The sequence below is a fragment of the Olea europaea genome, unplaced genomic scaffold (genome assembly GCF_002742605.1).
Source record: "Olea europaea var. sylvestris unplaced genomic scaffold, O_europaea_v1 scaffold890, whole genome shotgun sequence".
Classification (NCBI taxonomy): Eukaryota; Viridiplantae; Streptophyta; class Magnoliopsida; order Lamiales; family Oleaceae; genus Olea; species Olea europaea.
In genome coordinates this window covers 40995-113083 of record NW_019267368.1, presented here as the reverse complement: position 1 = coordinate 113083, position 72089 = coordinate 40995, and the positions used below count along the sequence as shown (strand labels likewise).

Below are 72089 nucleotides of genomic sequence, written 5' to 3'. Positions count from 1 at the left end.
CATGCCAGACATTAAATGTAATAGTTCAGTCAGAAAATTTGAACTCTGAAAATTAGATGAAACTAGAAATTTAGAAGAAATCCAAGCAAACTAAAGAAAAGAATAATGTAAATATTTCGATATGTCAGTGGTGTCTATCGAGAAATGAAAAAGAATTTCCAAAGAGGTTCGAGGCCACAAAACATGGAGGTGGAGCATACAGGGAAATAACAAGTGAATTTAAGGATAGAATTTTGATGGAGACCCAACCATCTCTCCCAAAAGCCCACGCTTGAGGGTGATTGAATCTCACAACTATTAGACCCTAAAAATACCCCACAGTCCCAAATCCAACGTCCACGGCGGCTCACTCCAAGACGACCTTCGCTTTACCTGGCTGGCTCTTCTTTGGCTGCTGGTATTCGGCACTCAACTTGCGTTGCCTGTTCTGGGATTCGAACATGTGATGTGGGTCTACTCTGATACCAACTGATGGAGACCAGCTATCTTTCCCAAAAGCCCAGGCTTGAGGGTGATTGAATCCCATAACTATTAGACCCTAACAAGTTTTCAAGGAAAATGGACGACGACTAAGATAGTAACATGATGTGGAATCAAACTAGCATGAATAGGGGAAATCATTTACCCGCTTATGGCATTGATGAAATGGAAAACAGAAAGAAACAAGATTAGCACATTGTTTCTATTGATGATGATGATGATGATGATGATAAGATAGAGCAACCAAGAAAGTGTTAAGGTGGTCGCTAGAGATGAATTTTTTATTAGGCACATCAAGGTTATTAAGGATATATACAACAGAGTCATCTCAAGTGTGAGATAAAGTGGCGGTAGTAGAGAATTTCATATCTCTGTAAAACATATATGAGCTTCAAGGCGTATCCAAGATGAGGTTCCTTTGGTGTATGTCGTTTGTTGATTTTATAGTACCAGTGCATGTGTAACGTCTCAAATTTTTACCATTAGTTGTTAGATTTAAATTTAGAATTTAAGTAAGCTATTATTACAGTCTAATGACCCCATTGGTTACTGACCAATAGTTTAAAGACCTCAGTGGAAAGTTATTTGGAAAGTTATTTTGAAAGTTAGAAGAAATCATGCGTAAAACATATATAAATATGCCAACTAGTCTTGATGGAAGATGATTTATTGACAACATACATTATTCACTCCACATTTCAATGCAACATAATTGATTTGACCATGTAAATAAAGGAAATTGATTTGACAACATGCATTATTTACATCAAGTTTTAAGCCAAGTGAACTAATTTGACTACATGATTAAATTTATAGATTTGACCATTTCCATGACAATACATCATTTATGCATTGACCGTGCCTAACATCTATCCATTTCCTTTACTTTTCTACACGTGATTAAGAATCTACACTATAAATAGAAGACAAACCCAATACTAGACTACCCCTCACCAACTATTTATACACTCTCCCTCCCTTCCTTTATCACTTTATCTCTCTACCTTTACTATGTCTCTCATCCTTTCTATATCAAATATAGCTATACACTTACACATCACACGTGAATAATCAACCCCACACGCAGCTCAAAGATCTCTTTTCAACAATCACTCCTTTTATCATTTTGAATTGTCAAGTGAAAAGTAAATTGTGCTTTATGTTTATGGTGGCTAATGTTTATTTATGTAATATTTCTACGGCTATATTATGTTTTGGTCCATGTTACGTATGTTTCATTCATAATGGATCGGAGTTTAGTAGCACTATGCATGAGAATTTAGCACCATATGAGTTCAATCTAATTTTCGTGTCTACCTATGCAAGTTATGAATTATCTGTAGAAATACATATATAAATTCATTATCCACGCATAGTTATTAAGAATTATTCTTCCCTATTATGTCTCTACTTTTTAATAATTGATGATTCGAGGCAGTCGGCACGAGATGGCTTATGGTGGCAAAAATTTCAATAATAAAATTATTACATTGTCAAGCTCTTAATATTTTATTTGACTTTAAATATTTTAAGATATTTCTCATTTCAAATTAATTTATTAAACTCATTACATTATTTAAATTTTAGTAAGTGCTTTAATAATTTATATAATTGGATTGAATACTCTTTAAATTAGTTTTAGTTTATATTTAGTGACACTCAAATTGTTAAGGGCTCGGGTCGTCACAACATGAGAAAGGAAGAGGCTAAATCGTATGTTAAACTTTTAGAGTACTATTTTGGATGAATGTAGAATACAGGTGTAGTACATATATTGTCCTTTCAGCAAAGTAAGAATAAGGATTAAAAGGAGAATCGTGTTGTCCCCCAAAGAGTGATTGTGTAGATATTTGGGTTTGATCATTAACAAGGAATAAGGACTTGAAGGGAGGAAAATATCGAGCATAACAAATTATTCTGGTTTGGAAGTGTCACAAATTCCATGTGAGAGATAGATTTAGAGAAAGACTGAATAGAAGTTCTAAATAACAGAAGATATTAAGCCTGTCGGGTTTAGCTAAAAAGAGTTGATAAAAATCCAAGTCAAAGTAGTAATACATGAGATAAGGAAGAGGCTAAATCGCATGTTAAACTTTTAGAGTACTAATAGAATAAAGGTGTAGTACAGATGTTGTCCTTTTAGTGCAGTAAGAATAGGGATTGTAATGGAATTATTACCACAGAGGATCATGTTGTTCCCCAAAGAGTGATAGTTTAGGTATTTGGGTTTGATCATTAACAAGAAACAAGGAATTGAAGAGAGGAAAATATAATGCATAACAGGTTATTCTAGTTTTGAAGTGTCACGAATTCCAATGTGAGAGAGAGGTGAATAAAGACTAAGTAGAAGTTCTAAATAACCGAAGATATTAAGCCCCTATCAGGTTTAGCTAAAAAAGTTAATAAAAATCCAAATCAAAATCAACAATTAAATTTATTCACAAATTTCATGGGCCCATAACTTTTATCAACTTTTCGACCACATATTTCATTAACGTTTATGAAATCTGATTTTTAGCAAAACCAAACAGGGACTAAACCGGCTAAACTTAGGGCTATTAAGAACATATGTAAGTAAGATGAACAAGGCGGAAATGAAGATATTAAGATAGATATGTGATCATACTTAAATGAATAAAATAAAATATGAAATTAGACTCTAGTCATGGTACCAAATAGAGGTGACCTCATAAATTAAAGGGAATGAAAACTTAAGAAGTTGAGGCATATCTTGCGCAGACCTAAAGAAACTCTAATTTACAAAAATGATGTGCTTTCAGTAGAATATGTTAGTAGGAGACGAGGTGGATCAAAGTTAATATGGCATGTTGTGGTTCAAAAAATCCAATTGTAATGGATGTTCCAGTTAATATAGTGATAAACCGAACAGAGTGGTGAAAACAGTGAATGTAGCTGACTTGAAATATATTGAAATAAGGTTTAGTTGTTTGTTTGTCTTGGATTCTACAGGAGAACTTCATGACATCTAAATCACTGTGATGGATAGGAGTTTTTGCAATCATATATTAAACTAGATGAGGAAAGAGCAAAAGCATTAGTTGAATACAATAATGAAACTAAAAAGACCAGACAAACCTTAAGCAAGAGCTTTCCGGTACCCAGCACAAAACCTGCATCAGTATTGCCAATTCCAGTTGCAAACTGACCAAATGCTCCAGCAGTACATGTGTGTGAGTCTGTACCCAGCAAGACCTAAATGCATGCAAAAATAAACCAAGAATTGTAAAGGATTATAATGAGGTGATGACTGTAAACTTCTCTAATTTTAGCATATAAAAAGTACCTCTCCAGGTCTGCAATGACCTTCCTGAGCAAGAGCTACATGACATACGCCTTTATAATCTGGATTTGCCTGTTATATTATCATATCAAAATTCGATCTCTATACCACAAACCTATGTAAGAAAGAAGCCTTTAGCATCTGTAAGATAGTGTAACCATACCTTGAAATTCCCAAGATCTTTGATATCATAAAAGTATTTAATATTTTGTTCAGTACAGAAATCCCTCAAGATATCCACATTACGATTTGCTCGTTCATCAGTGGTGAATATATAATGATCTGGAATGATAACAACCTTTTCACGGTCCCAGACCTGTGATAGCGAAAGAGAGAAGCAACTAGTCAATTAGAAAGCCATGTGAGCTACAAGTATCACTGGACAATGGAAAAATAACTTAACTACGAAACTCTTCAAGTCAGAATCATTTAATATTTTTTGTATGAAGTAAAAGAAAAACATAAACAGATTAGTTTATTATGTCTGCATAGCTTAAAAGTTTTTGAATTCCTTCCACTATCATATAAGTGTAATTAGAATTTAGGAGGAAGCAATAGAAATAAAAAGAAACAAGGATTGCCAAAATCACCGGACAATGGAAAAATAATTTAACTATGAAACTCTTCCAATCAGAATCGTTTAATATTTTTTGTATGAAGTAAAAGAAAAACATAAATAGATTAGTTTATTATGTCTGCATAGCTTAAAAGTTTTTGAATTCCTTCCACTATCATATAAGCGTAATTAGAATTTAGGAGGAAGCAGTAGAAATAAAAAGAAACAAGGATTGCCAAAATAAACAAGAAATCATCTTACAGAAGACACCAGTGGTTGTAGCCTTCACAGACAAGACAAAATCATAATTTTGGGTAAAATTAATAGAGCATTTGCTAAAATTGAATTAGTGAGATGGGGAAAGGAATTTCTTGGAAAACATAGCTTTCATAATATTATTATGCTTGATACACTCATCTCAACCAATTATGTGAAGATTCTTGCAGTGCTACCAAAAAATCACGATTTGAAGTTGTCATGGGGTGAGACAAGGATGGTTTATTCAGCTGTCCTGACTGTGAAGATTGAACTGAGGGCAAATTTCAGAATGAGAGTGAAGTAAAAGGAAAAGATCACACAAGATCAAGAAGAGCCTAAGGCCATGTTTGATTGGCAAGGAATTCCATGGAAAATGGAAAATGAATTCCACTTTCCCAATTTTGCCATGTTTGATGGCAATTTTTTTCCATGGAGCTTGTTTTCTTGGTTTGCTTGCCACGTAGATATTTTCTTGGTTTTCTAGGCTTGCTGGCGAAATTTTTTTTTTTTTTCAATTTTTTATTTTTATTTTTATTTTTTTTGGAAACAAATTCTATCCCTAATTGTAAAAAAATATTTTCCTTTAATTGACAATTTTCATGTAAAAAAAAGCCAAATGAACACCAAGAGCTAGATGATTTTCTTAGCTTTTATTATTATTATTATTATTTTTTTTAGTTATGGAAACAAATTCTATCCCTAGTACGAATAAGTTCAATCCCTTTAATTAACAATTTTCATGTAAAATAAAGCCAAACAAACACTTCCATTTCAACATTTTCCACGTGAAAAATTAAACCAATCAAACACAATAATTGACAATTTTCAGTAAAATAATTTCTAGACAATTCAATTCCCTGAAATTTATTTTCTTTCCACCCAAATTCCATCTTTACAATCAAACGAACCCTTCAATTGCTCATTCCATTAAATATAGAAACTATGAGCCAAAGAGGTAAATCTAAAATGAAGAGACCAAATCAATACAAGAATATGTTACTGTGACTTTGATCGTAGAACAATCCAAAAAAACTTCTACATTCAGAATCAGCTACTTCCCATGCCAGAAAGATGATCATTCGGCTAAAAATAAGGAAGATGGCATGGCTGACCCTGAATGAAAATTTATCATAGGCAAGAAGACGATATCTTATAGACTATCAATGGTTTAAAGTACCTCCAAACTATATATTCAATATCCAAACTATCAACAACGAATTTACTTTCACCATTGCTAAAAAGCTAAACGATAAAGAGTTCTCAGCTTCGACTGATTCATTTTGATGCTTGGCTCTATGAATTAGGAAACTCAGAATCTTTGATTATAATGAATTGTATCATAGCAGGAGGGTATCCATCTTACAAGATTATGTTTCTTTTAATAATCTACTGCATGTGCCTTGCACATAAGATATGAAAACCTTATTTTACAGAAATAGTCATTTTTAAACCCAAGTCCCAAAATAACCTCGGGATCACAGAATTAACTTACAATTTGTTATTAAATTATGATCCTTTAACACCATTCACCATACTGAAACCTGGAAGTCATGCCGTCTCATCTAAAATAAAGTTGCAACATCCACAAATTCGGATTCAAATAGTCATTTACTTAGAATATGAAAGTTAAACAAAGTTGTTTCAGTGTGTCTCTTCAATTCATATGCCAACATAATATCCAGTCCATAATCCAAATAATAATGTTAAATCTCAACAATTTATATCATACCAAAAAATGCCTCCTTTAATGTGCCACTATATATTCTAAAAAATTCCCCACAGGATTTTAAACTATCAAACAAGAGATAATGTTCTTTAGCATACACCTTAGCATTTTCTCCGAACTCTTTCTTGAAAATTCCAAAGGCACCAGGGCCACAAACATCATGGGTCATCAAAATATCAACATTCACCCACACATTCTCACCAGGGACCAACTGGGTTTTCTCTGAAGCCCTTGCTAGTATCTTCTCAGTCAAGGTCAACCCGGTTTTGACCTAGAAAATATCACAGATTCACCGAAACCCACCATTAATATCCAAAAAATAAGAAAATGCAGAAGAAGATTCTCAATTTTAACCCAAAAATTGGTCTTACTGAACCAGTTGTGGATGGCTTGCGTTCAGATTGTTGTGGTGCCATCACAGATGCAATTTTCTTGCAGACCCTTTTCTTAGAACTCTTTAAACAAAATGAAGGCTGAGAAGAGAAGGCTGACAAACTCACATCTTTCTGCAAGAAAGGAAACGAAGAAAAATGAAATATTGGAGAAAAATTAATTTATTTTAGCAATTTACAACAGAAATGCAACATAAATTTATACGCAGATACAGATGTAGATGTCCAAACCTTGATGAAAGCTGAAGAGCTCGGAAAGATAGTCGAGGAAGCCATTATAGATTGGATTGTACAGCGTTCTTGTTAGAGGCGTGACTGGATTGAGGAGGTGTGAGCTAGATGCAGCGATGGGGGCGAGTGGCGAGTGTCGTGTGGCGGCTTAGTTGATATTAATTCGACGAAAAGCTGAGTAGGGAAAATTGCAAAACTAGTCCCCAATCCATTGACTCAGTAGGAAACGAGTATCCATTCTATTGTTGTTTGGCATTTGCATCCCCAAACTTATCATTTTAGTTGCACCGTCGTCAATTGATGTAAAAACATGTTTCATCTCCCCAAGCAATCAAAGATTCAAAAATGAAAAGTGATAGACGTGTGTGTGTGTGTGTGGATACATTGATAGAATTGAATAATTATTCTGCTAAATCTTTTTCAAAACACACACACACACACACACACACAGATATATATAGGAGGATTAGTAAATTTGAAACAAATTTCTTGATCAAAATATATTTGTAGGTAAAGCTTTTGAAGTAGTTTGAAAATGATAAATTTAAACAATAAAAGGAGTACCAAAAATTACTTCTTGATCCAAATTTTTTACAAGATAAAAAATATTTTTGAAACAAATATTTAAATTATAAATATGAGCTTTTGGAAGTTTATATTGAATATTGAGTTTCTTATCACTAGCATCATAAAGACACTCAGTAATTTTTTCAAAATATTTTGTAGGTACCAATCCTTCACGGTTACAATTTTGATCAGCTCCATAGTCAATGAGGACTTTGAAAGTAAATTTGAATTATTTGTTGACTATAATAGTCATATTGCAATACCATTTTTAAAGTTGAACGCGATTAATAACATTAATCATTTCTTCTTCAGACTGAATATTTGAAAGAATGAGAGGATTGAATTCTTCACCAAAAAAACTGGAAGAAGATGAATAAGGAGTCTTTGACTTTAGCTTCTTATCATTAGTTTTGAGAAGAGAAACTTCCATTCTAATATCTTTTATTTGACGTTCAAGAATAGAAATTTAAGATTTCATAGAATTGACTTCTGATTTTAAATCAAAACTGGAAGATTTTGAAATTTCAAAACGATTTAAAACAATTTTCATATTGAAAAGTTCAGCTTTTGAATTAGAAGGAATAAGGAAATTAAACTTATTTTTGAGTTGTGGATCATCAATTTGATCAACAATCTCTTTAATAAGTTCTTCTTGTTTAGTAAGAACATTTATAGTTTTACAATCACAAAATTCTTTACATTGATTTGAAGAGGATTGAGAATTTGAACTAGATTCAGTATCTGAATCTTCTTGATGTTGATAAACATGTTCTAACTCTGAGTTAGACTCATTATCAGAATTGGAATTTGAATCAATAAGATTGAGAAGTTGAAACTTAATATCTTCATCTATCTGAAGATTATTAATCTTGCCTTTGAGAGGACACTTATTAGAATAATGCCCAAATTTTTGATATTTTCAACAAGTAAAATTACTTTTTCTTGAAAATCTTTTCTTTTAAAATTTATTTTTGGAATAATTTTTTGAATAAGAAGGTTTTGAAAATACTTTTCTTTTGAATAAACTTTTCTTTTTGAAAATTTTTTTATTTTATTTTTTATGGAGGAATAACTTTCTCAAATCCATATTGTTCACAGAATAATCCAAGTTCTTTGCAACTATCCGTTCTTTCCTCAGGTCGTTCTTCAAATATATTTTTTAAAGGAGAAGCAAGAATTTCAGTATTTCCATGTAGAACTACAATCTGTTGCAAATGAGGATGAAAAGATTGAATATTCTTACCAGAAGGAGTTTTTCAAGTCTTTCTGTGGAATATTAGTAGTTTGAGTTTGAATAGATTTTTCCTTCTTTGATTTTGAAGAAACCTTTGAAAAAGTAGGTTTTTTGTTGAAAACTTTAAAATAAGCCCATTGATAAAAACTTAAATTTTCAAGGAATTCATAAAATTCTTCTTAATGAGATTCTCTTCTTCTTTTGAAAAACTTTGATGAAATATTTCTCGAAAAGTTTTAACATCAAGAGTTTGATCGTTTTGAATTCATTTCTTCTGTCAATACTTGAAGAAATAATATTAGTTTGATGGTCAAGTCTTTCATTTGAGAAAATATATTAGAAAAAGTTGGAGATTCAGGTTGTTCTGATTCTTCTTCTTTTTCTGCTTCTTTTTCATTATATTGAGATTTTGGAATATTTGGAGTGAAATAGACACCTGAAAGAGAAAATGTTGAAAATCTAGCTAATTGATAAGAAGTTCTAGATTTATCTTTAGATCTAGAAGAATAGGATCTTTGAAACTAATAGGAAGATCCTTTGAACGTCATTTTGACGTTTCCATCAGGAAAAGTAAGAATTTAATTTGGAATTGTTTGAACAGGAGCAGGAATAAGATTTTGAACATTTTCAAAATTTCATTATAGTCCATGAGTTTGAAAATTCCAAGGAATCCTCTTGGGAATCATGGTATTTGAATGAAAAGGATTACATTCAATCAAAAGACTTTCATCTTTAGGAGATGAACGTAAAACACCAATATTGAGTTGAGTATTCATGAGTTTGTAATTTATCATGCATTTTACAGCAAAAGCATTTGAACGATCATTGAAATCGAGATTTTTTGTTTGAATATGGAGATTTAGAGATTAAGACTAACTCCATCATTGAGATTGATTGAAAAATTGGGATAACAATTTGAATAAATTGGACCACTTTTTAAAGTTGACTCTAGAACAGATAACAACGAATTTTCAAATTTGACGAGTCTCTTATCTCGAAGAGTTAAGAATATTGGAATGTCTAACCCAAGTCTAAACAAATATTTGACATCAATTTGAACTAATCCAACATGAATATATTTAAATTTCTTCCTGTGTGATTCAATCGATTCTTTTGAAAATAAATTGACATGAGCATTTTGATTTTTAATTGATAATGTTTGTTCAAAAGTTTTGATAACATAATTTTGAATAAAATCAAACATTCCAATTGCATAGATGGAATTCTTTTCTACCTTTGAAATTGTCCAGTTATGTAATTTTTGTTCAATTTGAGCAATTTGAAGTTCATGACTATTGATGTGATGCATATAATGCAGATGATTGATCAATTTCTTCTTCATTTTGAAAAATATTTGAAATATTTTAAGATCTATTTCTAGACCTCTAAAACCAATTTTAAAAAGAGGACATAATTAAATTCAATGAAATTATAATAATTTATCACGATAAAAACAGTTAAATAAGATAGACTGATTTTTACCAAGCCTACAAATGGGACCACCCTAACACGCTTTCCCCTGCTAACAATGGGTTGACCAACGTCTATTCAGTAGACATTCCGAAATCAAATCAGATTCTCCTATTTGAACAATGCCTATTGTGATAAACTACTATAATCTCACCTCACTCTCTTATGGATCTGATACCAAAATGGGCTCAGGAGGAGAAGAGTAGAAGTGGAAATAGACAAATGTTTGAAAATAAAGATAATTGTATTGATATATGAAGATTGAAATACAAATATTGAAATGAACTTTGAATTACACAATTGAAAGATAAAGATTGAAAAATAAAGATAGTAAAAGAGTACAAAGATTTTCTCAAACTTTCATGAGAATGATTTATCTCTCGCTAAATCAACTCTCTTGAGAGCTACACTGAAGTAACTCTAATGAGAGCTGCACTCAATTAACTCTGATAAGATTTTGAACACTTGATCTGTTTTTGTACTTGAAATCTTGAACTTCAAGATTGAAATTTTCTTCAATTTGGAGAAGGAATCTTGAATAATTATATCTTTTGAAACTTTTGCACCGTCCAATTGCAAAAGTTATACAACCATAAGAAAAGTCTTCAGAGAATCTTTTCTTTGTCTACCATTTTGAAAAGAATGCATCAACTTTAGTCATAACTTTTGACTATGTCTCCATAATTGAGCATTCACCTTTTGAATTTGTTCACCACTTTTTGAAAGATAAATTATCCTTCAAGCATATTATGGAGATTAAACAATTCTTCATCATCATAATCATAATCGAAGTCTTCATCATCATCATAATTGAAATTAGGTCCTTGAATAGGTTGTCCACTTTGATAGATCAAATTATCAAAGCATTGTAGAGACATTGATATTTCTTTATTAAATTTTTTTTGAATTAATGGGACTTAAGTTTGAGTCCATTTTTTTTCATCAGTAAAAATGGTATATTGTTCATAATGAAACATTAATTGTAATTTTGAATTGTCAATATTTGCTCCGAGCTTTTTCTTTATAGCAAGAATAGAGTTTGATCTGATTTTTGTAAGAATTTCTCTTACATAACTTTTGAATTGATATCTTTTTGTTGAGGATAAAAAAATTTTGAAGAGATGTTTGAATCTGGCATTGGAAGAACATTTGACAAAGTACTCCAGATGTAACAATTTGTTTAACTGGAAAATACTCTTCAATAAAAAGAGTATCATTGAATTTGACTTCTTCGACGATCCATTCAGGAAGAATGTTTGAGAATTCAATTTTGAGAGTTGTGACTTTGAATTCAAAGAGATGATTAATAACTCTTTTGAGAGAGCTATTAAAAAGAAAAATATCTGTTTTTGAATCACTATATATTGAGGAAATAAATCTCTATTCAATCATTTGACGAATTTCTTCATTAATGACATTAATGATTGAAATACCTTTGAGGGTAAAATGAAGATTGTGATAACTTTCACAGGTTTTAAAATCATTGAAATAAAAGTTATCGAATATTATGAAAATGATATTTTTGAATGTTTGAGTAAAAGTATGATCTCTATTGATAATATTTTGATAAATATCATCATAAAGTTGTAAGACTTTCTTCATAAAATTTCTTCTACTCCTTTTTAATAAGAATATATGTTGAAAAGAAAATTCTTTTGAAAGATATTGAATAAGTCTTTTCATCTTTCTGAGAATTTTTCTAAATTATTATTATTATTTTATTATTACTGTTAAAAATTTCAGTAGTGATTTTGAGATACCTTATAATATCATTATTACTTCATTGATAGTAAGTAGTAAGAATATTATCAAGATTATCCTTTTAAAATTTGAAAAGTATTGTATGAGTTTTAAACTCGTAGAATTTTGATTCAGTTCCTAAATAGGAATCTGATTAAGAACATTTACCTTTATTCAAAGAATTTTATTCTTTGATTGAGAAATGTCTGTATCTTGAGAGAACTTTGTTTTCAAAGGATTTTGAATAAGATCCTGAAACAGTACTCGAATAATTTTTTGTGTTCATCTCTCTTTCACAAGTTTTCTTTTTAGGAGATAAGTTGTACAAAATATATTGATTTTCTTCGAATAAATAGTATTTTGAGATAAAGATAAGACAAAATATCTTGTCATAAAAAAAATCTTTGATTTGAAATAATTGAAGTTTTGAAAAATTGAAGGATTCTTTTGAGAATAAATTTCTGACAATAATTGAAGCAGTAGGGTCAAGAATTGATAAGTACGAAATATTTTTGACAGTTTTTTTTTAATTTTTGGACAGTTAATGTGCACTCATGATTCCATGGGTCTGGGTTTTTTTGTAATCTTTTAAAAAAAGGGACACAAATCAATCTTATCTCTTTAATAAAATCGTAACATAATTGAAACAACCAAAGAATCTTTGAAGAGAAGATTTGTCTAAAATTTCATTAGGAGATTTTCAGTAAAATTTAGACTTCTCTGAATTGGAATAGTTGAACAATTTTGAATATTATGACTTAAAAATCTTATCTTTGTTTGACATAAAATAATCTTTTTAGCAAAAACTGCCAAACCATTTTTCTTGATAACATGCATGAATGTATTGATGTGTTTGAAATGTTGTTCTATACTTTCAGAAAATACGAGAACATCATCAATGTAAAAAATGATAAAATTTGAAAATTGATTGAAAATATCATTCATGATTTTTTGAAATTCAGAAGGAGTATTTTTTAGATCAAATGGCAACATTTCATTCGTATTAACCAAAAGGAACATTAAATGCAGTTTTGTACTTATCTTCTTCTTTAATTTTAGTCTGCAAAAAACCTGACTTCATATCAAATTTTAAGAAGATAAAAATTTTGAATAATCTATTCAAAATATCTTTCTTTAGAGGAAGTGGATAATCAATCCATTGAAGAGCAGAATTGAGAGGCTTACAATTAATAACAAGACACAGAGCACGTCGTTCAATTTCAGCCGAATTATTGACATAGAATGCTGAGCAGCTCCAAGGAGATTTGCTCAGACGAATTAAACCTTTGTCAAGTAAATCATTGATTTTCTTGATACAAAAGTCTAACAATTTATTTTTCATTTGAATAGGACGAGATTTTGTAGGAATATTTGATTCATGAAAATCAGAATTGTATGGAAGAGATGCCACATAATTCTTACGATCCCAAAAAGCATTTGGAATAGTAGAAAAAATCTCTATTTCCATTTGTTTTTCAAGATTTGAAATCTTAAATTGAAAGATTTTGCAATTGTTCTTCAATTCTTCGAAATTTAATTTCTTCTTTGAGAAATCTAATATGATTTTTCTTGAAATTAATATTATTAACTATTTTTGAAATTGATGCTTCTTTGAAAGAATTAACATCTTTATAAGAATGAGGATTAGTAAATTTGAAACAAATTTCTAGATCCAATACATCCGTAGTTAAACCTTTTGAAGTTGTTTGAAAAGGATAAATTTGAACAATAAAAGGAGTACCAAGAATTATTTCTTGATCCAAATCTTTTATAAGATAAAAAAATATTTTTGAAACAAATATTTGAAACATGAGTTTTTGAAACTTTATATTGAATATTGAGTTTCTTACCACTAGCACCATAAAGACGCTTAGTAGTTCTTTCAAAATATTTTGTAAGTATCAATCCTTCACGGATACAATTTTGATCAGCTCTAGAATCAATAAGGACTTTAGAAGTAAATTTGAATTCTTTGTTGAATGCAATAGTCATATTGAAGTACCGTTTTTGAAGTTGAACACGATTAATAACATTAATCATTTCTTCTTTATATTGAATATTTGAAGGAATGAGATGATTGAATTCTTTACCAAAAGAGCTGGAAAAGGATGAATAAGAAGGAGTCTTTGACTTTAGCCTCTTATCTTTAGTTTTGAGAAGAGAAATTTACATTCTAACATCTTTCATTTGACGTTCAAGAATAGAAATTTGAGATTTCATGGAATTGACCTCTGATTTTAAATCAGAACTCGAAGATTTTGAAGTTTCAAAACAATTTAAAACATTTTTCATATTGAAAGGTTAAGCTTTTGAATTAGAAGAAAGAATGGAATTAAACTTATTTTTGAGTTGTAGATCATCAATTTGATCAATAATCTCTTCTATAAGTTCTTCTTGTTTAGTGAGAACATTTATAGTTTTACAACCTCAAAGTCCTTTACTTTGACTTGCAGAGGATTGAGAATTTGAACTAGATACAACATTTGAATCTTCTTGATGTTGATAAACATGTTCTAACTTCGAGTTAGACTCATTATCCGAACTAAAATTTGAATCAGTCGAAATTGAATATCTTCATCTCTTTGAAGATTATTAATCTTGCCTTTGAGATGACACTTATTAGAATAATGTCTAAATTTTTTACATTTCCAACAAGTAACATTGTTTTTTCTTGAAAATCTTTTCTTTTGAAATTTCTTTTTGGAATAATTTTTTGAATAAGAATGTTTTTGAAAATACTTTTCTTTTGAATAAACTTTTCTTTTTGAAATTTTTTTTGATTTTGTTTATTATGAAGGAATAACTTTCTCAAATCCATATTGTTCACAGAATTATCCAAGTTCTTTGCGACTATACGATCTTTCTGTTTACAATTTGAATTTAAGTTTGAATTCATTATAGAGCTAATCCTTCTCTGTTAATGAAACAAATCAATTCTCCATATGAAAGATCACCATATGGAATATTATTTGAATATTCCTTTTTGATAGAATTTTTGACTTTTTCAAAAAATAATTTTGGAATTCCAGATAAAAATCTTTCTTTCAAATAAACTTGATCACAACCTTTTCATAAAAATACATGTGTTAAAAACATGTTTTTATACAAGTGAAAATCTTGTATACTTGAACAACTTAAAGTTAAAAAAATACTTGAAACTTTTTTTAAAACGTCTATTGGAGATCCAATAAAATGTTTGATAGTACAATAAATTAATGTATTGAAACTATCACTTGAACCATCAGGTTTGAGAGATTGAGCAATTTGATTTTTCTCTTGGTCAGAAATATAATTGAACCACCAATTATTTAATTGACCAGCAAAACCTTGAATAATATTATGCGTTGACTCAATTGGAGAAATTCATTCTTGAATATAGGCGTTATAACAAGCACCCATTCTTTCAAGAATTTCAAAAATTTAATATTCGGTTAAACCATCTATATTCCAGATAGTTATACATGTACCAAAGAATGTTGTAGGAATTTTGGCTTTTTGTTCGAAAAGTAAATCTAGGGGAGTATTTTTTTGGATAATAAGGAGGAACTTTTGAAGATTGAGCTTTTTGCCTTGAAGTTTATTGATTTGAGGAATTTTATCATCACTAAATTGAGATTCAATATCATCAATAGTATTGATGTTATTTGAAGCAGAGGATGATGATATTTTTGATAACTGAGTAGCAAGTTCTTTTAGAACATTAATCTCAGTTTTGAGACCATTTTTAGGTTTAGCTCATGCCTGTTAATTAAAATTGGCTCTATTCGCTTAATGCCTTTTGAGGAGGAGGATGTCTCAGGTTCAGAATTTATTTCAATTAAATCCTAGTCATTGATGCCAACTTGTTTTCCAAGAGTTTTCCTATTAGTAAATGTATTGAATTCATTTGTAAAATAACTGGAATGACATGGGATATTTGAGAGATTGTAAATAATTCTCTTTATAGTTTATACAAAGAGGTTTTCCCATATTTATGTGTATGGTCATCTACTTATAATTTCCTATTTACTTTCTTTACTCAAAGTCAGCCTCATAGTTTAAATTATCATGTAGATTTAAAGCTAACTTAAGGCTATCTCATGAGGATAAGAGTTAGGGAGCATTAAATTTGCAGAGTGTTAATGTAGTTCAAGAGTGACGAAACTAAGCTCATGACATGGGGCTTACTTAATGCCAGTCTGTTCCTTAGGTAGCGGAGTCGCTACCCACCTAGCTCTCTCTTGGCAGTCAATCAGCGGTGTCGTCCAACCCAAGCCCATTTAGCTTTTTTATGCATATTCAGCTTTTTTCTGTTTATAACTTTATTTTTACATTTGAAATGTTCTCTCTATATAGTTAACTCTTTATTTTGATTTAGACAAATTAGACAATATTGTAAACACGATATCTTTGTCTCCTTTCTTCATATTTTAGTGAATTCTCCTTTCCTCTACCAATTTCCTAAGGTTCTTCTGCATCCGTGATACTTACTTCATATTGTGTCTTTTATATATATATATATATATATATATATATATATATACACATACTGGTATCAAAGAGAGATTCGATCAAATCAAGAGATCAGCTTGATCTTCTGTGATTACAAATATGAAGTTTGATGCACAAGATTTTTGTTATGATGGGTAAAGATGCGAGTAATGCTCGTCCAAATAGATTTAGTATTGTCGATTTTATCCCGGAAGTGGACGGATCGTAACAAGTTGTAAGGTGGACCATTTGAGTCCGAATTATCGTTTCCATGAGGACTATGCTTTAATACTCAATTTATTATTCCTAACTTCTATTTGATGAAAATAAACAAAAAAATGATTGAACGTAATTTTTAAATCTAATGACTAAAAATTTCGTGAATACAACAGAAGATGAGTGAGAATTAAAATAATAAATGGATATTAGGGCGTAACGAATTCTCTTATTGGTCACTTTTACTTTTAGTATCGAGATTCATAAAATTAAAGTAGTATTCGATCGAATTCTTCTATGGTATTCAATTTATCCCTCTCGAGTTCTCATTGAGCCAATTTAAATAATTCAATTCCATATCTCTATGCGAATCAGCATTATTTAAACGAAATATCAGTTTTAAGAATTCCTATTGGACCCCAGCAATTAATATAGGTATATGTACATGTTATATTAATTTACCAAATTTTAATATGTGGTCTAAACAAGAATCTACATCTCTACGTAATTATTGTTCACGAAATCATTGAATAATTGGCCAGAAAATTCAAAGTATTAAAAATATAATTAAAATCCACACCGAAAATATAAAATAACTAGAATCTCAAATAAAAGAAATAAAGGTCCCAAATAGGTTACATTATTCGCCCTAAAATTAGATTTAACTACTCATAGTAATGAAAGAAAAACAAGAAGTTATTATGAAAGGCATCACCAGGTTCTGTATGAGAATATAGAATAAGAAATCAATCTTGCACCAAGATCTTCCTTTCCTTCCAATTTATGTTTCAACCCTTGAATTGCTTGTTATTTTTCTCTCTTGAATTCTTCTCTTTAATCTCCAAGTGTGCCTTTTGCAACCCAATGTATGAATCCCTTTCAAGTCTCTGAAAAATTCATTTTTATATCCCCTTTGTAGTGTGTAGAAGGTAAGATTTTCATCTGGACTTCAATTGAGCTGAAATTAAGCTTAGGTTACGGATTGGAGGCACTGCGACGCTGGAATTTGGTGCCGTAGCGTGCGTCATGTATAGGGAGTGGCGCCATGACACCACATTTCGACAGACAGCACCTCGTTCAGTATTTTATTCATAATTTTCTCTCTCAATATCCGATTGAGACGATTCAAGTTGAGTTAGAAACCTAACTCAAAGGGTACAACTTTGTTTCAGACACAATTCTCCAATTTGATCGTTTGATATGTCAAAAATGGGTCTCAATGTGAGGCTGAAATTTCGAGCATAACTTTTCGGATGAAAATTGATTTGTGATCATATTTTGACTAAATTTGATCTCTTTGACATCTTTCTTCATCCAATTGACTCCTAATGCTCTTGGATCTTCATCATGATGTTCGATACAACTTTTGAATATTTGCACTTTAGTCCACAAACTTTGGATCTCTTACAATTTAGCCATTTTCTCCAATTTTGCCCACTTTAGCTTCTTCCTTCAATTTCTTGTACCGTCATTGAATTTTACCTATTCAACACAAAATGTAATAATTTAGACCATAATTCATCCGAGAAGCAACTAAATATCATCGTTTTAAATCTTTGAATAAGTATATAAAATACACTTATCATTCAGATTATACGTTATTGGGATTTGACAAGATGCCATCAACTTGGATGCCAAAAAAGAAACAACATATGAATCAAAAGATGCTATTACAGCTTTATCTACATCTTTCAAATAATATTCTTCGGGATTTTTTGAAGGAGAAGACTGCCAAGCATTATGGTTTAAATTGGAACAATTATGCATGACGAAGATTCTAATCAGCAAATTACATTTGAAGAGGCGTCTATATTCTCTTCGTATCACAGAAGGTACATCCCTTGAAGATCACCTAGCTATTTTTAGGAAAAGTGTCTCTGATTTGAAAACCTTGAAGGCTAAATATAATAAAAAGGATTTGGGTTGTCGCTTCATTTGTCTTTTAGAGACATGGTCTTATACAATCATGATATTCTTATCATTGAAAAAGTCTATAATGCTCTATTTTCAAAGGAGAAAATGAAGCATTTTGTTTAATATGAGGCTGATGGAGATGACCTTATTGTTGATGGTGGTTATGCAAGGACAAATTGAGGTCTAACTTCAGTAATAAAATTTGAATTATTACAAGAAGAAAGGGCACATGATAAAGGATTGCTATAAGCTACAGAAAGAAAATTTACCCCCAACTAATTAGAAGGGACGACAACTAAATACCTCAGGTGAAGCCTGTTTGCAGAAAAATCTCATGATGATGATAACTTTTGATTATTTCTAATAGCGACTCCAAACTTTACGGGGATTGGATTCTTGACACATCTTGATTGTTCATATCGAAATTTATTTTCTACATATGAAACAATTTAGAAATATGTTGTGGTAATGGGCAGTAATATACTTTGTAGAATAGTCGATATTGGAAATGTCAGAATTATGAAGTTTAATGGGATTATCAGAACACTTGATGCTGTGAGACATGTTCCAGAATTGAAAATAAATCTTATCTCTTTGAGTACTTTTAGCTTGAAAGGGTACAAATACATCGATGAAGGTAGAGTCCTGGAAGTTAGTAAAGGTGTCCATATTGTGATAAAGGGACAAAGGAGGTCCTAATTATATGTCTTGCATGGTTCTACAGAATTTTTGAAGATCTATCGGTAAAATTTAGGTACTTGGGTGGATTCTAAGTTTGTTTTAATATCATCAGAGTTTAGTTTGGGTATATTGAAGAATATATTTAAGTCAAGTTCAGAAGTTATGGATAATTCCTATATATATATATATAAAGTTGCCATCATTACTAATGATATCATTGTGTTCAATTGCTAGAGATAGACCAATAGAAATATTAGGCCTCCACATAGGTACAATGATGTTGATTTAGTTGTTTTTTATTTGAATGTGGGTGAAGGTGTTGATTTTAGCCAAGACCCTTTTATTGAAGCAGTTATGTGTGTTGATTCTATTATAGGGCTTAGTTCTGTCTTATTTGGTAATGATTAAATAATTTGTGATTTTTGTTGCTTATGAGATAATTCGAACAACTTTGTTGTCCAAGGTAATTCTGTTGAGTAGTGTTTGAAATTCAGTTGATATTTAATTATTGAGTTTTTCCTAGTTAAGTTTTGTGATTAAAGTGGAGAGTTTTTCTAGTTGGAAATTTTGATGGAGAATTTTGTTTGATGTTTTTGTTGAATAGTTAAGTCTTATTCTTTGCACTGGAGTTTGTCTCTATGTAGAATTTCTTCGAAGTTTTGTTCATTGCAATGAAATCGTGTCTAGGTGGAGTTTGTTAGAATTAAGGCGTGACTCGAATTCTATTTAGAATGCTATTTGGGAATCATATTTAGAGTCTATCTGGCAATTCTAGTTGATATTCAATTTGGGAGTTTAGTTAAGAGTTTAAAATTTGTGTTAGACTTAAAGAGATCAAGATATGGATTAGGGAGAAATTTTCAACAAATTCTTGCTCTTTAAGTGCCTAGTTCCTGCTGGAGCGCTCAAAGCAGAAAGGCTGACGCTTGCTTAGCTCCAACTTGCCGCTCAAGCTATAGGGTGCCCGTCTAGCACTCGAGCTAACAATGTTGTTCGGACTAAGCCCATTTCGCCTTTTTGACACATTTTCAGTATTCCTATCCATCTATGACTCTATTTCTAGGGTTTGAAACGTTCTCTATATATAGTTAGCTCTTTATTGTGATTTAGACAAGTTGGACAATATTGTAAATACAATATCTTTGTATTCTTTCTGAATATTTTAAGCCATTTATCTTTTGTTCTTGTGCATCTGTGATATCTACTTCATATAGTACCATATATATTTGTTCTCATATCACGGTAGATATTTTCACAATAGAAAGTCTATCATGGCGAGCTAAAATGTAGCAATATTTAGATGACACAGCACTAAGACTCAATTGAAATTCACTTGATATTCTTGGAGTGTTCCTAGGTCATACAATATAGGCAAACATGGGTGTCTTCAACTTTTTCCAAAAACTGAAAACTAAGGTTGCTCCCCATAGGATTTTCAAGACTCATCAAAACCTCTAATGTTTTGCTGAAAGTCACCCCGTTCATCAAGAGCGTTGAGCTTGTTGAAGGAGATGGTGGTGTTGGAAGTATCTATAATGTATAGCTAAAATTGTAAGTTGAATGAAATGAGTGGCGGATAAATGGGTAAAATCTGTGTGCCCTACAAAATGTTTAGCTAAAATTAATGTTTGACAAAATCCCAAAAAACACACACATATGCAATCTTTTTTATACACTAATCCTATTTAATTTTATCTGAGTTAGTATACTAAACATACCGAATGTTTTGATGTCTTTACATTAAAATCTGACACAGCTTCCATCTTATTTCGCAGGTGCTCACGTCAAATACGTGAAGCACATGATCAACGTAGTCAACCTTGTGAACTATGTAAGCAACTATACCTTGATTGAAGAAGAATTACTCGGAGACAAACTCGAGTCAATTGTTTACGAGTGAAATTCGAGCACTTCAAGTTTGGAGAATGTGTTGTCAAGCAAACCAGTGGCTATCATACCAAGGATGATTTTGAACTCAAAGCGGAGGATATTGAAGCAAGCAAAGAACAAGCTTTGGGACTCTTTAAGGCTTGTGAAAAGTACCTTATTGCCATTCCTCATGTTTATGACTAAATAATTTTCTATTATATATATATATATATATATATTATTTGTTATTAAGCATGAGTGGTTTTGCCTTAATAAACTCTGGAGAGTTCTACTTTTCAAATGAAGAGTGTTCATCTCCTGTTGTCATCAAAAATATCGAAATCTTAGCTAAGTTTACAGTAGTATTTCTAATACGCGAGGTGTACTTCTTCCACTTTCTAGTCGAGATTCGAATTAATAACATTTGTCTCTTCAAAGTTTACTGTTTGTGACTTTCAGGGCAGGTCCAATTATTTATGGGGCCCGAGGCGAACTCCGTAAATTAGATCTCCAAAATCAATGTAAATGCAAAATTCAACGGTGTGTTATACAACATATTGCTAACTTAAAACTTAACTTGATACACAATTACAAAGTATCTCAATCATCTCACAATTAAAGTTTTTAATATAGTTTTTTACGCACGACCGTGCAATTGATCCTACAATAACCAATCTTATAAGCCTACCAGGCCGCAATTATATAAGCCACAAGAAAAATGCTCACCAAATGCAAAGTGTTTCGATTGATATATTTCTATTGTGGCAACAAATTCTATCTATTGTGACAATGCATGATATTTCAATTGTACTGTATGTATCAATAATTTTAGCATGTATATCATATCCTAATATTGTACATGTAACAATGATGTATATTATTTTGAAGGCATATATCCACTAACTGAACTCAAAAATTGAATGCATAAATGATAAATCTTACGGGGATAAGTGTATTATCACTCTTAATGTTGACAACCTCCATTTTTTGGAAGCATCTCTGGACTAAAAAAAATCAATTCTGAACCCAATTGCATAGGACCTTTTGTTGGAGGCAGAATAGCTATGGAACCACCTAGTTGGACCAGCGCCCGTCACAAGAGGTACTGTATTAAATTAAATTTTCACCACGGTATTGAACTTGTCTAGATATCTCTTATCTAGCTCTGCGCTCCCTGCTAGATGTACAACTGAGACATCTTTCGTCCCTCCAGTACAATCTGAACATCCCTTTGAACTTTCAAGATTCTATCTCTACCAGAGAATTTATATTCTTTTGAATTCAGGGTTCTTAGTGAGATGAGATTCCTCTTTAAATCTGAAACATGTCGAACCCGGCCAAGTGTTCTGATCGCCCCATACTACAACCTCAATCTGACTCGACCGATTCCAGCAACCCAACAAAAGTTGGTCGTTTCCCATGATAACTCCACCTTATTTAACCGTCTCATATGTCTGAAATAAGTCACGATTGGAACACATATGATGCGAACATGCTGAATCAAGAATCTACTCTTTATCAGGCTTAAACTCCACGTCAGATGCTACGATCTACATCACATCACTGCCATTTGAAAAATCCTTAACTACATTGGTCTCATCCAAAGTCAATGATTGCATCTTATGATTTGCAGCTAAATCATCTTGAGTCTGCAATTTATCGCAATCTTTCTGAACATGTCATTTCCTTCTACAGTAGAAGCAATACAAATTGTTGTAGTTCATCTTCAATCTGCCTCTCCGCATTTGACCACCATGAGATACCCGTGCTTCCTCATTCCTAAATGCAGTTCCAACCAGATGCTTCATCTCCTCTTTTGAATATAAAGCATCGTAAGCATCTTCAATGGTAAGCGTTTACCACCATGAGATACCAGTGTCACGACTATACAAGATCATGTCCAGAAATGACGAATAAGTGACTGGCAGCGAATACAACAAGATCAAGGCCAGATCTTCCTCATCATACTTGACCTCCAATGTCTCTAAATCTACAATGATTTTTTTGAACACTGCAAAGTTGTCGTCCAACGATCCTTCTTCTGTCATGCGATGGGAATATAGTCTTTGCTTAAGATGCAGTTTGCTCTGAAGACTTTTTGTCATGCACAACTTCTTCAGTTTTAACCACAAAACCGTCGCTATCTTCTCCTTCAAGAAGTCATGCAGAATGTTATTAGAAAGATGAAGATGAATCTGCAATAGAGTCTTCCTATCTTTCCATTATTTCTCCTCCGTTGTTCAATCAATTAGCATCTTATCAAAATCCAACAACACATCTTCTAAATCTATCTACGCAAAAATAGCCCTCATCTTTACTTACCACGGCGAAAATCTCGTATTGCAATCTAGCATCCAAATTAACCTTCTTTGAAAAAATCTCAATCAAATCACGAAGAACCGACAGCCTAGCTTTGATACCACTTGTTGAAGACGGAACAGCTCTGAAATCACCTTGTTGGAGCGCAAGGTGATGCAAGAATTGAGATTTAATGGTGTAACATGAAATATATATGATCACAATCAATAGAACAAGATTAAAGTAAAGAAAAAAAATAAAGTTAAGCACAGGAACCGATGTTTTATTGAATAACAATATGAAAAGAGTACAATTACAGTAATAAAGCTTCACAAATCTAGAAAAGGATTTTAGTATTTATAGGGAAAAATCCATCCCTATAAATAGAGTTGTAGATGGAATAAAATGCCAAAAGATTCCTTATTTGATCTCATCAAGTTTACCACAAATTTCAACTCCCAATAAGCTTTCAAATAGAACTTTAACTAGAACTTGTCAATTAAACTTGAATATAATTCTTCAATAGCATTCCAATTAGAATTCCTTTTGATATGCACTTCAATTAGAACTCTACAATTATTTCAACAAGAAATTCGGGTTACCCAAATTCTAACACTTTTGAGCGTCCTTCATTTGTTGAATCTATTACCTTTTTTTGCTCCCCGACTGAAGCCATTGACCATTTATGAGCAGGGTTAGTCAGTTAACGGGAATAGGGGTGTCTTCAACAATATTTTTGTTCCTGTTTGCATGGCCCCGTTCGGTTGGACTTGGAGGCGGAGCAGTCGCAGGCCTCGTGTTGTCAAGCGAAGACGGAGGAAAGGAATGAAAAATAGAATTTCCATTTTCTTCATGTAATTAAAAAAAAAATTGGGAAAAAAATGAGGCCCCCTCGGCATGAAGCGCATGCCTCATCAGTCTCGCCTTAGGACCGACACTGGTGAGTTTGCTTTTATATGATTTGGACTGCTCTTACTAAGATCCTTTCATTAATTAGTGCTTCAAGAAAATGCTGCAAGACATCAAAATCTGGACAGGATGTTAACTTTTTTTTGTTGTTCTTTCAATATTGTCGAGTACTACGGTCCGACTTACCAAAGAAGCCTCTGTCATTTAAGGAAGAAGGACGTGTACTATAGGTGTTTCACGATCATAATTAATGTCGATTTCTGATGTACTCATGCTTCAAAGAAGTGACAACAGCTATAGTACAATAACTATATCAATCGAACATCGATTCTTCGAAAAAATTGTTGAATCAGTTATAGGACTAAAACAGCAATATAGAACAGACATTCCGAAACAAAACATAAATCAGTAAACTGAAATATAACAGGTCCTAACCGAAACAACAATCTGTAAACTGAATTAAACAGGGCCTCTCACCTACGCTATATGAACATTATCTAACAAAAGTTTTCTCTGTACAATTGGTTAGCACAAACTTGATAAGGGAAAAAACAAGTCGAATCTTCGCTGCTGATCATATAGAAATCTTTGAGTAAAGATTGGGATAGATCAGAAACTTGTGAGCTTGTAGTAACAGTTGCTTCCATGAAGAAGAATCTGATAGCCTTTGCCACAGGGGCACCTGAAATGAAGAACTAGGAACTCCCCCTTCCTCTCCACCCACACAGCTTCCTCTGCAGGTTCTTCAATTTCAGTCTCATATTCATCCTGCAGCAATTAATATACAACATCTCCATTAACAGGAAAATAAATGACCAAAATATCAAATGACAACTCGAATAAGAACTTGAATTTGAGAATGATTGCTTCATGTGCCGAATGATACACAATAATCCTGACAGAATCCAGATGCATAAATTGAAGAACGTAATCGAACAAGAAATCATATCTGACATCGTAAAGAGTCACCACAGCCTGAATTTAAAGATTCTAACAAATTAGCAAAACTCTTGTGAAGGCAGACACATAACTGGATTCGCGAAATGAATTATTTAGGAAGAATATACCTATAATGATTTCACATTTGCAATGCAGCACATCATAATTAATATCAAGAAACTGCAGACACATAAATTCAATTTGCGGTTTAATAAAGATTGATCCAAGAACATAATCCAACAAGAAATCATATCTAACAAAGTAAAGAGTCACCAGAGCATGAACTTAAAGATCCCAACTTAAAACATAAGCCAGATATTTGTATAGACAGACAAAAAAATTGGATTCAAATTCCTGAAATAAATCCTTTCGACAAATACGCCAAGAAACATCCAACAATTGCAAGATTAGTTTCAAAAGGGCATTTAACACAGAGGATATTAATCAGTTAAACCGAATAACTGAAAATAATTGAAACCTTGAGATTGTTTTCGGTATTGTTATCTTCAGAGCCACAGTCTTCGTGTTTGCCCTCTTCACTTTCGTGCAGGACTTGATTCCACCACTGGTTCATCTCTTTCAGCCTCTCCCTCATTTTGTTAAGCCTCTGAAAAATAAACACGGACCATTAACAGTCTTTTCTTGGCAATGAAAGTCAATTAATTTCACAATTAAAACAGGAATTAAGAAATATATAAAAAGAATTGCAGTGAAGAAAAATTTGACCTTAGTATTAGGACTTTCCCTTCTGCTTGGGGACCGANGTCCAGTCACGTGATTTTCCGAAATGACAAAAAATGGCTTGTCACGTGCCTGTTTCAACGGCTTTTTGGTCATTTGACCTTAAGATACTGAACAGTAGGATTTATTATTTAAATTTTAATTCTCAGTTAAATATTATCTTGTAATATCTATGCTAAAAATGTTAAATTCTTCAGTGGATAATATGTAGGAATGAAAATCAATTAATGTCACATCGTTAATGACCATACACACCACTCATGAAAAGGGGCAATGGCCTTATCGATGCCCAAATAAATAAGTGTATGAATGTGTCAACTTATATGTGGGAGGGCAAAATGATTTTAAAATCACCACATAAGTGTTTGAATAATAGATTCAATTACATAAATTTCAATGCATTAATAACTGTTTCTATATCTGCACGTACCTAGAACTTCATTCGATGAAAGCATTTCTCTGCCTGCATTTGAAAAAATTTCTGAGTCCACCCTTGCTCCTAATCTCATCGTTTTGGGAATAATAGGCTCTAGGTTTAAGGAAAATAGAAGTGGGAAAGGTGATAGTTAGGCAAAAGAAGAGGTTTAAGAATAGAAGCTTTAGAAATGGTAGAGGAATAAAATAAATAAAATCATTTAGTTGATCATAAGAAGCTATTACGACACATATCTAAGTATCTAACAAGCTCGAGTGATTCATCAGTTCTACGAAAACATATTAGGGATGAGAAAACGCATCTTGAAGGGGGTAAAAAGGTCAACTAAAGATACAGTCTTTGCGATGAATATTCTTCAAATTTATTTACAAATGCTTCGAAAGCATAAATTACATTTCTAACATTGATTTGAACTTACATTTTTATTAAGACTTGATTCCATTTTTAAAGGTCAATCTTATTAAAAGAATTAGTCCAAACCTTTATATGTTAATCTATATTTCATCTTTGTTGGATATTATATTTATCTATTAACATACCCTCACAAGATGATTATGACTTATTTGAACAAACCAATCTTAAAACTCATGTATTCATTTTTTGAGTCTTAATCGGATCAAATTACTCTTTGAAATTTAATAAACTAGAATATAATATTAAGACTTAGAATCCATATTGAAAAATCAACTTTGTTAAGAATGGTCCAAATCCTTATGCATTAACAACTGCAACGCTCAATGGAGAAGCAAGAATTGACTCTCGTCGCTTAGTACTCTAAATGGGAGCAAAATATGCCATTATCTCGCTCCCTTAGCCATTACTTCTCCAGTTGATTTTACTCTTTCTTCATTTTATCCCAAGTTAGGGGCGACATTGCTTAATATTATCGTTGATTTTTCTTGTTTCAAAAAAAAAAAAAAATGGGGAAATAAGCAAATAAAAGGTCAACATATCTGAACAGAAGTTTGCCAAAACTAGCCAAGAACAGCTTAACATTCACTGAATACCATGGAAAGATAATCATGCATCAGTGGAGCAACTTGAACCATCAGTGACAAGGCTCACATTAACTTGTAGGCTGTATGCAATCATATTCCACTACAAGGTTCACATTAACTTTTCATTTTCCCTATACATTACATTGCATCTTTCAAAAGATTGTAGATAGTGATCATAGAGTTATCTAACCAATGACACGTTTTCTAATAAGAGGTCAGAAGTGCCAAAATTACGATGCTTTCCATCGGCTACATTGATCAAGTGGAAGCCTTTACCAGGAAGCTGGTTGATCAGAAGAGTTTCTAATTGGCAAGCGATGCTCTTCCCAGGTACCAAGAAATAGAGGAATGAGGCATTCTGCATTCCCTCTTTTAAGCGGTGTGCATGGATTCGACCCTCTAGATCATCAGTCTGAAGTTAAATATTAAATGGAAGTCATAAATTTGCTTGAAATGGAGGTAGAAAAAGTCATATTTCTTATCAACCAATTTAACTTTACCAAATTGAAAACCTGAACATAAGTGAAAGACAAATACCTCGCCAACATAGAGATTTTTGTCAGGTCTAAGAATCACATACACAGTTGAATTGCCAATAGTCGATGGAGGCGGTTGTTCCCGGGCAGCAACTAGAACACATTTCATTGCTGGAAGCTCTAATGCATTCTTCTTTTGGTAAAGCTCAGTTAGCCGTTTCTGACAGATGCTAATTACAGCATTCTCCACTTCTATGCGCAATTTTTCCACTGGGTTCAGTGACTCAGTCAGGGGACGCACATCTTTTTCTGCATCATCACTTTGTCTTCTACTAGCTTTATCAGATACATGAACATCTGTAGAAGCAGTAAAGTGCTTTGTTTTTGGCTGATATGTTCTTAATGGATCTTTAGCATAAACAGAACGATACAATTCCTCAGCTCTTTGAATTAATGGTTTAGGAATCCCTTCTCTCTGAGCTGTTTCAAATGCTAGGCTCTCTTTGCAGATCCCATCAATCAATTTCCATGTTGGTATTGTTTGACCATCAATACATTCTGATCCCATAGCTTTATAAACAGCATGCTTAGTTCGCAATGGCAAATCAAAAATCCCATGCAAGTGTGTTGACACAATACCCAGGCAACCCGTTGCATCGAGCGTTTCTATTACACTGCCAGCAATACATGTCCCTTTTGCCGTTTCTGTCCCTCTGCAAATTTCATCTATAAGCACAAGACTTTTTGAAGTGGCTCCCATGATAATAGAGCGAATCTCTGACATTTCAATCTGAGATATCAATATGAAGATATAAGATAAGGAAAAAGCAAATTTTCCATTATGGTATATTATCATGTAAACAAAGTTTGACTCTATCTGCCAATCAAATGTGGATCATTGGCATCAACATCAACTATCTATTTACCATCATCAAGGAACAAGCAGCACCACTACCTCAACAAACAGGTATTTGACTGCAGCCGTGTCTCAACCACATTTTTGTGAAAATCTAGATTGTAGCAATTAGCAAGCATATATCCTCCATCCCTTTTTGCATACCAGATTCAAAACAAAATAAAAAATGTACAACCAATAACCAAAAGAAAATCAATTTATTAAGAGAATATAATTTTTAAATTTGATTATTATATTCCCCACCATAGCAATTAGGCTTGATATAGCAACTGTGACAACTACTATATGGAAAAGGTTTATTGTCCTACCCAAACAAAGAACGCAAACTATCATGGAAAAACTGCCCAATGTGTAACTAGGTAATTAGCAATGTGTCATAAAAATCAGGGCCCAACAGGGTTCAGCAGCTAACATCTTATGCTCCAAAAGATACATGCAAGTCATGTAGAATTGTATTTCGTGTACAAATATGGTGTCCTTATGTGCAAATGTGATGCTCTCTCTGCTTGTAATGTTGTATATATTTTGTAAATAGATAGGCGGGGGAAGCTTTGGTATTATAATATAAAGCAACCTGAAATGAACTCTTTCCATCAGCAGGGCTATCATAAGATTTCATGTGCAACATAATGGAGTCAAAATGAGGAATAATAGCTGATTCTGCAGGCACCATGAATCCGCATATTCCAAGTAATGCAGCAGCACAAATTGATCGCAGCAAGCTTGATTTCCCACCCCCATTTGGCCCCGTCAAGAGAAACAGTGATTTCATATCAACTGTGTTTCGTATTGCACTAACGTGTGCTGCATCAAACCAGTAAGGAGATAGCCCCGTTATCTTCATCCCATCAGCATCTTCATCCTGCAATGTTCCATGTTCATCCTTTCAGATTTGACCGTACAGAAATAAAGTGAGCAATTACAGTCCAGGATCATATGGCCCTTATATTTTTGAGTAAGCCCTCGACATCTTCATCACGCAATAAACTGACACAGGACACCCTTGGGAGTTTATAACTTTAAAGAAATTGATAGTGGGTATTCGTGGGTGCAAGGCCAGCCCTGATATTTTGGGGCCTTATGCCAACTTCAAAAATGGGCCCTATGGAAGAAAAATTATTTTGTTCTTACTTGAGCCTTCTTATAGAGAATTTTAATATAATTATGAAGAATCTAATACACACAACTAAGCCCCAAAATTTGAAGAGAAAAATAATAAAATGTCAAATATCAGCATGTAATACAAGTTATAAGTGAAGTTCAGAATACAAAATTAAAATGCAACGTTGGCGCCACATAGACTGGAGTTGCAACCTGAGTGGAGCTAAATAGCATTACTCTAAATTTTATGTCATTTAATGTTTTTTAAAGATTTTTGCATTTTCAATTTTTATTAGTTTCTTGTGTTTGCATATTGATTATTCTATTTTAAAGAATTTCACAGATATAATTTTAGTTTTTTTTCAACTAATCAATTAGCCTTACATAATTTGGGGCACTCATCAAAGTGGGGCCTTAGATGATCGCCTACCCCATCTATGGTCAGGGCCAACATTGGGTGGGTGAAATCCGCCACATGTAATATATCCAATTTGTAATATCAAAGGTCCAGCAGCAAACTCCACAAATATCACACACAAGAACAATTCTTTCTACATTAACTAGAGAGCTCTACAGCCTAAATCAAGCATCATTATTCATGAAGCTCATTTATGAAAGGTCGAAAATGTAAAAGGACTATTGACCTGGATCTTTTACATTCATTGTTTCTACATAAGCAACTTGGAGGATTTAAGCCAATTAAAGATGATGATATAAGTCTGAAACCAATAGCCAGGATTGAGAAAATTGAGGGATTACTTCCTAAAAATATGCTTTCCACGAAAAGTACAAGACAGTTGCAATTTAGCTTTAATAAATTCAAAAATTAGTATCCATGGAACACAAAATCCAAAAAGAACATACAACCTTAATAGAAATCAGTTCCCAAGTATACTTTATACTAGTTAAATGGTAAATTAGTAATTGGTGCTTTCATAAACTACCTGAACTCTGTGACATCGATTGAGAGTTGGGAAAACCCATTTTCTTCTCCTCCCTTCACTGGACAAAAGATAAAGTGCACATTTCAGGAATTTATTTCAGATCAGGAGGAAACAGTAATTAAAAAATTAAAAAAGAAAGATCAGAAGTACAAGGACGCGCACATCCTTGGCATATAGAATTTGTGAATTTCTGCGGCAGAAAATCATTCTTGAAGATCTTAAAATCATGTGGCAAGTACTAATAGAACTCTACAGAGTTCACAAGTCTACTATTAATATATCTCATAATCCAGTTCGGTGTAACTGGACTAAGCATGTGGAAATGCATAGACATTTAGAGAACATAAGTTGACTGGTATGCACTCCATATGTTTCAACCAACGGATAACATCCTAGGCTGAATATCCAGTTTAGAGGGATTAAAAGAAAAATTGACTAAGTTAGGATATTAGCTCTGTATAGCAATGTGTACACAATGTTCTTCTGATCGATAAGAAAAATCAAATATTCCTTCACACATCCAAAAGGAAGAGCAAAAGGGCACTTAAATGCAACCTCACGTGGCCAAATAATGCCTTCGCAATGACAAGCAACATGGATGCAAAAACTAGGATATTGATTTTCGTTTGTAGCTCCGTAGAAAGTTCCCTTAACAATTCCAAGACCTTTGATTTTGCCTTCTCACCAGCCTCATGATACCTGAAAACCAAATGGAAGTATAAGCTACAATTAAAGAAAAGGCAATTAATAAATAAAAATATGAAAAATGAATTCCATTACAACAATCAATGATGTAAGTACCTTGCTAGTGCTTCCTCCACCTTCAATGTGGTGTACCATTCTTCTCCAACTTTTTTACCTTTTGAATCTAGAGCAGATTTGAGTCGTTTAATTTGTTCTTCTCCAGGCGTACCAGCCCAAACAGAAGGTGTAAAACGTTTTCCCTTGAACCATACAGCTTCATGCTCACGAGCATATAATATCTCTCCCTTGGGCCCTCCAAGTGGAGCTGTTGTGGCTTTGATTCTTGAGAGTATAGGAAGGAAATCTTCTTTGACCTAGAAGACGTTGACATCCAATTTAAACTTAAACTTATGGTAAAATATTCCAGGTTATCTCATTTCCAAATGTTAGAAGGTCTGCAGCTCAAAGGGTGAATAAAAAATCTTAAACTTTGATGTTGAGAGCACAATATTCAAGGATCTGGTTGATTCATTTCCAAGTGCTACAGGTGCCTTCCTCTGTAAAACAAAATGTTGAACCGCTTGATTCAAAAACTAAGATGTCAAAGAGGACTACATGTGTATCATTTAATTTTGCATTCAAATGCACCCCTCACATGTAGGTGGATTCATGTTTTCCCATCAAATCCTAAAAATGCGCACAATGGATGGCTGCAAGCTTGAACTCAAGCCCTTTGCCATAACTTAGCCCGCTCTGATAGCATGTTGAACCACTTTATCTAAAAATTAAGCTATTAGATGGAGCACATATATGTCGTCTTTGGAAACAAATAATAACCTTAAATGGACAAAGCATTTTACTTTATACATTTATTAATCTCAGAGAGATTCTATTAGAGATGTGAAACTATGCTATGGATTCCTACTTAGTAATTCACAATCTTTCCAAATTGAAAATTTTATTTTCTTTTAGATTTATAATTAAACATTTATTACCCTCATCTTTTCTGGATGGAAGAAAAAAATACAAGTTTTGTTAAATAAAATGAGATGATTCACCAAATTAATATAGGAGTTGTTTAAGCTTCCATTATAATTTTGCTGAGAAGGAAGGAAATGAAAGACAAAGCATATATTGGGAACCCCGTTCAAAGAAATAACAGGGAAACCTCTTGATAGCAGAGAGCTTTAAACTAACCATTTTACTATGCTTTTCTCAATCCATAAACCTCGTTAAATTTTTCATCAATGAATATATTATGTCTCTGCGGCACAATATACAGAACAGCTGAGAAAATTTTGAGTTATCACGAGCACCATGTATATGTAACGTTCCTATGCCACATACAATCACAAGAGATGAACGAGACTGCTAGTACTTCGTGAGGACTCTGAAAGACTTACAGCTATAGATAAGGCCTCTGCAGCTTCATCGACTTCAGCAAATTCTTCCTCTAAATGAATCCTCTTGATGCGACCTTTCCATGATGACTCCATATCTTCAAAAAACTCGTTTGGTATTGCAGTATAGGAGCTCATCTTCTGATCTTTTTCACCTTCTAAAGAGATTATCTCACCAATTCTACAAGATACAGACTCACATTCATTCACCTGAAAGTAAGAAGATCAAATGACATTTGACCCATTAATCGATTGCTACTCAAAGACATTTAATAGTGTAAAGTGTCAACAAGCCGTGGGCAAAAGTAAAATATAAGCACAAAGTTTAAACATGTTATTTTTTCCTTTTAACTTATGATGAGTTTGAATAATGAACAGATAGCAATTTATACATAGAGATCTACTTACTAATGTCTCCAATTCAGCTTTCAACCCAGTTGCCACCCAAGTAGGATCCATTAATAACTTCAGGATTGCATTGAGCTCTGGACTTCTGTACATTTGCAGTATGTCGTCAAGCAAGTTTTTAATTTTGCAAAACTCAATATGATTGACCTCCCTCAACTCAAGCAACTTCACAAGCTGAAGATGGACAAGAACAGAGACAAAAAATGACAGCCATGAAACAGAGAGACTGAAACATTTACAAACATAATTCGATGGATAAAAATAATGTAACAATCATTATCTTCTACACAAAAGAAACACTGTCAGGTGTAGTTCATATAAGACATACAGATATTGCACTCATGCACACATGTGATTGTGAGACAAATAGTTATAGTGTTGGATATATGACTACATACAAAAATGATGGCAGAGAAAAGTTGTTCCCCAAAAGTAATTGAACATCTGACTTACTGCCAAAGTAGAAGAGAGGATAGTGGCATTTATTAAACTGACCTGGACAAACCATCTTCATGATCATATTTAATCATAATGCAATCAAACAGTCATGCTTAAAACGTTTATTTATTTTATCTTTGTTACAGAAGTAAGGAAAAGTAAACTGATAACCAAAAAATCCAGAAATCTGAATGGAGATTACAGTACTCGAGTTTAAACTTTGAAGTCACCGACTCATTTAGAAGGAGTCACCCGTAAAACCCCAGAATAGGATATTTTGAGAATAAATTTAGAACTGTTATTAACATATTCATCAGCAATTGATTGTGCAATGGGTTTGGCTAATGCAACAATTTCCTTAGTGGCACAACGTTACTTAACTGTCAGCTGTATGTTCCAACTGTGATATCTTTAGTGGTTTTCATTATAGTTTAGAGAGCAAATGTACAGGAGACAACGCGAGCCATATGAAAGTATACTAGGTAACTCAATCCGGATTTAACTTCATACCAGAAATGCAGTAATTATTGTAGCAAATTTTTCTTCAAAATCATGATTACTAATCAATAATTAAGAAATGAACAACTATTTCAGACGATATGATCCAAACAAAACTGGTTCATCAGTTTCCGAGATTCAAAACCGACTAAAGATGATGTAAAAAGCAACTCAAAAGATCATGATGAATTAGCACCATCCTTTCCTGACTAGAGCAATATACAAATTACTAGAAGAAAACAGAGTCTCTCTCAAACATAATTACTTGTGACCACAATCTACTTTGAAAAATCAAACTTATTGGGCATAAAATTAATTCTAAACTCATTTTGCAACACAATGGATGATATTACTGTACAATTGGCAATACATTTACAGTGAGAAAGGCATTTGGCCATTTACATGAGAAAATACTAGGAACACATACAGGGTAAAGGAATCCGACCTTGGTTGAAGGAACACAGGTAAATTCAGGAATGGTGCATGTTATATTGCTCATAAGTTTGCATGCTTCTGCAGCCAGACAAAAATTCTTTTTAAGCACTGTAGAAAAAGAAATACTGATAATACAAATGAATGAATTCAGGAAACCCATATCATGTGTAAAGTGAGCATAGCAAAAGAAAGTTTTCTTAACTTGCAGGTGGAGTATAGGCACCTCATATTCTAAACAGATGAATGAGAAAACATGTGTTCACGTTTAGGGGATGGTTGTGTTGTTTATTTTGATTGCAACTCTATAGCTGTGTACATGAATGACTTGTCATCAGCGTCATGGTTTAAAAAACTTTTTGAGGTGTAAGGCTATCATAAAAACATCAAACTGCACCTTATATGCCATTTGAAAGGCTTACACCTCGATTTTGTAAGGCTTAAACCTTGACATTGTGAAGATAACACCTCAAGCCGACTAAGGCGGTCCAAAAGCTTGCCTAGCATTTTACAAACATTTTGTTATTGGCAAGTTATTTCTTCATAACCTTAAAGGTTTTACGATTTTACTTTTTTTCCTTCTACCTACACTAAGAAAAATGGAAGGAGAATACATCATTTCAATTGGAGGATGATAAAGAATGGAAGAAAAACTTGTAATGAATGACAATGGTATAATTGATTCCTTTAAAGAGTAGTGATGATATAAAAAGAGTTTGAGTTGTCTCCACATTTAGTAATAGATTAAACTTTTGTTAGATGATTGCCAATTAAAAAACTTATTAAGTTCTCCTTTTTTAAAATCTATTCTATGTCTATTTGCAAGTTAAACTTTTAATATGTTAATTTTTCCTCAAACTCACTTTTAACCACATATTCTTCCATTAAAATAATTTTGGACATAAAGACAAAATTGTCCTCTACTTTTTAACCACATTCTTTAAAAAAAAAAAAAAAACCGTATTACAAAGCTCATTTGTCAAAAAAAAATGGAGCTCAAACAGAGCCTTAATTTCATTTTGGATTTTGTAGAAAAAGGTTCATGGTATATTATGAGCACATTTTTGTATTTTTATATTCTTTGGAATTTATTTATTGTTCTTTATTGAGGCTTACGCCTCAAAGCTTCTCGAGGCTTTTTTATGATGTACACAATCCGACAATAATAAGATTGAGAAGAGAAAAGAAGAAGAGATGAGAAATAGAAGAGAACGAAGAGAAAAGAGAAATTTTAGAAGGATAGAAATCAATTTATTTCGCATCAAAGTTGGGCCTTATTACAAATCATAAGCCTCTTTGTATAAGGTCTAAACTAGTCTAATTTAGGTAAGAAACACCTAATCAAATACTGGAGAATCTATCAAATTTAGGTAAGAAATTCCCATCATTTTTTCCTGATTGCAAAAACTTGACTCCGACGAGATTTGCTACAATTTCTAAGCAAAGGAGGGTGACGACATTGTGTGCCTTCCCATCATCAGTACAATAATCCTTAGCCTTCCTATTATCAGTACAATTATCCTTAGCCTTCTCACGATAGTGTGCCTTCCCATTATCAGAACAATTATCCTTGGCCTAGGAACTATGTTGACAGCATTCATTATCCTTCTAGGTTAGTTACCTAGTAACCGTGGGACTTTTGATGGTTGGACTGGTCTAGAGTCATTTCGGGATTAGACTGATAAGTTTGAAAAATTCTTTGTCTTTAACAATTTGAGTGATTCCCATCGAATTTGTTATGGTAATGTATCACTCAGTCCGAAGGTCTAGTCTAGAAAGAACCTGGATTTTGTTGAGTTAGCTTGTTGGTAGGAAAGGCAGTCACAGGAAGAAATGCTTCTGCTAAGATTTATTGAAAATTCTTTTTACGTAATAGTCTTAGTCAACGCTCTATCACTAGATGGGATTAAATGAAATGAATCTTAAGTAATAAATCAATTATTTGTGCACTGTAGACACGGTACGTTCACCGTGTGAGTATCTAGCCCATTTCGAAGAATTATTGCACAATTGCTATATTTATGAAGCTCCCCAAATCACAGCGTCCATGTTTACCGATGGTTTAAAACCTAAAATTTTGCCTCACGACATCCTGCATACCAATCCTAAGATGAAACTTACCACCTAGCTAATCTTTGGTAAATATCTTTTCGTCTTCATCAATCATGTACAAAACTACGAATATTACTTAAATCAGTCCTAAATCAGGGTTTGTTAGTCCTCCTCTTGAAGAAGAAAATAAAGTTTTTATTCTTGAACCTATTGACTATTTTGATAGCGAGGATAAGAGTTGTGAGACTTGTTTCGTATCCCCTCTCACACTGATCTTGGACATAATAGACCATGACACAATTGATGAATTACCTATAGTATTATCACCTCACCCAAAAAAGTTGGTCTACTCCTGTGTGCTTCTAAAGTTGACTTTGTTGTGACATAATCTCAAATTATCGATACTCCTCGAGTTCTTAATTTTTTTGTAAGACAATTATTCATGTGCACACTTTTCCAAATATATTCGATTATTGCCTACTAATTACAGTCATAAGATATTAGCTCCTGACATGTTCCTAAATTTCATGTCAAATAAAAATCAATCACGAAACTTTTGCGCTTACTTTTATTGTTCAATTCTTCTCTTCTTTGCACCCCTTTATTTTCTTATTATTTAATGGTTCACTATCAAATATAAATTCTTGCATCACAAGTATTAGCTCAAACAAATATATCCAAAAATGTAACAGATTTCATCATGTGAGTTATTTCTTATCACTAAGGATGATCATCATAATTAAATCTGGCATATAACTATAAAATATCCGACACATATTAACAAAGAATTGAACGTGTTCATTACATGATAACTGATACCACCACATATCACTAGAAAGTGGGAATCACTACAGATGCAATGCAAGTATGACATAACATTGCATATGGTGATATACAATAGCCACCTTGAATTGTTGATGCAATCTCATATGCAGGAGGATTCAGCAGAAGATCTCTAACATACCTGTGCAAACAGCAAACAAAAAGTAAGGAAACCAAAAGGCATAACTAGCTTATCAATAACCAAAATTAATGTTGAGGTACTTTGTGCACTAACAAAATAAGTAACAGAAAAAAAAAAAGAAGCTCAACCGATAGAAAAAGTGAACTTATAGACAATAAGACAGGAAGATGGCAAAGGATGGTGTTATCTTTAACAGGAAGAAATATCCCATAGAACAATATACAGAAGCAGAATGAGAACTCACATATTAAAGGTTCATATGCGCCCCAAGCTATCATGCTCGGGCGCGGGTTCGAGTATTGGATACAGGTACATATCTAAGTGTCGGATCTTTTATTTTCTAAAATATAGGATACGAGGACATGACTAAAAAGAGTCCAAATTTCGGATACAAGTACGTGAGTACGTCTTTTAATTCTTTTTTCCGAAATCCACATGTAAAAAGTTAAATAATAATTAAGCGGCAAATAAATCATCCCACCCCAGTCAATTAAATCAAGCCCAAAAAACAACCCCAATTACATACCAATTACAAATACATATACACTCAAGAGCCCTAAATACAAAAAATATTGTAGCCTAAGAACATTAGCCCACATAGCCAAAGCCCACTTATCTAAAATTATTTTACCCCAACCCAACCAATACCATTAACCCATCATTACATACAAAACCTAACTTGGGCCGTAAATCCCTTCATCTTCTCCAGATCGTCTTCTTATTATTGCGCTTGTTCTGCCTCCATCCCACATCAAGATAACTTTTTTTTTTTTAATAGGTAATCAAATATTTTATTAATCACTAATAATACACAGGCAATGTATTATCAGTTAATACAAGAAAAAACAACTTAAAATTAGGCAACTCATCTAGATGAGTAGAAGCTGCAGCATTAAACCAAGTATACAATGTCATATAAAATAATTCTTTAATCTACTCAGTTGTTCGTGTATGACCGTCAAAGCAGCAGCTGTTTCTCTCCCTTCACACACACACCAGACGATGTATCCCGGAATAAGATTTCAGACAAGCGTGCTATCCTCATTACGAAATTTTCTCCTCCATGCTTTCAGTACATCCTCCATACGCCACGAAAACGCCCAATTCATATGTTGAGAAGCCAGAATATCGTTCCACAGGGAATGAGCACCATCACAATGAAGAAAGAAGTGACCAATCGTCTCTCCATTCTTTCTACACATATAGCACCATTCCTTAACATAAAAACCCCTTATTCGGAGGTTATCCATTGTTAACACCTGTCCCCTTACAACCGTCCATAGTAAGAATGCCACCTGAGGGGTAGTTTACATTTCCATACCATCTTCCAAGGGAATGAGCTCTCCACACGTCCCAATAAGGATCTAAAATAAGTGCTAACTGAGAAGGTACCATCCCGTGCCAACCTCCACCTGCTACAATCTCTCTCTCCTACCCTATGATACTCGGACTCGGGTACGAGTATCCGATATGGGTACATATCCAGGTGTCGGATCTTTTATTTTCTAAAATATAGGATACAGGAACATGGTTACAAAGAGTCCAATTTTCGGACATGGGTACGTGGATACGTCTTTCAAGGTTCAATTTTTTTACTACTTTAAGAAGTCGTTTTGAATAAATCAAAATCAATTATTCACAAAGAAGGAAATGGATATTGAATAAGGAGTTGAGATGAATAAAACAAAATTTTGGGATTTAGTTTTCAATTATAGACATTATTAAATGTTATATAAAATAGCAAATAAGGGACTTGATTATAATTTGGACATAGTGGAGAACTAATTAGAAACAAGAAAGAAGAAAATGAAATAAAAAAAAAAAAAGAAAGAAGGAAGAAAAGCAAAAACAACGAAATGTCCGGTTAAAATTTGGAGGATCCGACACATATCTCATACCCATACCCATGTTGTGTTGTGTCCGACACGGGTACTCCAACCATTTCGAAGAGTCCGAGCATCAGAGCTCCTACCTTAATGTGCACCTTATACAAAGAGGTAAAAAACAGCGCATAATCATCCAACTCCCAATCCTGCAAACTCCCAAAAACAATGTTCCAGCTAAGATTCTCATTAGATATATGTAAGACTTCATTCACAATAGGAGATGGACTCAAAGCAACACGATATAGAGAAGGAAATTCCACTTTTAAAGGTCGATTTCAACACCAACAGTCTTCCAAAATCTGATAGTATTGTCATTCCCCACCACATACGTTAATCTATCCCGAAAGTCTTTCCACCCTTGTCGGATGAAACTCCATAAGCTCATCCCGTAAGAACTACGATCCACAACTGAGCACCATCCCCCTCCATAACACCAGATTTCGCCTCTATAATTCCTTTCCAAAAGCTCTCCCTCTCCACGCCGAATATACATAACCACTTACCCAACAAAGCCTTATTAAATAGTACAAGACTTCTCAGTCCAAGGCCCCCCATCCTTAGGGGAGAACAAACTGCACTCTAATTAACCAAGTGAAGTTTCTTCCCCATAGAAACTCCCGTTGAATCCTCTCTAATCTTTTTGTCATTGAAACGGGAATAGGAAACAATGAAAAGAAATAAGTAGGGAGATTCGATCGGGTGGACTTAATAAGGGTAAGACGTCCTCCCTTTGCGAGGTACATACACTTCCAACCCGCTAACCTTCTCTCCACCCTTTCCACAATGCAGTTACAAATGTGTATACTTTTAAAACGTGCTCCTAAGAAAAGCCCAAGGTATAATATAGGCATTTGCGCAACCCTACAACCCAATTGGCCGCCAACTCCTCTACGTTGTCGACATCTCACTGTGATAGCCTCGAATTTTCACAAATTTATCTTCAAACAAGATACATTTTCAAAGCATAGAAGCAGACAACGCAAGTTCCTAAATTGCTCAGCATCTGCATCACAGAAGATCAATGTGTCATCTGCAAATAGCGAATGAGATACCACAATTGGTCAACCATGAAGTCCCTCAACAAACCCTCTTCCACAGCTTTCTCAAGCATCCTACTGAACGCCTCCATAACGATAACAAACAACAATGGAGACAAAAGATCCCATTGCCTCAAACCCCTGCTACTCCGAAAATAACCCTTGGGAGTGCGTTCACCAAAATTGCAATCTGGCATTGCCAGGCATACTCCGAACAACCGGCCGCTGTTCCGACGTCGGCGCGTGGGCTCAAACACGTCGCTGGAGCTGTGCCGGAGCCATGCCATGGTCCAGTCGGCTTCGGATTTGCCAGCATTGCCCGCTAGTAGGGCAAGTGTGCCGGAACAACGGTTGGTTCACATGGAATCTAATTTTGGATCCCAGATCAATGCAACTCTTTCTCCCTTTTACACCAGTTTTGCCGACGTCTAGGGTTTCCGCATCACTCCAGGTTGGCTCGCCTACTGTTGGAACAACGGTTTGAGCGGCGACGCTAGGGTTTCTGCCTAGGGCCGCTGCCTATGAGTGTGTATTAATATGTGGCGTGAGGCCGATTGTTCGGAGTATGCCTGGCGATGCCTGATTGCCGTCGCTGACATCGATGTGGGTGCGTGGTGATTGGGTGGTTGAGAAGTGGTTGGCTAATGGATTTGGATATTAAGGGAGGGAGCTCCATTCACTACCAGCTAGAAAGCGGAAGTTAACCCTACTGAAAGCAAGTATAGTTGCTGAAAATCATTGGCAGTTTAAAAGAAATATTGGCCCTTTTGTGAGAAAACTATAGCCCCTGTTTGACAAAAAATAAAATTTAGATTTTAATTTAAGTCAAAATCAAAGTCAACAATTAATTTTAACCACACATATTATAGGATCCACAACTTTTCAAATATACATTTCATCGACTTTTACCAAAATTTACTAAAAATCTGATTTAATCCCCATCAAACAGGGGCATAGTGTTATAATTCAATCATGCCAATAATGAATTCATATCTGGATCTGATTGGTTTAGAAGTTGACAATGAAACTAAGAGAGAAGGTGGGTGTGACATGAACCAGCATGATGATGTTATCTTAATAACTTGTTGCCATCGACATATAGTTATAATATTAGAATTGTTCCACACATATAAAGTATGATGACAGATGTGTGTGTATAAAAAGCCTGAAGACCCATATGAAAGTTATCACTTACAGAACAGGTAGACCAGTACAATTTGATGGAAGCAGTACTTTGAGCAGACATGGTATTCCTTCAGTTGGTAGAGCACCTGAAAATGACACCAGAAGAAAAATGCATTAGTTCAACTGACATAGCACCAGATGATGCTCCCTATACTGAACTTTTTATATCAGATAAAGTTAAGGATAACATGCAGAGGTCCACAACCTACTGAAATTCTGGAGTTGAATCCCCAACCTTTTTTGGGCACTGGGGTCCAAACTTTCAAGTTTGTCATCTTAGTCGCTCTACATTTATGCTGACATTAAAAGTCATGTGACCCTACATGGCCCATCGTTGGCGAGGTAGAGAGGCTGAAAACTTAGTATCTAAGAAAAAAATATAAAAAAAGGGCCCTTGTCTATTTTCCCTCCGATTCATCAATTTCCACACCCCCAACTCCCTCCCACCTGAGATGAGCAGTTTTGAGGTAGGGGTGGTAAGTGATTGGATGGGAGGAGCATATTGTTGCAAATTTTAAATTTTATTTTCTTATTTTAATTTATATTTATATTTAATTGAAGACGAGTATAATCTTGTATTTAATTAAAATATGACTTTTTAACTGTCAAACAGTTGGATACTCTACACTCAGAAACCAAAAGCCACAAAAATGAAAGGTTCAAGATTAAAGTGCCAAGAAATAAAGCCATGGTTGGCAACCTTCGTAGCAATTTTCTCAAAAAGTTTAATGGTATGTTTTTCAAAGTCACGGCCATTGATGATATTTTTTACCATGTATAGCATTAAATTTCAAATTCACTTCCCAAAAACTAATTAATACAGTGCAATTTCAATGCAATGACAGATAGAGTCAAACAATTGATGTACGGAATGCGAACATGTCCAAACTGTCTACAATTTTGGCTTACCAATTTGTGTGGCTGTCCCAAGGTGTAAAGGGCGGGGCCTATCTTCTGAAGTAACAGTGACATTTCGGAATGTAACATCATCCTCAAGGCCATAAAGCTCTTTCACCTGAATTTTAACAAGTTAAATTGCGTCAGCAGTGATAAAGACAAGCCAGGAACAAGATTCCAGGTGAAAGACATAAGATCATTATGCTGCAACCTTAAACAAAAGTTCGTTCACTGGATTGCCTTCGAACCATTCGAATTGTCTTGAATTGCATTCTCCCCATAACAGCCCACCTTCGCCAAACTCTCCCCAGCGACAAGTTCCTGCAAAAGAGTCTTTATAATTGTGACAATAAAAAATAACAGAATTACTACTTACAGAAGAAGAGCAACAGCTATATATCATATATAAATTACTGCTATAATCAATGCCATAGAAAGTAGGCACATTGTTTAATACTAATAACTCTGGAAATATTTGAAATCGGTCTACGACTCTACTGAGTTTATACAGACTTTAGTTAACTGGCAGTCTGGTACAACATGGAACGTCTCCAGCTTTTGCAAATGCCACAATCCAGATTACAAGCATCATTGTTCTAGAATAAAATGAGTAAACGATACATTCTACCTGCACTGATCATTGTATTTCGCCCAAACCAGAATATCACAAGAGCCTTCTATCTGGCAGTAAAAATTAGATATTACATGGCTTAGGAACTTTCTTCTATTGTACCCTTCCTTTGAGATTATTAGCTACATGATTCATGAACAGAGGGTAAACGGAAACTATAACGATCCAGAATTTTCTGAATATCATCAACATTTTAGAAGTTGAACTGAAATCCTCTAAGTCATCACTTACAACACAAACTTCATATGGCATCATAACTACCCAATGGATAAGTTCAATTGACTGGCAGCAACTCACAGCAAATGCTAACAAATACCAAGCTATCCGAATTAAAGACAAAAGTCCAGGAGTGTGTCAGAGTTATTACATTGTTTAAAGAAAAGAAGTGTGTCATAGTGCCTCCAACCAGCAAAAATATAGCAAGAATAGATAGTTAAGGTATCAATATAGTCAGACAGCAAGAAAACATGAACTCGTGGAAAACAAAATCAATATACGACTACAGCATCTTTCCATTATGTGAATTTTCTGTCAAGGAGGAATATCGTGAAGCTTTGACTAGAAAGACAAATTGTTAAAACTTTGGCTCTATTTGAGCCCCATTTTTCATGAAACAGATTTTGTAATAGTGATTTTTATTATTTTTTTTTTATTTTTTTTATTATTTTTTTTTTTTGGGAGAATGTTTGTTTAAAAAGTAGGGAAAAGTTTTGAGTCGAGTGAAATTATTTTATAGGGAGAATGTATAGTTGAAAATGAATTTTGGGTAAAAATGAATTTATGGAGAATGGAGCTCAAATAGGGGCTTTATCTTTCTTTCACATTTAGCCTCATATAATGTGTATTACATGAAGCACACGAAATCATCTAAAGAGGCAATCAGAGATCTACATCAATTCAAGGTTCCAGTTACTAAGTTCTAAGTATTACTTTCCAAAAGGAGCAGGTGCAGAAGTTCTCACAAACCTGAAGAATCGTTCTTTAATGACGAATGCAGGAACAAATGATGGCATTGACAAGTACGGATCTTAGTAACTAAAGCTTCTTCTGTTAGACCATCTTCTGCAGAATAAGTCTTCATAGTCTCCAGCACCGAAATCATGCAATATCCCTTGGCCGAACTAGATATACCTTGGGTCATGGAGACAAGATTAGCAAAACAGAAACTTGAGTTTAACAATATTACAGGAAATAAATTATAATAAGAAACATAATTAATTAAATCAGAAATTCAAAATAGTACTATCTTAATAAATTTACTAAACTACCCTGCATAGTTTTGCTTTGCTCATACCAACTACAGGCATTGGTTCTGGAAAGTCCAGGTCATGATCATCTCCAACAAGTCCAAAGACATAAGGACTACCCGGATGTGCATGTCTGAAAAGTAATGTCAAGTCAAAACAGGATATGCACATTAAACTGTGACAAGACAAGAATCCTGGTCAATGTTCTCTAGAAAGGCCAGAATATGTTACACTTATAAGGCAGTTTATAATTTAAAGACTAGCATACACAAATTTGATGTAGAAGCAGGAAAGAAAAAAAATGGAACATAAATTGAAACAACGCTGTCTCACAAATGCAGAAGCAAGAAATAAATAACAGAGAACAGAAAACTAGAGACAAAAAATAAATAAAGATAACAAGTCAGAGTGTTGATAGATTCAATTACCCAGATATAAAACGACTTTTACGAGTCCGAGCTTGAGTAGGACCCTGAACTTCCTCCACTATGCACTAGAATCAAATTAGCCCAATCATTATGAAATATAATATAGCATCTTCGATTTATAAAAATATGAAAATGCCAACATGGCAAAAAAAATTGCAGCAAAAACCAATTTTTTTCCTGCATACTCACAACAGAGAAGCCATTACGTGTCAGATCACCCAATGTCTGCTGTAAATTCTGCAGCAGCAAGTAATGAAGCATTAACAAGTCGACTACCAAAAAAGCAAATTTTTGGAAAATTAGCAGAAATCTAGCCACAAAGTTCAGAATCAAAACAGGAGTTTTGGTGGAAGAAAGGAACACAGAGTTTTTATATCGACAAATGTTTATCTTGACGAGCTTTAATAAAAAGCAAAATCCTTTATTTGCTCGTCACCAAAATTCTAAAGTGATACCTATTCAATAGCCCTTGGCAAGATTCTAGCAGAGTAGAATAACAGGGTCATTTAGTATTATTAACTATCACACGACAGAAACATGGTAGTAAGTTCACCATTTCCAAGGCTGTACTTCTTCGATATGCAAAGAATCACCTAGAATGAGGGGAAAGGTAAATTCATTGTAAAGCCTAGGGATCTCAGTTAGTATTAATGCCTCAACTCAGATTCACTGACGTCTAACCTAGTAAGCCTTTGGTTTTGCAGCCAAATTGATTACAGTGCATTAAAAGAATCAACATCTATTCCCATAATTTGCAAACAAAATTCATCAGATATAAGTACCAAGTGTATGAAGACGCAGGTTGACAAGTCAACAAAATTCTTCCACCATCTTATTTTTTTCCTTATCAGGAGTTAAGTAATATAAATAATTACTCAGCATGATCACTCTTGGTCAAATCCAAAAGAGCCAAAACAGAGTAAACACGATAATTCATACCACAACAGGACAACCAGCTTTTGGAATGCTGTCTGAACGCAGACCACCAAAAGGATTTAGTCCATCACACTACAGAAACATGGTAGTAAGTTCACCATTTCCAAGGCTGTACTTCTTCGATATGCAAAGAATCACCTAGAATGAGGGGAAAGGTAAATTCATTGTAAAGCCTAGGGATCTCAGTTAGTATTAATGCCTCAACTCAGATTCACTGACGTCTAACCTAGTAAGCCTTTGGTTTTGCAGCCAAATTGATTACAGTGCATTAAAAGAATCAACATCTATTCCCATAATTTGCAAACAAAATTCATCAGATATAAGTACCAAGTGTATGAAGACGCAGGTTGACAAGTCAACAAAATTCTTCCACCATCTTATTTTTTTCCTTATCAGGAGTTAAGTAATATAAATAATTACTCAGCATGATCACTCTTGGTCAAATCCTAAAGAGCCAAATCAGATACATGTAAACACGATAATTCATACCACAACAGGACAACCAGCTTTTGGAATGCTGTCTGAACGCAGACCACCAAAAGGATTTAGTCCAGCATATTCCACAAGAATGCAGGCATCAATGCCAATTGCCTCATAGAAATCCCCAACCTGGAAAAAATGAGGTGGCAAGATGAAGGAGATCTGGCTGGTATTTTTTAATCAAGCTGTGGTTGTATTTGAAAATATATACATATGACATTTATATTTCAAAAGTCTACAAGTAAAATAGACAGAAAAAAAGAAAAAAAGGAAAAGGAGAGGAGCCACATAACATACTCTGCATAATAAAACTTCACGCGGAAATTGTGACTTGAATTGCACCATTTCCCAATTAAGAGTTCCTTCTTTAAGACTACAACATGCATTGAAGAAAAGAAGTTACACAGATAATCAGTATTCATAATTACAACATATGCACATTCATATAAAATTGAAATGAGATGCACCTGAAAACACATTTTGAATTTATTGGCAACATAAAACAACCATTCAGGAATATATTCTAAAATGCAATGCTAGTTACAAAAACACAATCTAGCATTCTGAGAGAAGAGTGCAAAGACATCAAATGAACCAAAAAGTATCTTCCTCAGACAGTGAAGGTCCAAGAAGATAAAATGTTGTAAATATAACAAATTACAAAAGCCGTCAATTGATGTGTAAATTTTCTTCTTTATTTTTCACCTTTTTTGTTTTAAATGATAATGTTCGATAAATTAATAATCTCACTTAAAAAATAAAAATTTTCGATACTAATTGGGCTACTATACTAAGCAGCCCTATTTTTGGCAAAAATGCATTTTATGGTTAAAAAATAAAGAAACATTTTGAATTTACATGTAAAATTATGTAATAGAAGAATATGTGATTAAAAATGAGTTTTGAAAAAATGAATTTTTTAAAAAATGGAAGCCAGACACTTACTAAATTAAGAAGGGAACAATACGTATAACAAGTCTTTACTATACACAATTATATATTTTTAGATTTTATTAAATATACATACTAAAAGAAAGCATTCGTTACCAACTTACCATTCCAAGCACAATTCTCTAGAATAACAACTTGTAACTACTTATAAAAATAATTGTTGACCCCAAAAAGTGTGTCAACAGATGCCGGTCCCACCGGCGCTTGCGTGGGCGAATATCCAACACGCTAAGATAAGTGGACGGTCTAAAACGAGCGGTTCAAAGGGGCGTGGGAGTAGCCCAACGACGCGGGACGGTGACGTTCGGAATCCGGCGGGTTGTTTGTAATCCGATTGTACAATAATTACCAACCGATGCTCGTAAATGTATATGTAAAAGTGTATAAACTCGATTTGTGTATTGCAAGTAAATGAGAGAGAGTTGGGTAAATGTAGTCTTTAGTATTGATTCTTGCATTAGCCTTTGACATCACACAATTGAAGTATTTATAGTGATACATATGAAATGGGAGCCCTTGGATGAAGTTGCACGTGGCCTCATCTCTTTAGTTCAAACGTCTTTTCTTAGGTATAGGGCTTGACTTGCTAGCTTACGGCGCAATTATTGCTTACGTAGGTCCTTCATACTAGTGACAAGACTTGACCTTTATGCTTGTGACAAACGTTCTATCAGTCATTCGAATAAGATCTCTGAGCAGGCGATCTCCTGGGAGAAGTGACTGTGGAGGAAGCTTCTTGTGGTTAAGAGGCTCGTGCGTCAGCTTCGGGGTTTCGACCATTTGACAAATACTTCCACCTGAGGATGGGCCTTGGTAGTTAGGCTTCGGCAGACTCGCATACATCAAATCGAGGAGCCTCGACGAATGGATCTCGGCTTGAAGCACTTCGGATATAACCCACCTCGGCAATGTGCGCCACCTCGGCAGGAACGCTACGTGGATCAGGATGAGTGGACCATTGGCTCAGGTGGGTAAGACAGGTGTGACAACACGCAACAATAATAATAATAATAATAATAATAATAATAATAATAATAATAATAATAATAATAATAATAAGAGAGGGAGAGAGGGAGAGAGAGAGAGAGGAGTTACAAAGATATATCCAAAGCAAGAATTCTCAATTACTATGATCGGAATCTGGTTGATTGAAAATCATGGACTATTGAGGTCACAAATTGAAGTTATGTCACAGTAGATCAGAGTTTTTTAATGCAATAGTCATAAATTTGAGGTTATAACAGTAAAAGTAAATTGATAATGTTGACCATCCCAAAATAGATTTGAAAGGTTTCGAAGTCACAATTGGGTGCAGATAACATTGTACTAATGTTGTATCTTCCAATATTTGAATTGATGAAACAATGTTGAAACAACAATCGTGGGTTATGACAAAAATTGAGAGGATCCGTTGGCCTGTAAATTGTAATTTTGAAAAGATTCATTGATTGTCAATTGAGAAAAAATGTTATGACGTTGATCCAATAGCTTGTGACTAAATCTCTGAAATATGAGATCTATTAATATAGATCTATGACCTATGCACCATGACATGTGACTTGTAAAATGTTACCAGTGATATTAATTCAATAGCATGTGACCAGTTCTTTTGGATACGTGACATGTGACCTATGACCAGTGAACTATCACCTATGATATTAACCCAATAGAATGTGACATGTTTTCTTGGAATTGTGACATGTATGACATTGATGAGTTACCTATGCCACATGACATATTACCTATAACATGTAACATATGAATTGTGACCTGTTGTCAGTGCACAAAACACGTGACATTTGATCTATGACCAGTTAATTTTGATCTGTGGCATGTTGGCATTGATTTGTGAGTTATACAATATGATGTATGATTTGTAAATTATAACATGTGACCTATCAACATAAATGGTGATTTGTAACCAGTTTTATTTTGATCTTTGACATATGAATATTGATATGTGATCTATGTACAATATCATGTGACCTGTGAACAGATTGTAAGTCACGATTATAAATGTAGTCACATTTTTTAAGGTTATATATAATTTTTTCACAAATTAATCCAATTTTTTGGTCACAAATCACCAAAATAATCGGTGTTGACCACCGAACTCCGATCTCATGAAAGTTGTTCACGGGTCCTACCTCAGGCAGATGTGAGTTTGGCTATAACCCTCAGCTCAGATTGCCCACAGTAACCCGAAAAAGATATCATGATTGCCCTTTATCACATCACCCTCTCAATCTCACACACTTTTTAAAAGTGATGTTATCACCGCCCAAAGCCACCAAACCAAGGTCCGGAATCTCTAATCCCTTGCAGGTCATCATTCCTTGAGGAAAAATTGGCATTTGTCCACCGACCTCGCCACCAATCACAGGAGGATTTGGCGACTCGACTTTCGAGCTCGGTACTGTAGCTGATTTGATGTAATTTCGGCTGGAGCCATGTATAAATAGTAGAGAAATAGTCTTCTTAAGGACAAGTGATTTTTTTTACAAAATCATTACTCAATTACATCTTCCCAATATAATTCGTGGTTTTTTTTTTAAATATATAATAAGAGGAAAGTTCGCCCCCTTTTCTTAAAGTTGACTCAAAATTACTCTTTACAAATTTTGACGTCAACAATCGGGAAGAAACCCTCTTTATACTATCCTACAAACAACTCCTAAGTTTTTCCAATTATTGTTATTTTCTGTAGCCAATCTGCATAATTCCCAATCTATACTCCTTATACCCCAGTGCCTCACCGATCCTCTTATTTGTCACCACAAAATGCAAAGATTGTGCAACTAAATAGACACATATGAAACCCTACAACAAAAACCAACTAAAGCTGCAATTAAAACCAACAGAATAAAAGACTCCTAAGGCTATTATTGGCTTGTCAAGAAATCGCTCGCACTCAATATTAGCTTGTTTTAAGAGCCATGTTCCCCTCATTTTATTTATATCTCAAATTGTTGTTGCAATGGCGCTCACTACTGTGGCGGCCGTACAGTGGCACTCCAGGCAGCAGAGGTTTTGACTATCACCAAAAAGAGAAGAAGGCGGTGTCATCAGAGAGAGAAGGAGAACAATGCAGCATGGTGGTGGTGATTAGTGGCCGGAGACAAAAGAGAGAAGATAGATGAAAGTTTGGATGGGTGGATAGGATATGGTAGACATATAAATTAATTCATAAAATTATTATTATTATTATTAGATTGTGGAATTATCACTTGATTTTTGTATAAACAAATTTTAAAATTTATTTTTGACGTTGGAACTTAAAAAAACATGGATAGGTGTAATTCTCACAATTGATATTCCTGCTAAATGCATAAATTAATACTTTGTTTAGATCCTTTAGGCCCAATGAATATATAAAATAATAATTACTTAGTTTCATAAAAGTTCATACTAATACAAATTAACAAACTTTAATTTGACAATATTTTTTTCAATTTGTCTCTTTTTCAAAATATGTATCTAAATTCTTTTGCTTTTTCTTTGTACTCAAACTAAACTTAACCTCATACCTTATTATTTAATTATTTATTTTTTTGCAATGCACATAATTTACACACACACATATATATGGCATTTTTTTTTTTGTTTTGTATAAAGTAATTATTTAATTTTACAAATGCTTTAAATGCCTCTTTTGAAGATAACAGATGGTAAAACACAATCATCATTTGAATCATTATCATCATTGATAGATGTATTGAGTTCCCTTGAATAATATCCTCATTAGTAGGAGATTTTATCGTTGCGTCATTTTCAATAGGATAGTATAAAATGTGCTTAACATCCAACATATTTCTATAGCATAGACTAGAAATAGTTTCACACAATCCGTTTATCTCTTTATCTTCACTAACTTTTAGTTCAACAGTAATATCTTCGTCTGATCGAGTTTTGCAATATCGAAAATAATTTGCAATAATTGTTGTCTTCACATAAAATTGACAGCATTCAATATGTTTATTATTTCAGGATTTATTGCTTCTAGCTTGTAACCTTCCAAGATGTCAGAATAAAAAGAACGCCGAGAATGAATTTTTAGCGCTTTCATAATTCCACCATCGCACGGTTGAATCTTTGATGTTGTGTTAGGAGATAAGAAAGATGGTTCATCATTTCTTAAGCCTTAATTTTTGAATTTCACCACATCCGATGTGTTTTTTTTTTTAAATAAATCATATATTATGGTAAAATACAATACAAAAATATAAAATTCTTTATATACAAAAATTATTCTTTTTTTTTCCATAAATTAATAAATTATTCATTGATCAATAAATTAATAACCTCCCTAAAATAGTAATTTTCTGGGTCGCAACATAGTTATTTTATGAGGGTTTTACTGTAAATATAAATTCATATAAATTATGAACTTATGTTTAGTAAGATTATATATGGTTTAATTTATAGATAAATAAAAATGAGTTATAAATAAGTGGAAACGTATAATTGAAAATTAAGTTTGAATAATTATAAATCATTTATAAATTAGCCAAATGGAGGCAAGTTTGGGTTCCATTAAAATTCATTTTTATGGAAAATGTATTTTTGAATAGTAATCTTTTTTTTTTTTTTGAAGAATATGTGATTAAAAAAGAAGAAAAAGTTTTGGGTTTACATGCAATATTATTTTATTGAAAATATTTAATTCAAAAGAAGAAAAGGAAAAATCCATTGAAAATAAAATAGAGACCAAACAAGGAAAAATAATAATTTTTTACCGAATCAGAATTAAGTCGAACTGGACAAGAATTGTTTCATTGTTCGATTCTAGGAGTCGAATCAATGCAACTTTAACAAGAACTGAGTTGTACTAGTTATTTCCAACTCGGATGGTTCCAAACAAAAATGTTTATTTGATGCAGCGAAGCATGAAATAAATTTAAACATAAGAAAGAGCCTCAAACATGTTTATTCAATATCTAATTCTTGATACTGACCTCAAAATCACTGATTCTAATGAATACTGATTTATGACCAACAAATTTGAAGAAATCCAATGTTGGGAGAGCATTTTTCATTGTATTTTATTTCATTCAAAATTTAATGTCCTTAATTAAGGCTTAAAACTCTTATTTAAAGTAAAATAATGAAAACAACTAAAATCTAAATAATAACAAATATATAGATAATAACTGAATTCTATATAAATTATAATGACTCAAATTTAGATAATGTTACAAATTAAAAAGTCATAATCTAAATAAATAAATCAGAATTGAATTCTGAATTAAGAAATACTAACAAAAAGATAATTAAAAATTCATAATTGTAAATAAAATATAAATCATAGATAAAATTGCATAAATTAAATTGAAACCAATCCACTCAATCTTCATTATTCTTCTTTGATAGACGAAAATTCATCCTCGAATCTTACATTGTATCTTGATCCAAATTATTTCATTTCCAAAGAAATAGTCAAAAGATTTGCTGCTCTAGTTGCATCACATTTTTGTTTGGAACATGGGACATACTAAACCATGAATGGGGTGACCATAATATTGAACATTTCCAAAATGATATGCAGAGGCCTCCTACTCCAAAATCACGAGACGTTTATTCTGAAATCGCTACTAATGTTTTGTAAAAGTTTTGCAAGAGTCATATTTCTAAAGAAATTTTGTACAACCTTAGATAAGAATAATTCGTGCAACGAATGATAATGGATGCCTAAAGTTTTCATCATTGTTTGCTTGTAATTGAATGCCTTGTGGATTGGCTTGGAACTTTTATCATGACTACTTGAGAATCTCAATACCAGTTGCCGCATCAAAAATTGATAAACCGTTATAAATGTCATTATCCTAATCTACAAATTCTTCAATTTCTCCATCGAAGACTGGAAGGAGTAAAACAGGATTAAAATCCAAATATCCTTCCAATTTTTAAAAGGAGTAAAAAACTTTTGTCCCATAATAGAAACTTCTATCATTGAATTCCATGAGCACCTATTTGCCTCTATCAAGAACGTGGTTGGGCTTTGATACCAACTGATAAAGCGCGAAGGGTGAAATAAATGTGAACACAAGGAAGATCATAAAAATACATTGATTCATAATAAATATTGCAAATATAAGAATCAAATATTCATTGATTCTTATCACAGAATACTGAATTATTGATCTTAATTGCAAAAATGTCGATTCTAATGAATATTAATTTGAACTGAAATTTTGAAAAAATCTCAATAATTATTATTTTCTCAGAAATAATTAAGTCCATAAAGACTCACGACTCTTATTTAAAACAAAATAATGATAATGACAAAAAAAAAAGAAAAAAAGAAAAAAGAGAAGATAATGACTAAATTCTAGATGATGGCTAAAATCAACATATTATTAAGAATTAAAAGTCCTAATCGAAATAAAATTTTGAATTTATATTACTAAAGAAATACTAATTAAAAGATAATTGAAAATCATTGTTCTAAAAGGTGCACCTATGTGATGAGGCGAGGGAAAAACACCTTGCCTTGACAAGAGGCGCAAAAATTAAATGGTTAACTGTCAAGTTGACGACCGTTTAATCCTTGCCTAGACACACTAAAGCGCTTTATTAATTAGGTAACTTACAGCATAATGACTGCCTAAGCACGCCTAGGTGCTTTATTAATTTCAGTTGAACATTTAATGCTCGTCTAGACTCACCTAGGTGCTTTATTAATTTGGTAATTGACCACTTAATTCGTGCCTAAGCACACCTAGGCGTTTTATTTATTATTTATTATTTTTTTAATTGAAAATTTGATTTTTTGGTCAAGCAGGTAAAGATGAACCTAAGCGACAAACTAGAGGCTTTTGGTGTACCGCCTTCATAGGCTAGAGAGAGATTATTTCTTGTGTAGCCCTTGGACCTTTTTGCCCCGTTTGACTCATTAAATTTAAAATTTTTTTTTTTTATAATTATTTTCAATTATATATTTACAATAAAACATTCTAAAAGTAAATTAAATTTAAAATTTAAAATTTTTTATACTCATTTTCAATTATATATTCACAATAAAATATTCTACAAGTAAAATTCAAAATTTTTTCTACTTTTTAACTATATATTTGCTAAAAAATACTATTTAAAACATCATTTCCCTCAATTTCTCTTCATAATGGTCATCAAACAAGAGCTTAATTTGTTCATTTGAGGGCAATTAAATTAAAGTGGTAGGAATTCTTTTGCAAAATTTAGAGGTCACTTTAGCAAACAAAAAGCTTCAGGTTTTTGTTTTAACTTTGCGGACCACTGTTGCAATTTTAAGTCCCCAAGAGAAGAAAAATAGCATGCTGGTTCCTCCCTCAAAAAGCAGAAAACACGACAGAATACATTATGCACACGTGCAAATCACAAAAATTGGACAGATTAGATAGATGGCAGCCGGGCCATATGCTTCTTTGAAGGACGAAAGTGTTGGGAAATTATCGATTCATAATTTCTAATCCAATTATTTCGCGCGGGTTAAGTCGCTAACAATTAAAAAGGATCAGACGATTGTGTAAGGGACAAACCTCTTGAGACAAAGTCCAAAAAAGGGTGTTCTTTTATTGGCGATGAACTTTACAATTGGAAATGAAAAACAACGTGCCTCCAAGGGGCGCAAGCACACGAGTTACAGAAAGAAAAGTGTTTAAGTCTAGAAGTTAAAGAAATGAAAATTACATATTCTCTGTTCGAGAGTTTTGGATTCGGTCCTTGCCTCTACGCCCTTTCTCCCTTTTATACCTCATAGACGATCTCTTTGTGATTAACTATTCTAAAAACTGCTTGATCGTCCTATAACTACCCACTTTTTTTGTAGTGGCCATTTTGTCATGAAACTGCCTTTTAACTGCTGCCATTATCTTTCATCGTTCAACCGCTTTCGATTGAATTCCTTGAGTCGTGGAACGTGATAAGGCTACTTTAACAACTGTCTTGATAACTGCATTTCTTGATAACCACGATGCGTTATGTTTGTTGATACCTTGGGCGACTTGAAGGTTTGGGCGAGAATAGAATAACAGCTCTGGGCGACCGTATGACGCTCTATTCGTTCAGATTTTGGGCGACTTACAAATTTGGGCGATGGTGTTACCGCATTCTTGGGCCCCTTATTTGGGCCTTCACCTTGATTCGTTCGATTGGATTTCATTCTTTGGACTATCCGATTTGGGGATCCTCCAATTGGGCTTTACTCCTTGGACTATTCGATTTGGGCTGAATTTTTATGTGTCAACACCAATTACTAAACTTTATCCGAGCTAAAACCAAACATAATTATGACTTGGCAAAACCAAATATGAAAAGTGGAAATGAGAAATGCATGAATTAGAATTTGATCGAATCAAAACTTTAACTCTTTTTTCTTAAAATGATAATGCTCACATGGGTGATAACAATTTTTTGGTATTCGTCTTTCAAGATGCAACGATTGTGTCCCACAATAGGTGGACTCCAAATTACGTAGACTAGCGAACTTATAGATGTTTTGAACTCTCTTATTTGAAGCTCAACTCAAATAATGGTAAAAATAATTTTGAAGTGACCATGCATTAATGTGATATGCTAGGATGAAGTGATGGTCGAAAATTCCACACAGTCTACATATAGTGATTCAAAAGTTGTGTATCAAAAGACACAACTCAATAAAAGGCACGTCTAAAATGACAAGCTTATTGGATGATACATATCTTAAGAAAAGGTATTTCTACAATAAAAATATGTGATTTTGAAAAAGTATTATTATTTCAAAAAGACAAATCTTCATCCAAAATGTTCTAAAATAATTTATAATACACTACATATTTTTTCAATAAATTCATGTATTTGTACGGATTAAATTTGACTTCAATTTCTCATTCACCAACCAATAGTTTTCACTTAAATAATTATTACTCTCCGGGTTCCATCTCTATTGTTCGATGATATTTATTGTGGTTGCCAAGATTGTGTCTTGATGTGGCGTGTTGGATTAGCTCTTGATTTGGGGCAAAAATATTGTATTCTATTTTGGTGAATGAAACTGGCAATTTATCTTGTTGAAAAATACATCTTAATTAAAAGATGTGACTTTTGAAAAATTTTATTTAAAAAAAAAAAACAGAATTCTTTGTCCAAACATGTTCAAGATGTTAAATATATTAGCTTTGTTTTATCTTAACGGTAGATTAGTTATTTTACTTATCTTGCAAGACTATTTAAAGTTTTATTTTCTTGTATTTTCATTCATTCAATTAATCAAGAAACCCCAGCCTTTTTTGTTTTCCTATCTATATTTTTTGTATTGTTGATTTTACACTAGAATACATAAATTTTCAACAATTTTACGTGTTTAAACGTCTTAAAGTTGAGATCTCATTTGGTACGAGACCAGAGGAAACTGAAACGACAATTGGTAGCCAAAAGTCCTGCCTTAGAATTGGGTGTCTTAAATTTGGTTTTAATTTCTAGCTAGTTCACTGACCAACAATTTTTACTTAAATAATCTATAATATATTCCATATCACATCAAGTGCGAATAAATTTTTGGACGATTCTAGCCATACTACAATTCAGTTATTCCATTAATACATTACTTTTCGTTTTTCAGCATGTATTTAATTTATTTAACCATTTAGTTACCATTAATATATATGTACATTTAACAGATTCATTCCACTTGTATACTTTTATTAATGTATGAATTTTCTATTATTAATTCTCAATTAATTAACATTGACATTCATTTAATCAATATTCATCTTCATTTATACATTTCGGCGTTATTAATCTCATTATAAGTTAATAAGAATTTCACACTCAATAATGTATTTCATTATTCACGTCCATAAATGTTAAATAACATTCAATTTTACTTAATTGAAATTAAACATTACATCAAGTAAGAATAAATTTTTGGACAATTTTAGTCATACCATAATCCCTTACTTGTCGTTTTTCAATATATATTTAATTTATTTTAACTATTTAGTTACCATCAATGTATATATTCATTTGACATATTCATTTCACCTATGTGCTTTCATTAATATATGAATTTTTTATTATTAATTTTCAATTAATTAATATTCACATTCATTTAAGCATTTTAGTGTTATTAGTTCTAATTATAAGTTAATTAAAATTTTACATTCAAAAATGCATTTCATTATTCTCTTCCATGTATGCTAATTAACATCTAGTTTTACTTAATTGAAAATTTAATAAATGATTTAACATCTATTGTCACATATATATTTGAAATTAATTAAAATTCACGCATATTCAAATATTATTTTTATAGCACTTATACATGATGCATGTTCAACTTTACTAGTCATTTAAATGTTGGTCAAAACCAATTTTCTATACAAAACAGAAAGTTTGATTCATTCTTGGGTTCTTCTTCCTCAACTCTTGTGTTCCATGTTGATTTTTTATTAAGGTCTTTCTCTCTTTTATTTTTAGTAAATATTCGGGTTCCATCTATAGTTAGATGATATTTATTATGGTAGCCAAGATTGTGTCTTGATGTGGTGTGTTGAATTAGCTCTTGATTAGGGGCAAAAGTCTTGAGAAGAAAATATTTTATTCTATTTTGGTGAGTGAAACCAATGATTTGCCCATCAATTTTTAGGTTGTTCAAAGAATTTTACGATGCTAAATAATCCTTGGTGTTATCGTGTTGCTTTATTGTTTTGGTATTTGTATTGCTTGCATTGTGCTTACTTTTAAGATGAGAATCATTATTTTAACTGCAATTACACACTCCAATTTTATTCACATACAATTTTCTGTCTCCTGTTCACGAAAATTATCTTTCGATTTAAACCACCGCAAGTGTACAGTTCGTTAATAAGTAATAAAGTCGATTTTGAATTCGAATATCGTCCTATATGGATTGATTTAGTTCAACTTTAATTACCACGACCGTAACCGAAATAAGAATAATGGGAGTGTTTGTTTCTGACAAAATTAAAACTAAAATAGTCTTCTTATGCAATTATTAGTGAATTAACTAAATTAAATGCAAAATTACGCAAAATGCAATTTGATATGTTCTAATGAATAATAAACGTACTAGGATAGCGAATCCCCATGCAATAATCATTTTTAACCTTAGTTTTACATTGACAACATAGTTGAATATTGAATAATCAATGTTGCTACTATATTTAACAATCTCTCTCGAATAAAGTTAAACATATTCTTATATATGATCCAACTATATTTCTATAATGGATGTGAATATACAAGAATACATGAATTTTTATGAATATTTAAATATTCACATAGAACATATCGGTATATCACTATTCCCTATCAAACCCTACAACGATTTATACCATATCGAGCCTATTCCCCTTATTTTGAATCCATGAAACAAGTAACTAAATTCACACAATCACGTGCACAATAATTGTAGAGAAAATAAATTATATAAACTATTCAAATTTCAAAAACGTGTTTTAATGTCAAGAATGTAAAATTAAAGATTAAGAAGTCATATCACATGGTTCATCATTCTTCTAGCACATATAAATCTAGCCTAGCATGGTGAAAATAAGAAAACAAAAAGAATATTAAGGAAACAACATCACCCAATTAATTATTGAATTGAATCTTCGCGTCTTCGGATCGATCTTTTTTTTTTTTTTTTTTCTCTAAATCTCTTAGAAATGTGTTGGAATCTGTGGTAATCACTTAGGGACAGCCCTATGTTTTAAAAGACGTTCCAAGATTGATTTCCATAAGAATTTTAATCAAAAAAGGAAATCAAATTTTTTGTGCTGAAAATGAACTATGCTATAACATAGTACATGTCAACGCTATAGCATAATTCAATGGGTTTTGGCCATGATACTTGCAAAAAATACCTTCGCGATTGCATTGAAGAAATAACTACGCTATATAGTTCAAGTAAAAAAAATTCAATCTTTGCATTTTGATCCCTAAACTCTGTTTTCTTGCTTTTTAACCTCTTTTTTTTATTTCTTCTTCTTCCAATACTTCATATTTTCAGTAAATTGGTCCTTGACTCTTTCACATCCTCGTTTATGCTTTTAGGTCATCTTTTGACTATTTGCACTTTGGTCTGTGAACTTTATTTTCTTCCATTTTGGTCATTTTCCCCTTATTTTCCCTCAATTTCACAACATTCATTAATGTTTTCCTACAAAATATAATTTATATAGAATTAAGCCATTTTTTAATATATTTAACAATAATTATCCATGTTTTGTGGTCAAAATAGGTGTATAAAATGCACTTATCGTCTACTCTATATTAATTCTGAAGGTAAGGCCTATTGCCTCTTCCCTTTGTATCGATAATTTCCATTAATAGACGAGGTAGGGATAAAAAAACAACACTCCAATGAAATGGTAGAACAATAAACTTCATTTATTCATGTGAAAAGCCGCAAGAAATCCTTTTTAGGATTTCACACTTACATATTAGACATAATATGAAAATGCATATAGACTTCACACTTATATTTGAGACATAACAAGAACTTAATCCCCGTTTGGCCCCCATTTTCTAGAAATGAAAATAGGTGGAATAGTATTTTTTTTTTTAAAATGAGTGGTTGAAAAAGAAAGAATTTTTTTTTGATTTACGTGTAATATTATTTTATGAAAGATTGTGCGATTGAAAATAGGAGGGAGAAAAATGGAATATAATGTAATGGAATTTAATGGGAGCCAAACAGGGGCCCCATTAAATGTATATTTAGATGCAGACATTAGGATGTGCCAGGAGATATTCTTCAATAACTGTGTAAAATCCTAAGGCTTGATCTTTGATTGCCTTAATGTCTTCCTCATTGAGTTCAGAATCACCCTTGGTGTGGTACACTATAGTTGTCTTGATAATGCACCCTCCATTAGCCGAATCTTCAAATAATGAATTGATTCGAGCTTGTCCCCAAGTAGAGCTCCTTCTATCAAAGCGTACTTTATCATAAAGTTTTCGGTGTCAACAACATCAATCCTGTGTTTAAGGTAAGGAAAAGGTGCACCTGTATTTAGACAATGTTAGAAGCCTAGTTTGCATGGGGACTGAAACACACAAAACATAGCACAATACAACGTAAAACCATATCAGATTAGCTATTTCTGAAAAAAGTTAGGATATTTAATGCTGTATAAGAAATTTCACATGGTTGAAGCCCCCAACATGGATTAGGACGAAGATTCCTAATCATAGTTTCTGAATATAATGGTAAAAAATTATTTTTCCGTATAGCTCTTTTGAAGTTTCCAAATTCTACCATTGGAGATGTCCTCAACTGAAATTTTAATGGATTTTAAAAGTCTTTCTAAATTCAAACTCTAAATTCAAGCGTCTCCAATTGAATTTTTTAATGGATTGTATTAAAATAAAATCTCTGTGCCAGTGGAGGACCTAGCACCCGGCGAGTAGCGACAGCCGTACATGCTAGATCGGCCTGAACAATTTTCTTTTTTTGTTAACAGTAGATGATATTTTTAGGTTAAAATCTGGTAATTCATTTCAAACCAATTTATTGTGCAATTTCTCTAGTTTTACAGTTTTTACCAAAATTGATGCAATAGAGAGGGATTAGAACTTGCGACCCCTTTTTAAGATAATTGAAAGTTTGACCATCATGGCACTTATTGAATTTTGACACTAAGCCCTTGTTTGAGCCACATTATTTTTCTTAGAATGCATTTTTGAATAGTATATTGATGGAAAATGTGTGGTTAAAAAATAAAAAAACTTTGGATTTACGTTTAATATTATTTTATTAAAGAATGTGTAATTGAAATGATGTCAAATCACTGTTTAATAATGTATTTTTTTGAAAAAATGTGGCTCAAACATGACTTAAATTTAGGAGAATAATATATATTATGTTTTAGCGGTTTTAATGCAAATGCAAGGATTCGAACCTATACTCTTCTTTTAAATTATACAAAACCTGACCACTATGTCATTTAGTGAATATTGTCAACATTTATAACAAAAATATGGGGTTGTTTTTTAAAAATGCATTTTGAAATAATGTTATAATGGAGAATGTGTAGTTAAGAAATTAAGTTAAATTTTGGATTTGCGTGTAATATTATTTTATTAAAAAATGTGTGATTGAAATGATATCAAATCACTGTTGAATGTATTTTGATAAAAAAAAAGGGTTAATAACCCAAATGGTCACTGAATTTTGCAAAAAGATTTCACGGGTCACTGAATTTTAAAAATCACCCAAATCATCACTAGAATTTGCAAAAGGTTTACACGAGTCACTGAACTTTAAAAGTTACTCAATTCATCACTAAATTTTGCAAAAAATTTTCACGGGGTCAATGAAATTTGCAAAAGGTTCCCGAGGATCATTGAATTAGTGATCCACCAGGAAAATTTTTGCAAAGTTAGTGATGAATGAGATGATTTTTAAATTTCAATGACCCTGTGAAAACTTTTTGCAAAGTTTAGTGACGACTTGAGTGATTTTTAAAGTTCAGTAACCTCATAAATTTTTTTTGCAAAGTTCAGTGACCATTTGGATAATTAACTCAAACTAGGGGCTCAAACAAGAGCTTTATATGTTTGGTTTTAACAAAATAATTATTATATTTAATTTTTAATATTTTATTAGGTCGATAGTCAAAGATCAATAGCCGTCTGTGCTTACTCAAAATTCTGAATCCGTCACTGTATGTGTCCCCATTGAGATTTAAAAATTAATAAATAAATTTATTTAAAATCTAGGAATCCTCGATAACTTATAATTTAAAATAATATCATTAATAAAGAGATTTCAAGATATTTGGATACATTTCAAGCTTAAATATGCACATGACAAACTCTTTTGAAATTTCATAATCTTTGATGAGATTTTTATGGATTATGAAGAAATCTATTCACAATTTCAAAAACCTTTGGTTTTTCAAGAAAGCTAAAAAGGTCCTTCTCCTTCATTTTATCTGGGAGGATAAAATGATCAAAGTCAATGATATGGATTATATCAGATTATTTAGAAGGGAAACAAACCTTCGTGGAAAGTAGTCAGTGAGATACTTCCGGCTCCTCCATCTCCATGGATCAAGTCATAGCTCTTGATGGCTGTGGGCATCATGTGCGGCAAAAGGGTGTAGGATTCGATAATCAAAGTCTGGAAGATCCTCGCCGCGGAAATGTTAACTTTGAATTCTAGAGGAGATTTGATGACACCCATGTTTTTCTTCAAAGACTGAAAAAACTTTGAGTTCAATATGATGAGGTACCAATTATGAAAAACTTGAGAGTTGTGCAGAAAACAGAAAGCTGAAGAGTGAATTTATAGATGAAGTTCAAACTAAAACTTTAGCAGTCAGAGATTCCTATTCAATTCTTCAGCGAATTTGTTTATGTTCAATGACTTCAAAAATATTGGACAAAAGTTGCAGTCTTTCCCAATTGTCTTTTCTAAATTAGATCTAATTAGTTAATAATGATTAGCATTATTGGACCTCCTTATCGCTTGGAAACTTGACCTCATTATTGTTTGACGATGACAAACAATATTTTGCCGGAGACATTGATGGCTATGAGCTTAATTAGCGTTGTAATTAAGGATAAAATTCCACGTAATCAATAACTGGCCAATTCTTTTGGGAAGTTAAAGATAAAATGAATTGGATTAGAATTACAAATAATAATTACTTGTCATTATTATCAAGTAAATTAGAAATAAATCAATCTACATTATATAACAACAATTTTTTTTCCTTTTCTTCACTAGTATTACTGCATTGTACAATATAGTCATTTGTTTTAGTGGTTGTACTACACGTACATTACCATTTATAGATTAGTATACATACACACAATGTGATAAGATATAGTTGTTGGTAAATTTAATTGGTAGTGTATGGAGTGGAATCGGATTCTCATATACTGTATATGTGATTTTCACACCGAATTCACGCTTACCATATTTAGCAATTGCTTATCGTATATGCCAGACAGCTCATCGTATTCGGCAGCTTATTGTATATGTCAGGCAGCTTATCGTATTTGCAACTTACCGTATATGCTGTCTACCGTATTTGCAAAAAGCTCATTGTATATGGCAGCTCACTGTATTTGCAGGCGAAGCTCACCGTATTTACACAAAATTTGCATAAAGTGTTTTTATTCATATACTAACTAAGATAACACAAATTTTTTTCACTTACAAGTAGAAATACCGTATATGTCAAATCTATTTTTTACACATATAACGAATTGAAAAAAAAACGTGTATTTTATTTTTTTCTTTTAGAAATCTATTTCTAACATAAATTTAACAAACAATATATGAGACGTGTAAATCATTAAAATTTTTTTTTTTATCTGAATAAAATAAATCTGCAAGAATAAAATGCAAACTAAATAGATAGTAAATAAATTTTCAACCCGAGGCATGTGCGAACACAGTTTCCTTAAAACAGATTCGCCCTCTCACCGTAAGTGTTTGAGGTCTAGTCCGAGCGTCTGTTTTCCAAGATACAACGGCAAAACCAACTTAATCTGAGCACTACAGAAACTACTCTGACGAACCGATTTAGCGTCTGAACAGTATCACCACCACAACGACTTCACTAGATAGAAAGAAGACGACGATAGAATCTGGAAATTTTCTTGTAGAGAGAATTTCGTGTATTTTTTTGGTAAGATTTTTCATATGTTTTATTGCTGGAAAACCTGAGATTTAATATAGCATAAATCTGTCATTAACTCTATGGTAATTAAAATTGGAGTCACTTCAATTTTTGGGAGTTTTGGAAGTTTCAGAAACTCAAAAATCAGTGGAGAAAGCAAAAAAAATTGCAAAACGTGGACTCTCCGGAGGGACCAATTTTTGCTTCGTTTCAGTCCGACATTCGTGTACGCAGGTCACGCCCGCACACAAGTTCAAGGGCCGAAGGCAATTTTGATCCGAGATTTGCATCCTGTGTGCGCGCACGTGGAGAGAGCCTCTATGCCATACATGATTACACTCTTCCAATGTGCAACCATATTTAAAGTGATTCTTGCTTTCATATTTTTTCTATGTGGGACTAACTTCAATTTTTCCCACATAACCATCATCCAATGGTCATCTTTGAGTTTCAATTTCTCATTCATCCATTCATCAATTTTGACAAATAAATATATGGTTTCGATACTCTCACGGAGGAGAACAAGTATCAACTTCGATCTTCCAAATTGGACCAAAGGGTCCCACTGAAAATTTTGCCAAAAGTGAGCCATTTACTCATTTTTCCAACAATCTCCCACATGAATGAAAATTGGGAAAGACATGAGACCGTGAGACACGAGACTAGGTGATAAAGTTCAACGGTTGAAGCCTGCATAGGATAGGTAGGTATTACCCTTTGAACCTTCCCTTGTGAAAGTATATTTACTTTACTAGCTAACCAGTAGATGTGTCGTCCTTCCTAACACAATTCAGTTCTCATTATTATGTTCGTTTTGGCCATGAACATATGCCTGGTTCTATGGGAGTTTTTAAGAATTGAGAGCCACTCAATTCTCTTAGAAGCGGCCCCACTTCTCTCTCACACAGGTGATTTCTTATTACAAGTAACCCGCATTACTTGACTCGAACTTCGATGTATAAGAATAATTAAAAGCCTATTGCTTATTCTTCATCCTCACGGGCATCACTGCTACATCATAGAAATGGATAGGAGGAGACACCCCCACAGTATTAGGTTATCCCTTTGAATCTAGATTTTGGAATCTTCAGTCAACTAGGTTGGATTTCCTTTGTCATGACTTATTCATTCAAGGGCGTAAATCCCATTCCTTTCGATGATTTCCCAACTAATTCTTTGTTTAACCCTTTGGTTAGCAGATCCGCAATTGTTATCTTTTGACCTTACATAATCAATAGTGATAACTCCAGTTGAGAGTAGTTATCTTATGGTATTGTGTTTACGACATATATGTCTAGATTTAACATTGTACATATTACTCTGTGCCCTTCCTATTGCTGATTGACTATCACAATATATGCAAATCGCTGGCACAGGTTTTGACCATCTTGGAATATCCTCTAAGAAGTTAAGCAACCATTCGGCCTCTTCACCACATTTATCTAGAGCTATAAACTCGGATTCCATTGTAGATCTAGCTACAACTGTTTGCTTAGAGGATTTCCACGATATGACATCACCTCCAAATGTGAACACAAATCCACTGGTCGACTTTAAGTCTTTTATATCAGATATCCAATTAGCATCACTATATCCCTCAATGACCGCTGGATATCTGGTATAATGTAGTCTATCATCACGAGTATATCTTAAGTACCTTAGTACTCTTAGTATTCCTTTCCAGTGATCAGCTTCTGGATTACTCGTGTATTTGCTCAGTTTACTGACTGTTTAGACTATGTTTGGTCTTGTACAACCCATTAAGTACATTAGACTTCCAATAACTCTCGAGTATTCTACTTGAGAGACACTTTCACCTTTGTTTTTAGATAGATGTTGACTTGTATCTATCAGTGTTCTGGCCAAGCTAGTATCATCCTTATTGAACTTTTCCAAAATTTTGTCCACATGATATGACTGACTTAGAACAAGTCTATCTGATTTCTTGAGATTTTGACTCCAAGTATAACATCAGTTAAACCCATATCTTTCATGTCAAATCTCAAATTCAACATATTTTTAGTGGATTCAATCATCTTATTGTCACTACCAACAATAAGTATGTTGTCAACATAAAGACACAAAATGACATAACCATATTTAGTGTCTTTGACATAAATACATTTGTCACACTCATTGATTTTAAATTCACCCTCTATCATGACATTATCAAATTTTTCATACCATTGTTTGGGTGATTGTTCAAGCCATGTAGTGACTTCACCAATTTACAAATTTTCTTTTCCTGCCCTGATGACGAAAACCCCTCGGGTTGTTCCATATAGATTTCTTGTTCTAAATCTCCATTTAGAAAGGCAATTTTAACATCCATTTGATATACTTCAAGATTTCGCAAAGCCGCAATATCAAGTATCAACCTAATGGATGTTATTCTCATCACTGGAGAATACGTATCAAAATAATCAAGGCCTTCCCTTTGTTTGTAACCTTTTATTACTAATCTGGTCTTATACTTTTCAATAGTTCAATCTGCTCTCATTTTCCTTTTGAAAATCCATTTATAGCCTAGTGGTTTGTTTCCTGGAGGAAGATCCACTAGCTCCCATGTATGATTTTGCAGTATGAAATCTATTTCACTTTTAATGGTCTCCTTCCATTGAGGTCTTTCCGAGGAATTCACAGCCTCTTGATAACTTTGAGGTTCACTTTCTAGCATATATGTTAGAAAATCAGGACCATACGATTTTTCTGTCCTTTCCTGTTTGCTACGTCTAATTTCAGTCTCCTCTTCTAGTTCTTCGTTATGACTATTTTCAGTCATAATCTTATATGTTCGTTTGGAGGAGCTTGCTTCCTCTTTGGAATTGTACGAAAAATACATGTTCAAAGAATGATGCATTTCTTGATTCCAATATCGTGTTTTTGTGTATGTCTGAAATTTTAGAATCATGCACAAAAAATCAATAAGCACTACTATTGTGTGCATAGTCAATAAAGATGCAATCTACCATTTTTGGCCATATCCTTACGTTCTTTGGTGTTGGAACGACTACTTTAGCAAGAGACCCCCACATTCGTAAGTATTTATAGGAAGAGTTTCTTCCTTTCCATAACTCATAAGGGGTCTTTCCTATTTTCTTTCAGGACACTTTATTCAAAAGGTAATTTGCTGATAACGCAGCTTCCCCCCACATGTTCTGAGGTAACCCAGAACTTACTAGCATTGCATTCATCATTTCTTTTAAAGTACTATTTTTTCGTTCAGCAACACCATTTTGTTGTGGTGAATAAGGTGCGGTGGTTTCAGGTATGATTCTGTGCTGTGCACAGAATTCTACAAATTGTAATTCATACTCACTATCTCGATTGCTTCTTAACACCTTATTTTTTTATTAAGTTGAGTTTCAACTTCACTCTTATAGAGAACAAATTTCTCTATAACTTCATCTTTACTTTTTAGCAAATACACATAACAGTATTTGGTGCTATCATCGATGAAAGTAATGAAATACTTGTTGCTACCTCTTGTTTGTACAAGTTTTAAGTCATATACGTCACTGTGAATTAAATCAAGTGGTTTTGTGTTCTGTTTAATTAATTTAAACGACGATCTTGTCAATTTTGTCTCAACACAAGTTTCACACTTATGTTTTGAATCAATGTGAAAATCGGGTATGCAATTCAAGTTAACTAGTCTTCGTAAAGTATCATAATTAACATGTCATAGTCTACCATGCCACAAATTGGAAGACTCAAGCAAATAAGCAGAAGAGTTTGCTTTATTCATTTTTGGTTTAATAACCATTACATTGAGGTTAAACATACCGTTAGAAACATATCATTTTCCAACAAACATTCTACTTTTTGACAAAATAACTTTGTCTGACTCAAATACAATGCGAAAGCCATGTTTATTCAAAAGCGACCCGGACACTAGGTAACTTATCATATATACTGCCTATTATATTTACAGAAAGCTCACCGTATATGGTAGCTCACTGTATTTGCAGGCGAAGTTCACCATATTTTCACAAAATTTGCATAAAGTGTTTTATTCATACACTAACTAAAATAACACAAATTTTTTTCACTTACAAATAGAAATATTGTATATGTGAAATCTATTTTCACACATATAACGAATTGGGAAAAAAACGTGTATTTTTTTTTTTAGAAATCTATTTTTAACATAAATTTAACAAACAATATATGAGACGTGTAAATTGCTAAATAAATAAATTTGTAAGAATAAAATACAAACTAAATAAATAGGAGATAAATTTTCAACCCGAGGCCTGTGCGAATACAGTTTCCTTAAAACAGATTCGCCTCCTCACAGTAAGTGCTTGAGGTCTAGTCCGAGCGTCTGTTTCCCAGAATATAATGGCAAAACCAGCAGAATCTAAATACTACAAAACTAGTCCGATGAACCGATTTAGCATCTGAACAGTATCACCACCACGACGACTTCACTGGACAGAAAGAAGACGACGATAGAATTTGGGAATTTTCGTGCAGAGAGAATTTCGTATGATTTCCTGGTGAGATTTTTCATATATTTTATTGCTGGAAAACTTGAGATTTAATATAGTATAAATCAGCCATTAACTCTATGGCAATTAACATTGGAGTCACTTCAATTTCTGAGTTTTGGAAGTTTTAGAAACTCAAAAGTCAGTGGAGAAAGCAAAAAAAATTGCAAAACGTGGGCTTTCCGAAGGGGCCAATTTTTGTTTCGTTCGATCCGACATTCGTGTATGCAGGTCGCGTTCGCACACAATTTCAAGGTCTAAAGGCAATTTCAGTCCTAGATTTGCACCCCTCTGTGCGCACACATGGAGAGAGCCTCTATGTTACACATGATTACACCATTCCAATGTGTAACCATATTTAAAGTGGTTCTTACTTTCATATTTTTCCAATGTGGGACTAACTTCAAAATTTTCCACATAACCATCTTCCAATGGTCATTTTTGAACTCCAATTTCTCATTCATCCATTCATCAATTTTGGTAAATAAATATATGGTTTTGAGGTTCTCACGTAGAAGAACAAGGATCAACTTCGATCTTCCAAATTGGACCAACGGATCCCATCAAAAAATTTGCCAAAAAATGAGCCATTTACTCATTTTTTCCAACAATAGTTAGGTCAAAACTTCCTCAACCAAAAAATAATAATAATAATAATAATAATAAAAAATAATAAAATCTCCATTCTCTTCTTGACACCTCATCTATCTATAGAACTTCCTGTAACTCCTTATATAGAAGTTGCATTATTCTTGCTTCTGTTATGGGATCAAAATTTCCATTCCATTGGGTAAATTCCACTAGAGGTCACTTAGCTTTCACCATACTAGAAACAAGATCACAGAACTATAATTTGGTACAATCAAATCATTGTACTTTAATTTACAAGCAATCAAGTCACATCATTGGGTTCCATAAATGAGCTTGTTAACATGGCCGTCAAAACTATTAATGTGCCAACTTGTAAGTCATTTTCCATATAAGCTCATCTTAAATTCCATTGGAGCTCATTGAACTTTTACCTAATGCACACTGGGTCGCCAAACTTTAGTTTGGTACAATCAAGCACTTTATAATATTTTACAGGTTATCAAGTCACTCCATCTGAATTCCTTCGAAGAGTTTAATGGTATAGCTAATTTAGAACTGATTGATTTAGTAATTGAATAGATTTAATTATAACATGTTGAAAATCTTACAACACCAAGGAAGGTCCAAGTGCAAGAATCCATCACCTTTAACAATCACAAATGTTAGAGCTCAATTTAATCGACCCACACACTACGAAGTTACTCCAAAATCAAAGCTCAACCAAAACAATATCTCGAAGGCTACCTAAGATGCCACAAAGAAAATATCCCACAAAGGGAAGATGAAGGTGGCACTCAAAAGAGGAGGAAGAACACATACGGCTACCTCTCTTCCTCTATCAACAGTTTTTTTTCACAAAAAGGAATAAGGGAAAAAATGATGGCTGCCTCTATTTTTCTCTCTACCACACTTACATGACAAATGAAAAGAGAAAACTCATCTAAGGCTAGGGCACGCATGCACAAATGGACCAAGCCCATAAATGGGGCCAACACTTACACCTAATCACCCATGACCAATCACTAGTCAAAATATTGCTTCAAAGGACCCACTTAAAAGTTTTGTCGAACTTTCAGTTTCGATCCCATCTTACGGGGTTAATTCAATCATTGGTCGAAACCTATTAAACTAACTTAAAACATTTAACATCAGAGCCTCGAGATTTAGTATCAACAAAAAACCCAACATAACACACCCAACACCCACCATCAACCTATACAATGCAATTCATAAAATAATATTGGATTAATAAGTAGAAAATTAAAATAGCAAAAAGTTGAAAAGATTTGTGAATATGAATATAAAATACCTCGAAATACTAGCTAGCATTTAATAAAAATTGATCTTAATTATTATCCTCTATTATATCTTAAGAATCGATATTTCTCCACAATGGCACATTGGCATTACGATTGATCAAAAATCAATCTCTGATTGTACCGATCACATATTTGGAATAAATCTTACACTTTCCCCTTTTATCCACCTAATTGATTTAAGACACATTTTCATCACAATTAGCAATATCTTGAACAAACCTGTTAAAAATATTCAAATTGCCATCAAGATCCTTTGAATGATCCATTTTAAAACTAAAAAATCTTTCGAGCAAGTGCAACTAATTAAGAGTAAATTTAAGCAAATATTAGTCTTCCAACTTTTTTAAAATTTCTTATCTGGAATCAAGTTTTCCAATTTTTCTCAAAACAACATCACATGGGCATAAAATAATTGAAGTATAAATAAATTCATCATATTCTTCTTTTTGTGTTTTTGTCAAATTAGTAGGGACATTGTCATCTGACTTTTGAAACTTTTTATTGAACAAAAATCTCCTTCATCTTTTGTTGCCAAATCAATAAATCTCTTCTACCATTGAAAAATTTCACTTTGAAATGTGAAGATAATTTGAAAATCGAACAACCAAAATAATGCGTAATAAGGTTACACAAAGTAATCCTGAGGCAACAATATACATCGTTCTAGATTTTCGAGGTTTTATGAGATTCAACATTTCTATATCAAGGGAATGGTCAAATGGGTCAAGTGAAAGGTGTTCGAACACAATAATAAATGCAACACGAAAACATGTCAACAAAAAATTCAGTTTCTCATACGATGCAATCTCACATAGTGACTTCATGACAATTAAACATAGAATCAATTATAAGCTTAAAATTAAATCCAACACTTCAAATAGAGCAATTAATTTCTAAATTCCAACACAAGAAACGGTTATCCTACACGTTAACCCTAATACTAGTGTCACTCCCCACGATGACTCACTAATGCTGAAATTTAAATGGGACAAGCCAATTTAACAGTGGATCGGATCTCAGGGTTCGTACTTTTGGAGAGATGCGAATTTACCATTTTAAGTCCACCACTATTTGCCGTAAAGTTTTAGCCAATGTAGCAATATGATCAAGTGATAATCTTAAACTGAGCGTCTAGGGGCAAAATCATCCAGATTAGTCATATAACTTGAAACAGAAAATTAACACCATCAAAATGTCAGAAATAATATGGGGAATATAGTGTTTGAAGAAAACTTCTCCACAAACATAGCTATGTGTTTTTGCTGGAAGGTCCATGAGTCGTCGCCACCGTCATCGCCATAATCCTTTGCCACATACCCAAGATTATTTCTACATGTACTTCCCGAATATGGCCTTCTTTTCACCAACCGACCTTTGAATTGCTTGAAAATTGAGATTACAGGTCTGATTTTGAAAGAAAATTTAGGCGATTTTCATTTCTAATTTTCCTTTAGATTCTATCGATTTTTGGATCTGTATTTTTGCCAAGAATCACACACCAATGAGCTTTGATACCATTTTTTGTGGAAGATGGCTTTAACAAGGTGTTATTTCGAGCTTTGTTTACCAATCTTAACCTTATCAAACACCTTAAATTAACAACCTAAACCAATACTATTCATCCACTCTTTGATTGCTACAGTTGAACCCACG

The 72089-nt window shown here is 33.0% G+C and overlaps 3 protein-coding genes and 1 pseudogene across 7 annotated transcripts in view; all 4 read right to left on the bottom strand.

Annotated features, from left to right (window-relative positions):
• Positions 1 to 7095, bottom strand: part of LOC111392150 (3-isopropylmalate dehydratase large subunit, chloroplastic) — an 11876-nt gene extending 4781 nt beyond the window's left edge. The window contains exons 1-6 of the mRNA XM_023017416.1: positions 6945 to 7095; positions 6693 to 6827; positions 6422 to 6592; positions 3945 to 4097; positions 3785 to 3853; positions 3577 to 3693 (exon numbers count right to left, since the gene is read on the bottom strand). Of these exons, the coding sequence (XP_022873184.1) occupies positions 3577 to 3693; positions 3785 to 3853; positions 3945 to 4097; positions 6422 to 6592; positions 6693 to 6827; positions 6945 to 6989 (690 nt within the window). The 5' untranslated portion in view covers positions 6990 to 7095. The remainder of the gene's footprint in view (positions 1 to 3576; positions 3694 to 3784; positions 3854 to 3944; positions 4098 to 6421; positions 6593 to 6692; positions 6828 to 6944) is intronic.
• Positions 7096 to 24704: 17609 nt separating this feature from the next.
• LOC111392144 lies at positions 24705 to 26088 on the bottom strand. Its single transcript, XM_023017408.1, has 3 exons — positions 25978 to 26088; positions 25730 to 25858; positions 24705 to 25080 (listed from the first exon to the last, which is right to left on the bottom strand). The coding sequence occupies exons 1-3, from the start codon at positions 26086 to 26088 to the stop codon at positions 24922 to 24924; spliced, it is 399 nt and encodes a 132-aa protein (XP_022873176.1). The 3' UTR covers positions 24705 to 24921.
• A 1294-nt stretch (positions 26089 to 27382) lies between these two features.
• Positions 27383 to 46842, bottom strand: LOC111392142 (DNA mismatch repair protein MSH1, mitochondrial). 5 transcript variants are annotated; one of them, XM_023017402.1, is made up of 20 exons: positions 46764 to 46842; positions 46523 to 46595; positions 45990 to 46036; positions 45240 to 45287; positions 45051 to 45115; positions 44670 to 44755; positions 44342 to 44506; positions 42956 to 43065; positions 42757 to 42862; positions 41858 to 41933; positions 37681 to 37739; positions 34737 to 34834; positions 33356 to 33529; positions 32951 to 33157; positions 31665 to 31921; positions 31419 to 31562; positions 30864 to 30921; positions 29393 to 29680; positions 27964 to 28692; positions 27383 to 27838 (listed from the first exon to the last, which is right to left on the bottom strand). In XM_023017402.1, the coding sequence occupies exons 1-20, from the start codon at positions 46809 to 46811 to the stop codon at positions 27608 to 27610; spliced, it is 3069 nt and encodes a 1022-aa protein (XP_022873170.1). In that variant the 5' UTR covers positions 46812 to 46842; the 3' UTR covers positions 27383 to 27607. The 5 variants fall into 5 exon arrangements, with proteins under 5 accessions (XP_022873170.1, XP_022873173.1, XP_022873171.1 ...); XM_023017405.1 differs by having other exon boundaries at positions 34737 to 34804; XM_023017403.1 differs by lacking the exon at positions 45990 to 46036 and having other exon boundaries at positions 46476 to 46595.
• A 13274-nt stretch (positions 46843 to 60116) lies between these two features.
• LOC111392143 lies at positions 60117 to 62586 on the bottom strand (annotated as a pseudogene).
• Positions 62587 to 72089: the final 9503 nt, after the last annotated feature.

Bases quoted from the DNA above. Each gene is read 5' to 3' on its own strand.
- LOC111392142 (XM_023017403.1), bottom strand. From the start codon at position 46,811: ATGGTGCAATTCAAGTCACAATTTCCGCGTGAAGTTTTATTATGCAGA. The intron at 44,756-45,050 runs GTAATTGAATCT...ATTACTTTTCAG, and splicing joins AAAAGTCGTTTTATATCTGG to ACATGCACATCCGGGTAGTC. The intron at 27,839-27,963 runs GTATTTGTCTTT...ATTTAACTTCAG, and splicing joins AAAATCTCTATGTTGGCGAG to ACTGATGATCTAGAGGGTCG.